General features: G+C 44.8%; 1 pseudogene; it reads left to right on the top strand.

Annotated features, from left to right (window-relative positions):
- Positions 1-22,576: 22,576 nt before the first annotated feature.
- On the top strand, positions 22,577-65,620 carry LOC140219843 (uncharacterized; annotated as a pseudogene).
- Positions 65,621-72,089: the final 6,469 nt, after the last annotated feature.

The following is a 72,089-nucleotide window of genomic DNA, read 5'->3' as shown; positions in this document are numbered from 1 at the left end:
TTTTTGCATTTGTGCGGCGTTGGCTGAGTAAAAATTCCCGAAACTTCACATTTGGTTTCTTTAAAACACAATGTAGACAGTCTGTACCGCTATGTAATTAAGTAGGCCCTAGAAGATACCATACAAATCCATGACTTCACAGCGACCAGGTGCGGGAACTTCAAGGAGGCATCGCCTACCGTCTTTCGTTTTTGCGCTTTTTCTGGCCTACCAAGCGTCTTATACTGGTAAGAGTGTTGTTTTTGGTGTTGTAGAAAGGTAATTTACTAATGCAGAAGAAATAATTTTTCTCTTTAATGTCCCTTTAAGGAACACATTATATGTCCCGTGACAGTGGCCCCTTTCCACTTCTATAATATGCTTCGCCGCCGTACATTGGATATGCTTCACTGCATAACAAGACTGTATTGTAGCGAAGCTGATTTTAGGAAACTGAATTATGCAACACTTGGGAACCTTACATGACTTCATTCTGTAGAGGTGCTATGAAAAGGCATGCTGCTCTATATTCGCAGCAAACATAATCTGCGTCATAGAAAAACAAATGTTTGTGATATTTATTTGCAAAATATTCATGTAACGTCAGCCAAAATATTACCTGCCGTTTTATTGTGGCACTGCTGCCAGTAACCCTGAATAACTGAGTGGGTCTGAGTAGTCTGGCTCTGAAAATTGCCCATTGATAATATTTGCATCCATTAAGATCAGTTTTTGCCTTTACTAGGAAACAAATGAAAAACTGTTGTTGTGACGTAGCATTTAGCATGACTTTTAATACGCCCCGAAGACATGGTGGACCGATCACACTGAAGGCACAGATCAATCTTAAGATGGGTCCCCACAAGAGATGAAGATGAAGAACACGATCTGATGATGATCATGTGCAGATGCTGAAGTGCCTAAGAAATGCCCACATTATAATTATTTGCGTCAATAGAAGAATTATAAGCAACCTCTAGAAATCTGACATCTTGTGATGAAATTGTAAAAGTTGGCAGGTATGTATTATGACATTAATGCAGAAAACATTCATTTTGTCATTAAAGAAAGTTATGTATGCATTCACTTTTTCATCTTCCCTCTTGTGCTTGGGCCTTCATTGGTCTACATTGTGCAACAGGTAAAATGATGTGAAATATAACTGGTGACAAAGAAAATCCTAGCCTGCTAACGTACGCCTACTCAGTACACTATTGACACGTCCTGATTTATTAAGCGTGCTCATCTCTCAATTCAGGCACAGAAGCAGGTAACTCTAACTTCTGTTCTTGACCTGAAACATACACAGCCATGCTTACATAGGAAACAACTTTCAGGAGGCCAATTATTGACACGCATTGCAAATAGTACTATGGATCAAACATGGGGCTGACCACAATGCCCTCGAACTTTTCCCAACATACACATACTTTCTAGCATCCTGGGCCAACCTTCTGACCATGCTTTGAAGCTGCTGTCAGGTTTCGAACCAAGCCCAATCTTTCTGGCTTTGTTCTCCTCGTCTTGCCATTTTCCCCCTCATTTATGTTTGTCATATTGAGACAGATATGTGATGATTTTTCATTTGTGTGTAGTTTGGGCAAAGTCAGTTTCAAATAAAACAAGCCACTCAGCGATTTTTATGGCCTAATTGTTTTTGCACTGATTGATCAGGCAGACCTACCTGCATGGCTGCATGTATATGGCAACGGAGTTCTCGTCAGATGTTATGTGAATATTTAATTAATAAACTTCATATACATTTCTGCGCAGCACAGACCCATTGCGGCTGCAACTATACTGAGCTGCATGGCTGTTCACAGCATCATTACGGAATAAAATCTGCCAGTCTTTATTTAATAAACAGTCAACATAGTGAATAACCGAATAATATTTTGTATATTGTTCTAAATTTAAGTACTTTATGGCTTGCACTGTCGTGTTCTTATAGCTTTGGCAGGCCTAAAAATCTCAACAGACCATCTAACTATGTGGAGTGATTTTTTAGCCATTACATATTCACTGCATTTGCCTGCTTTCCACATGGCTACCAATAATCAGTAGATATCATGTCGGTTATTTATATTTGGAATTGGTGACTTGCCCAAAACCTCATAGTACCCAAAAGAAAATAAAGCCATCGCATACATGCAACAAAAGTTTAATGCACCCATGGAAGGGGAAGTAAATCGTGAAGATTTACACAACGGCACAACGGCCTAAAGTTCACAAAGCCGGGATGCCCCCAGAGGTGAATGACAACCTGTCAGCCAATCCCTTGTAGCAGCCGCTGACCTGCCTATCGATGCGAAGGACAACTGCGATGACAACTGCAAAGCTTGCAAGGCTGGGACGATAAATTTTTTCAGTGACATCCACGTTGAAAGCCTAGCCCTTGAAGTGAACGGCATATAGAGTGCACACTTATCTCGCCACCACAACGATGACTGCTCCATAGCTCACAAGGCTGGGATAGCAAGTCTCATCGGAAGGCTGATCGTGCAGGCCTAGCCCTTGAAACCACCAGCTGTGGGCCTGCCAATATTCTGCGCCTTCATCGTGATGGGCACTCCAAGGTTTGCAAGGCTGGGATGCTGAGGTCATCCCATCTGAAATTTGGAAGCTTTGCCCTTCAAGCATCCAGTACCACCATGGCAGTGTTAAAGATGGGAGGAACTGCGAGGATCACTGGTGTTTACTAACAATTATGTGGGAGTAATATTAGCACACTAGAGCCAAAATGCAATTATATCCTTACTAAACTATCGGCATGGACTAGAGTAAATAAAATCAAAGTAAACCCAACTAAATCCAAAGCAGTTATTTTTTGTGCTCAGAATAAAGCAGTTCCTCCGGTGAATTCATTTTACAAGACCTGCATATAGAAATAGTCACCGAGCACAAGGTTCTCGGTGTGTATTTTTCTGCCCATCTAAAATGACGCTCATGCTGTTTACATCTCCAGAAAACTGTCTGCAGTTACAGGTGTAATCTCACGCTGCTGCATATTTCTTCCCACAAGCGCTAAACTAAAAATATATTATGCCCTATTTTTTTCTCACATTAACTATTGCACACTGATATAGGCTACAAAACTTAAAAGAAATATGAACAAGCTTCTTGTATTGCAGAGGAAAATTATTTGCCTTATCGTTAACATTGAACCAACGTCGAGTGTTAATCCCACAATAGTATCATTCAATTTGATCCGTGTAGATAATATATATGAATTTCGTTTGTTACAAATAACATACTTTTCTTCCACAGGTATGAGTAATTTCCTCACACAACTTCCCTTGAATATCGTACACCAATAGTTACCACTCGTTCTACTGACACTTGGTCCTTACCACAGTTTAGAACCGATTACAAGCTGCAATCCTTGCTCAGAATCTGCCATTTTTTCTCAGTAAACATAAAGATACTGCTGGTTTTAGTCGAAAACAACTGCGAACATACTTTGTGCACATGTAATCCGTATTTCTTCATATGTCGTTTAAGAAAACTTCTGTGTTATTGCTGTACTTGATTGCTGTACTTGATTTGATTTGATGACTACTTCTGTATTGCTATTGTTATTTCGTTCTGTCTGCTGCTGCCATGTAATGGTTTCCTGGGCCTTCGTCAAGCTGTTCGTACAGCTTTTAGCCCAGGTGACCATCCAGATACTTGCTGGAGAATAAAATATGATTTGATTTGATTTGAATTATGTAGCATCCTTGTCTGTGCACTCACGAGTGCCGTAGGGACCTAAAAGACTGAATTATGGGACATTGAGTGGCTGAGAAGTATGGGAATATTCTTGCACACTGACATCAAAGAAAAGTGATGGAATACTTGCATCTATGTCACGAATAGTTGTTAAGTTCAACTTAGTTTGCTTTCAACATGAGTGACGTAGAGGCTTTTGAATACATTGAATTGGACATCTGCTGCAGTAAGTGAAGCTCGAGGTCTGATTGACCAAATTAGACAAGAAAGCACGTTACACATGCCCTATGCCAACAGGGATTTTAATACGCAGGCCATTGATAGAGCTGAGTTTGTTCACATGACTAGAGGATGCTCATTGATGAAGCTAAGTAACTCGGTCTAAAGAATGCTGCAAGAATTTAACACTACTTGAGTAGCGATATTCTCACAGCAAATAGATGCGTTGCAGAAGCAACAGTCATAGCTTCAAAAGCACAGAAACTCGGAGGCGAATCTGAATTTGTGCCACAAAAGCCATTCTGTTCTCTGTCAGCAGGTCTGCTATGCTGTGTCGGTCAATGGGTGCTGTGTCTGCCCTGAAGACGGCGACAGCTTTCCTTTAACTGGGACTGATAATCCATCTGGCACCACTGCTAAAGAAATGTTAAACATTTGTCCTAAAGACAAAAACGCAAAACAAAGCGGGGGGGGGGGGATGAAGCTTGCAGAAAAACGAGACGAGGATTCTTTGATATAAGGTGTGGCAGTTAGGGTCAGAACGAGAACGATAAGTCAAAGGAGAGTTTTTGCACTTTCGTGTGTGATCAAACAGACAGGCATCATACTGAATCAAGAAGAGCACAAGGATGAAGCGAAGGCACTTGGCAGCTTGGACAGACAGAGTCACGCACTCGAATGCAGAAAAATTGCGGGAAATAACTCAAGCACCCGAATGCAAGAAAAGAGTGAAAATAATACTTTATGTTAAAAAAAAAAGGATTTCCTTTTGAACACTATAATAAAATAACACTGCCCCACTGTACGATACATAAAACATTATAAACAGCTCCAAAATTGCATAACTGTGCAAACTCAACCTGAAAGCCTGAAATAGATGAAATAAAATTTGTTTCTTTAAGCGAATCGGCCATCCCGATTTGCTCACAAGGTTGGTTGCTACTCTTCATGCAGAAGCGATAACCGTATGTTGCTGGTCCTGCCATGCCCACGGCGTTTGATGTGCATTGCATATGAATGCTTAATTGTGTGCAAACTGCTCTTATGCGGTGATGTAGAAAGCAACCCTGGCCCTCCTGTTCAGGAAATGTTCGATAAAATCATGAAATCCCAAACCATCATACAGCAGGAAATTTCGGAACTGAAAGCTTTCCAAAGTAAGCTAGATATATCTCTCAACTCCTTAGCAACTAGATTAGATCGCATAGAACATCTGTTTGGCGACTTCAAGGCCGCTATTGACCCACTTGCTCCAATCGAACAGCATATGAATTCGATAAAGGAGTCATTTTCCAAGCAACATCAAAAGCTCACTGACCTGGAGGATCGCAGTCGTCGCTCGAATTTGATTATACATGGCATAATGGAAGATACCTCTGAAACTGAAGAGCAACTTAAAAATAAGGTGATTTCTGAAGTCTTTGAAAAACACCTTGGTGTCTCAACGTCATCCATTGCCCGTATACATAGAATAGGAAAAGCAAATAACAACCCAAACCGACCTGTAATCGCATTCTTCCAAGATTTTAATGAAAAAAAGGCCCTGCATGCAAATGTTAGTAAACTTAAAGGTTCGGCTTTTTCCATACAAAATGATTATTCTAAGGAGACACTAAGAAAACGAAAATTGCTCTGGGCATCTTGCAAAACCGAAAGGAAGGATGGAAAGAAGGCTTATCTCGTTCATGACAAGCTCAAAATCGGCAACAGCATGTGCACTTGGAACGATTCAACTGAACAACGGATTAGCCTTTCTCCTCTCTTCTAGTAACTCTGATTGACAGACCACCTTAGATAACCCAGCTCTTCGTGACCTTGTTATATTAAACATTAATGCCCAAAGCATAGTGAACAAGGCAACTGCCCATGAGATTGCTCTGTTTACTCACAGCCCTGATATAGTTGTTATAACCGAGACTTGGCTTCTCTGTGATATCACTAATGATTGCATCTTTCCTCCACCATACACTGTATTTAGGCATGATAGGGGGTCACGAGGAGGTGGCGTAGCCATTTTACTAAAACCGAATGTTTCCGCTACAGTTCTAAATTCACCAGAAAACCATGAAAGCCTTGCTCTGAAAATTACGTATCTTGGCTACACTTTCATCTTATGTGCACTGTTTAGGCCCCCTAATTGAGATCTGGACTATCTGCATAAGCTGCAGGATTTTTTGTTCAACTACAGAAATAAAAAAATGATACTCGCAGGGGATTTCAATCTGCCAACCATAAGCTGATCTAACGAAAACCTTGGATGTTCTGAAAATGCTGACGCTATCTATGATATAATGTTGTCCCACAACCTTCAGCAAATAGTCACCGAACCAACTAGAATACATATTTCTACTGAGTAAATCTTAGATTTAATATTCATAAAACGCTCTTTTTATGATTACACAGTATCTGTTATGACGGGATATCTGATCACAAGTTAGTAATCGTATCTTTACATGTAGTCCACGGACGTACAGAAAAAGCAAAGCATAAGAACGTAAAAGATTATTCAAAAGCACTGGATGAATCCACCCTTCATTACTTGGAATTGGCTTATGAAAGCGTTGAGGGAACCAGTGTCACACAGTTATGGAACACATTGAAGGAACACTGTAAATATTGTATCAATAGCTTCATACCCGATAAGAAGAAGTGCTTAAAGAAAGCAAATCCCTGGTAAATCGCCACATTATTCACCTAAAACGAAGGCTTAAACGGCTGAAAAAAGCTAAGAACGCCAGTGCTAGTCAGTTAGCTATTTTAGCAGAAGAGCTTTCTTCTAGCATTAAATCAGCAAAAAAACATTACTTTACAGAGAGTCTTCCACAATTTATGCGAAATGATCCCCATAAATTTTGGGATCACCTTCGAACTTCCCACAAGCAAATAAATCAAAACCCTATGCATAACAACGTGATTACGTGTTCTCAATCAATTGCTACGCATTTCAATGCCTACTTTCATTCTGTATTTTCTCAAGAAAGTGCCAATAAACATGTGTTTGACCTTCCACCTGAAGAATCAATCACTGTATCCTACGAAGGTGTTGTTGAATCCCTACTCTGGTTAGATACCAAAAGTTTGCATGGTCCAGATGACATACCAAACGCCTTCTTACGCCGTTATGCTGAATCATTAGCTCATTTCTTAACAAAAATTTTCTGTTTATCCTTATCGTCTTTTTCATTGCCCCCCGACTGGCTAACGGCCAGAGTTGTGCCTGTGCACAAAAAAGGGGACCGCGCACGTTTAAGCAATTACCGTCCGATTTCTTTGACGAGTACCTGCTGCAAACTAATCGAACACATTATCACTAACCACATACTTGAAATATTAAACTCTAAAGGATGCTTGTCTCCATTTCAACACGGCTTCAGGAAAGGTTTTTCAACTGTCACGCAGTTGGTTACTGCTATCCATAACTTTAGTTCCGTATTAGGTAAATCTGGACAACTGGACATAATTTTCTTAAACTTCATCAAAGCGTTTGATAAAGTTCCCCGTAATAAACTTCTTGAAAAACTGAAATTAATAGGCGTGCCCTTGACCTTAGGAAACTGGATTGCTTCCTGCCTACAATATCAAACACAGTTTGTGGATATCGGTAGCATCTCTTCCACGGTACTTCGAGTGACATCTGGCATGCCTCAAGGAAGTGTCCTAGGTCCACTGTTATTTTTGGTTTATATAAACGACATCGCGTGTTCCATTGATAGAAATGTTAAAATTGGTTTATTTGCCGATGACTGCATGCTGTACACCCCAATAAGTTCTGTGGCTGACCAAATATTACTGTATGATGCTTTCCGCGAAATTGTGGCCTGGTGTGACAGATCAGGAATGGTCTTCAATTCTGATAAGACTGTGCTTTTGCGCATGACAAGAAAGAAACGTCCTATCCACTTTAGTTACTCTGCTTACGGCATTACTATCTCGGAAGTTGAAAAATACAAATATTTAGGTGTTTTAATAAATTCACAGCTTAACTGGAGCGATCATGTTGATTACATCTGTTCATCTTTGTTAAAAAAACTTGTATTTTTGAAACACAAGCTCAAAGGAGCACCCAGTCACGTTAAGCTATTAGCCTATAACTCTCTTATTCGGCCCAAACTTGAGTATGCGGCCATAGTGTGGGAGCCGTACACCAAAAAAGATATAGCAAAAATAGAAAACGTGCAAAGACGGGCTGTGCGCTTCATTTACAATAAATTCAAAAGAACTGATTCCCCATCTGCTTTAATGGCCTCCAACGAAATGAAACCTCTTCATATGAGACGGAAAATTGCTCGATTAACGTTTCTTCATTCACTCATCCAGGGAAAGTTTGGAATTTCTTCTTCACCTTATGTTACGCCTTTAACTACACGAAAAACCCGTCACCAACATACCCATGCCCTAACACCATATTTTGCGAAAACAAACTTGTTTAAGTACTCATACTTTCCGCACACAATAAACGATTGGAATGCACTGCCTGAACAGATTGTCTCAAGTGACAGTTTTGAAAGAAATCTTAGCAATGAATTTTGATGTGCAGATTGATGTGCAATGTATTATTTCCTTTGACTTGTTTCGCTCATTGGTGTCATGTGTCAAACCTTTTGTCTATGTAATAACTTTATGGCGTTTGTAAATATGCCTTGTTATCTGCCCTTCCTGCTTGGACCACATAAGGTCTGCAGTATTATGTAAATAAATAAATAAAATGTCCTTGCATTCATGCTGGACGGCAATATTTTTCAGTTCTACCCTGCCCCCTCACTCTAGGTCTTTGTCCAGAGAAGGATTGCCCACTGCTTGAGTGCCCATGACACAGTCGATGCTGCTTCAAGCTTCAACAATTCTTGTGCCAGTTACAGCTATGCAAGCCAATATTTGCACCAAGAAAATGTTACTTAGCTCCTTCAGGTTTTTCAAATAAAGTACTTCACCAACAAAGCTATGCCCGGGGGCTATCCCCCTTCGACTTTTCTTTGGCATTTACAACACATCCTCAGACCATAAATGCTTATTCAAAGCACCCGATACACTTTAGGCCGAACATCGTCTGCAAAGTTCCATTTGAAGAGGTACTGACATGATATCTTCAATTATTCCTTTTTTTTCTCGTTAAATTAAGACTTTCGAGCTCTAAAAATATAATAACAAGCCTTGGAGTGGCGTGATTTAGCTTTCCCAGAGCCGGTTTCGGTTTTGTTTTCTAGGAGGATACTGTAGTGACATCACAACACAGTATGTGGTCACGTGGGAGAAGGACATTGCGACGTTTTGACACTTTCTTGAGGCCTCCGGCTAGCTCAGTCGACTTGTGCGCTGCTAATTGTGAAGACCAATGTAGCAGCATAGCGGACGACTGAATGAGCTAGAGCGAGTGTCGTAACATCGCAATGTCCTGCTCCCACATGACCATATACTGCATCGTGACATCAGGGCATAGTATCCTCCTGGCAAACAAAATTGGCTGTAAAGAAGCTACTATATTAAATTATTTACAACGTTTTGAGGTTTCACCCCTCTAATGCTGTCTGTCGTCTTCTCTCCACCCATCTTCAGCACTGTTAAATTCGATCATAAACGTGCACTAACCAGCTCAGTTAAACATACTCGTGCAGTATGTACTATCAAACGCTTCTTTCTCCCCTTCCATGTCGCACTGCTACCCCGATAGGGGTGAAATGCAAAGACACTCATGTATTGTGCATTTGGCGCACGTTAAGGAAACCCAGATGGTCATAATTAATGCGGAATCCCCCACTTCGGTGTGCCTCGTAATCATATCATGATTTTTACATGTAAAACCCCACAATTCCTTTCATTCTGACGAGAAGTGGCTAACGTATTTTTAAAACCTTAGTTGGCAACGTGTTTTACCTGCTCAGAAAGAATAAATTTGCTTCTTGTGCTGTCCCATGGATTATGCATTGCCTTCGATCAAAAGCCTGACTAAGCATTGAGACACATCTTGGCTTGTCTATGGCATTGCTAGAGAATGCGAAGTACTGTTTATGAGCTGAGCTTGTCTTTGGCCGTTTTTAGCAACAAGCCACGGACGAACCTAGCTCATCGAAGGCACGGAAAATGTTAAACATACCACAATGTGTACAAGCATTTCATTTCAGAATCAAGTAGGGGAACACAAGCTGCACACCTGGCAAGTATAGCTTGTGCAATTGACGGAAAGCTAAGTCTACCAATCTTGCTAGAAAGCACGCCTGAAATGATGTACGTCAGCGATTCCAAAACTAGACAGCAAGGACAAAAGTCTAAAAATGCAAGGCATGCGGTGAAAAATGTTGGGTAGCTTTTGCAAAGAAACTGCAGGTAAATTATTAGGCTACTATGAGAATGCCTTTGGCAGACCAGTTCTTTTTAATACTAAGCTTGATGACACAAAATTGCATTGCTTAGACAAAGGAATACTGTTAAGAGCTTGGGTCATGGCTTTCAGTGAAAGGCAATAATGAAGAACAAGTCTTAACACAGCCACCTACATGCTCTTTATGTTTGGACAATGATTTAAAGCAAAGGGGGGGGGGGAGGGCTCAGTAGCAGATTAAGAATAATGTATGTAGGACCTGCCACACATTATTAACAATGGCAGGTGACATCAGTGGTATTTCTGGCTCCTGTTCCAAACATTAAAAATATGAACCAGATTCTCTCTACAATGACTACTTTATCATCAGGTTTATAATATTACCCTTTTTATACACCTAAATTTATAAAAAGGAGCTGCAGACAGGCTTCACACAAATCAGGTAGCAATGTCTTTTGACAAATGAGCTTAATAGCATCAGCATTAGGCCTATTTTCACAATCCAGTTCATTAAGTACTACTTGGAGCGTATACAGAGGAAAGGTCACTTATATTGATAATAATTAGAGCTGCACGAATCTCGGAACTTTCAAGCAACCAGAGGGGCTCCATGCTGTAATGTCTTCCTAGTTGTATTAGTATGTATGGAATACAGGTTTAGTCATATATGTACACTAAAGGCAAAACATTTTTATTAGTGACCATGGTTCTTTCTTTTGTGTCTCTTTTTCAACTTGGAAGGAGAGAAATGAGTGCAAGATGATGGTTGTTGGTACATTTAGATTGCCACAACAGAGTGATTAATGAAAATAGAGTTGCTGTGAACCCGTTAAACGCGTATCCAATATATAAAGAAGTGAACCTTAGCAAAGCTGCACAACCATAAGTCAAGTCAATTCAAGTGCATATACTAGTTAAAAAAACAAGCTTAAAGTATAACATACCAAATATTAATTTAGCCATCATATATACCACTCATAGGTGCTAGCGTGGCTGAGTTAGTGATCATAAATGATCCTACAAAAATATCATTGTTGTATAAAAAACTAAATTCATGTTCCTGCTAGGGTTTGGGTTCATGACTTAATTTATAAGCCAGGTGTTTCATACATGACATGGTAGCAGTTACATTCTTTTCTTTCTAATGCAGACACAATCCAATAATTGTAACCCAGTGTATTTGACCACATTTGAATGTTTCAACAATTCAAATGCTGAACTCTTAAGAGTACTAAAAGTGAAATATTTTCATGTGGGTAGTTCCATCAGTCAATACAGCCCTCCTTAGTCCACTATAACTGCTGTTGTCTTAAATATGAAATGATGTGCAATATTGGGAGATGTTGAACAAGTAAGCATAGGAAGATAAATAAATTTTGTACACCACAGGTCTTAGAACAGTTACCCATTGACAAAAAGCTCATAAAATTGACATCGTGCTTAAGAAGCACGAGTATGTTAAGGTGATCAAAGGCTTTGCAAGTTTAAAAGCCGTCCATCAAGAAAGATGTGTTTTCAGGTAACACTATATCATAGTAAATACAAAGGGCAAGTGAGTGCAAGACGTGAAATGATTATGAGATACTTTCAGCTGTCCACAGAGTTGACATTGCAAGCCTTACTTTAATTAGAAGGTTTCCCTAAAAGGCTGCCACAGTAGGTTGACGCCTACTTGTATGTAATGGTTCATTTGAAGTTCTCTGTGTTGTTTTCGTCACCCCACTTGGGAGAACCCTTAGCACACCCCTTTTACTATCGTAAACTAATCCTTGCCTTCAAAGCTTTCCACTTCCCCTTTCCATAGCCTTCATTTTACTCTTACGCACCTGCTTATCCTCCTCGACCCTTGCGAGCGATGAGCTATGTGGTAATCAGTTGTTAATAAGGCAAGTCCCTTTGTCCGAACATTGACTCCAGGCAGGAGATTCTCTTGTTCAGTGACTGTCAGTCATTTAATTTATTGTGTGGTGCTCTACTTGCTCGACACAAAACCTTGCACAATAAGGTGTAATTTAAAGCCACCATTAATTTCTGGCAAAGTGGTACCTTAGTTGGCCAGGTCATTGCCTAAGTGTGCTGACCAACTGGCCATCTCTAGTTAAGTACAAGGGCATCTCAGTCATTCAAGTGAGTATGGGAAAGAACATTTCAACAATAACTTTGGTTTATTCTCACATAAGAATAAGTTACTCTAACAGGGCTGCCTTTGTGAAAAGCAGTTCCTGCCTTTTACACATATAATCGAAGCGATTCAAAACCATGCATGTTTAGAGTGTTCAAAAAACAGCGCTATCTTTTACAAGTCCTCCATCATTAACCTGCACAACGCCTTGTATTACATTGGAAACAGGAAGGGAAAAAATAAAAAAAATGTAAATATAAAACATAAAAATGAGAAAATCATTGCACATTGTCCAAGTTTCTAAATACTAGCACATACAGCTTTAATGGACGACTGAAAACAGCAGACAGAATGATCGAATCACTGATTGGTAGCGCACACCAAAAGACACGTAGTATGAGCGGAATGAGTACTGATTTGCAGGGACTAGTTGTCAGATCACTGTGACCATTGTGAATATGGACAGCAGTTCATGGCGAGAACCACTAATTTGTTAGTCACTGCGCAACGAGTAAAGAATATGTACTTCTGACATGCAGCTTCTTTGCAGTACAACGTAATAATGAACCTCACTGACAAAAAACTAGAAAGTTGGAAACATCTCACTCGCACGAAGACACTAAAACGACGAAACTCAAGCTAAACAGCTATTGGCTTAATTTTGCGGATGGTTTATTGTACCAGTGCAGTCGGATATGTATAGTACACGTCGAATAGATTTTCACTGCAGCACAAATTTTATGCGATGAAGCCGATAGATTTTGGTGTAAAAGTTCATCGCTGCCACTGCAACTGCTGAGAACATATCGTAAAAACTTGATTTGCACATATATATACAGTGAACTCTCACTTGAGTGAACTTCAAGGGACCGAAGGAAATAGTTCACTTAACTGAAAGTTCACTGAACTGAATATTCACTAGACCAACATAAGGCATGGCACACAGATTCAAAAGTTTGAAGTGCAATTCATGGAGCAGAAGACATGGCATCCACAGTGTTAGAAATGTGTGAAATGGAATTTGTACATATCAACAAGTACAATGTTGATAACAGTTATAATGCTGCCTTTCTCACTTAGAAAAAAATCTGTAATCTTCTTCTGCACTTGTACTTTTAAAGCACAGCAAGTAACAAAACTGTCCAAAGAGTCAATATTTTTGTACGCTTCTTCTGGCACAGCTTGCTGTTGAGACACAGTCTCTCAACTTTACAATGTACCCTACAACCTCAGCTAGAGTTATAGGGCTTGAAACTGGCTCGGCAGTTGCCTCTTCTTCGTCGCACTCTTCTTCTTCTTCAGGACGAACACTGGAAACAATCTCCAGATCCGTCTGTCCAACACAGGAAATCAGTGCACTGTCACACTGTGCATAGTCTTCAAATGAAGTATTGCTATCGACCTCCACCTGATGACAAAAATAAGCCTTGGCCCTCTGAGCAAGTTCGTTAAACTGAAATATTGACTGTTCCAAAATTCGTTTAAGTGAAACATTTTTGCATAGAATCTATAAGAAAACTGCCGGGGATTTTTAAAAAGTTCGTTATTCTGAAATATTCGATAAACCGACGTTCGTACAACTGAGAGTTTACTGCATATATATATATATATATATATATATATATATATATACTGGCTACCTGCGAGACACTGAACATTGCGAAAACATGATGAAGCGCAATGTGTTTACCGGAGTTTAATTTTTTTTCCGACAGCGCTTCACTGCATAATACTTAATGCTGCTGTAAAGCCCATTTGCAGAGAACAATTATGCATTGCAGCGAATAGCTGGGTTTATTATTTGGTTTTATTGTTGTTTGCGAGTGGTTGTGTATAAAGAGGGCGCGAACAGAGAGGAATCCTGAAGGCAAAACAACGGCTTAAAACACCACACCAGAAACACCTCTGAATGCATGTCGGTACACATATTAGATGGTTCAGTGCCCATACTGTGACCGGAGGCGACGTGTACGCTCGTGTGTAATTAGGGACTCTTATTATAGTCCCCGTGAGAGTTGAACTGAGCCCCCTTGCAATCTCAGTATGCTTCACAGCAATGCAGTTTGTATAACTCACCACATAACTTGTCTGTATTGTGGTGAAGATAAAGCAAATCTGTCAACAACCATTAAGAAACACATACAAGACCTTTGCCCACGTGTAGGTGTGTGTGTGTGTGTGTGTGTGTGTGTGTGTGTGTGTGTGTGTGTGTGTGTGTGTGTACATATATATTAGAACATATGCTTCCCTGCACTGCATTTTGTACAATTGAGCCCATAAAATGTCTATGTTGTGGTGAAGCTAATTAAAGCAAATTTGTCGACCATTATGAGATGCATACAAGACCTTGCCCACGTGTGGATTTATGTAAGCTATGACTACACTCTAAAAAAAGTTTACCCCCTTTGGGTTGTATTTTGTCTCCAAACAATGATCATCATTTGTCATGCCCGCATTTCCTTTTTTTAATGCTGCGAGGCCGGTACTTCCTAGTGACAAACGGCTTGTGCGTAATCAGCTTGACACAGCACTCTCGACAGTAAAGTATCGAGCGCCGAGTTTTCAAGAAAGGAAATATGCAAGTAAGGCAGATATGACGATTATCGCTGTAGGACAAGACAAGCCCCAAAGGGCGTAAACTTTTTTTTAGAGTGTACTGTGGACTGTCAGTGGCTGTGAAATCTTCAACATCTTGCTCTTCTCTCTCTTTCGAGAGAAAATTTAATTGCATCTAGATAAGCCCCAGCCCCAGGCTTGGAAAACTATTCTCCATGTTAGACGGCAAAGGACTAAAGAAAGGAAGTGAGAAAAAAAAAGAAAAATGCACACTGACTTACACTTACATCCATGCGAAATGCACTATCACAAAAGTGATTTTCTCATTGCCTTTGTGGAGCACAGCTCAGATATATTTTTGGTTGCACCACAAATCATGTATTGTGTGGCTACTGAATTCCTAGGGACAGCCCTCACTGTTACAAAGCATCTGCAAATATAAATCAATGGTCCCTGTCCTAGTCAGCACAACAGGTGGGTACATGTATGGCATGCTGGACAAATAATTCTAAATAAATCCCTCTTGAGCGCATGGCCGTTAACCAGACCTCTAGCATTTTGAAATGTAAGTTTAGCTCTGAACTGGTTAAATTGGTGATATAGCCATGGTCTCGAGGTAGCATTTTCTTGAATCTACTGTGTGTAAAATACACTCGCGATTGTTGACAGTTGAATTGTTACAATTGCAATCAGCAGAGAGACCTAATCTCGGCCTACATAGCTATACATACTAAAGGGCTCAGAGCACATAATCAACATTCCACCATCTTGCTTGAGTACCATCTTGTTTGCTTGAAAGTGATGAGCTCTCGGGCTACATTTTCAAGAACCATTGTTACTCACTAACCTCCACTTTCAAAGATGTTTTCACCTGCTGCAACATCAATCACCATCTCCCTTTCGAGGTGAGAGAAAGCTCTATTAGAACTGTCTATGTCATGTGGGCCTTCTTTGTAACCCCCGGTATTTAGAGGCATACTTGATCAAGTGCCTTTACAAATTCACTGTCCTTCGTTATTAAATGTGACCACTGTAACTGCAAAAAGACCATTGAACACCTCCCCTGTCAGTCTTTGATGTCCAATGTCAGCCCTTTTAGAGTGTACCCACCCAACTGGATAGTTGACCTTTCACAGAGGCTAGGATCCTGGGTGCTTGGCCATATTAATGAAGAAAGCTATGCATACATGCTCTTATGACTTTCTAAAATAAACGAATCTGAAAAGATACTTATAGACACCATCTGTCTTGTGCAAGTGAACTGTCTCAATTTGCCTCCTTTTTTTCTTTTAACCCCTCATACCCTCACCCCCATGCAGAGTAGCCAACTGGATGAACGTCTGGTTAACCTACCCGGCCTTCCTTGTTCCTTTCTTTCTCTCTCAGATGTAAACCCCATGCAGGAAAACTAAAAACCACACGAAATCTAGTCAGCCATACCTGTTGAAACTAAGATGCGACATGCTTAAACAATTTCAGACGTGTAAATGCACCTAAAATACAAGTACAAAAGAAAGTAAAACACACACGTAGCACATGCACTACTGATTCTTGTCCTTTCTTTTGTCCTTGTATTTTATATACTTTTACAAGCCTGCATTGCTGAACCAACTCGCCCAACTACCTACATTGCTTAAACCAATTCAATTAATATTTTGGTTAATGTATACTCAGGAATTCGTGCGATGATTAGGCAGATTCTTCTCTTGCAGAACTTCATCCAACCAAACACCAGAGGAAAGAGTGATGCTGATACAGACACACAAGTTTTGTTGGCAGTGGAATATGTCAGCTGGATAAATTACTGCAAGCGTTGCCTAGCAACATGCATTAAAGCTGGTGAGCAAGTTGAAGTGCATGATCTGCCAATTTTCTGCCAATAATTTGCATTGTCAGACATCTGTGACGAAGGTGAAGAAAGGAATGCTGGCATCTGGACCAGGTTCTTGCTAAGTTCGTAGCAACTGCTATTACACTGGAGGACAAAATAAAGCAACCACTGTGCCACCTGAAGCAGTATTCTCGCTTGTTGCTTAATCCAGCAAGGACAGAAAAAGAGTGGAGAATGCTGCCTTCCTAGCTTAATTACAAGCAATGCAAAAGCAACCTTGGAAATCGAATCAACTGCATCATTCTGGGCAGAAATGGGAGAAGTAAAAAGATAGGATGACATGCAAGAGTACAGAAATATCTGTACATTGGCCCAAAACATGTTAACTTTATATTATTGCTGCAACTGAAGGAAGCTATGCTAAAAAAAAGGAGCTGCAGCTGGGCTTGGAGTTGAAAAACTGCATGCCATAAAAAATCAGCTTTTGCCATGACTGGCAGGAGGTATGTCAACATGTACAAGCATCAATGACCAGCAAATTGAAGTCCACCAAAAAGGAAGTGGACTAAACGAGACATTTGCTTGTGCTTTGGCAAAGTGTTATCACCTGGCATTTCTACTTTCATGGCCTCATCGATAAAATAAAGTCGCACAAGTAATACAATATTGCTTTTGCTGTAATGGACTTTTTATTGTGTATTTGCTTATGTTAGTGTACAATCTTTTGATGTAGTTTTATAGGTGCAACAAAGCACTAAATTTTTTGTTATAGTTTGTATTGAAAGATTTCAATAATGGGGTTGTTACTCTTACATTTTTTTATGCCAACCCAATAGCCCAAGTTGTATATTAGCTTGTGCCACTACCTAGATGTGTGCATGTGTTGTTTGTGATGCCATCGTGTTCGTTGCGTTGTCGTCATTCCAGCTTTGTCATGCAACTTTCACGCTACCTGCGTTGGAACCAGATGGCTCACATGAAAAGATCCAGGTGTCTCAGCAGTAGCACACCCACCCATTGTTGGTCGCCTCCGTTTGAGATTGAAAAGCAAGTTTCACACGAATGTTCATTTCGGAATGACCGATAGCAACACCTCACCTTGGCATAGCCAACTACCTGTAAAATACTTCACATAACATCAATTCCCACATTGCATGGGATTTACACAAGCTTATCTCATAGTTTTCATGTAGAGCCTTTTGGACCTTAATGTGGGGGATAATAAAATGGCTTTTCAAGTCTAACTCCTCTGAAATATGTATAATTCGACACCTTGCATGCTAAGCTGCAGCTTCTTAAGTCCCAAACTGGCATCAAGAAAGCCAGGACCGTAAAATGATACTGGGCTGGACAAATCAGTTTCCAAAGATTTATGTTGCGTTCTTGACCTCCTTTCGAGAGTTCCTGTGACAAGTTTGTGTGAAAAGACATTCTCAAAGCTAACATATGTAGAGACCAGGCTGAGAAGCTCTATGTCAAGAATGGCTTAGCTGGCTGATGGTGCCTTTGGTGGAGCAATGAATTGCAATATTTTTTATGATGTTATGAAGATAAATAACACTATAGCATGCATGCTTACGCTGTAGCTTTCTTTCCTGCCATGCAACACCAAGAAAGCAAATGAGTAATTGCAAAGTAATCTGCATATTGTATCCCAGGTGTATTGTGTGTGCTACATTACCAGAGAATCCTGTGACCTTTAATTCACCTTTCCAGCACAACATGTCTTTATCAAGCCATACCTTTACGTTGGGTTGATATATGTAGGGATGCCCTTTCACCTTCATGTCAGCTTAGCTCTGTCAACAGCAGATGCACTAAAGCTAAACACTCTTGCTACCTACTTCACATATTGCAACTGAAATGAAGGAGACACAGGTCTTAACAGTAAACTTTTAAACAGTGCATTTAAATACTTGTGCAACCTTCTTTTTGGAAAGACCATGTGGCACCTAGAGATGTAGCTTGACAAGTAAGAAACTGATGTGCTTTTATCTAAAAATAGAATTGATTGATGTTTTGTGGGACGAGGTGCCTGGTGTCTCAATGAGCACACTTTATGGCTGAGCATATTTTTGCCATTGCGTCAGCTTTGAAAACTTGTCAGAATCTTTAATCTTGGTGCATTAGACAACACCTTGACACAAAATGAATGTAACCCTTAATGTCATTGAAAGAAAGGTGCTGAAAATAATTTGATGAATACAGCAGAATGAAATGCAGGGAACTTAGATGGGAAATAGGTAAGCAATTTGCCAACCACGTTATGAATGCAAGCAGCTGACACTTAATAGAATAAGAAGGCCCTGGAGCAAGTCTCTGGCTTGCAGTGCAAGACCTGTGCACACTTATGATGATATTGCAGTATTCATGGCAGGGACGGGACCATTCAACCTTGCACACTGTAACAGTCTGTATATCTCTTTGAAATCTTCTTGTACCTACATGTACAAACTGCATGTTGCAAACAGTAAAATCATTGATATTGTCCTACATACAGTTTCCATGTTTATTGGATTCTCATTTTAACAGCTGACTTTAAACTTCCATACTGAGAGCTGGACGAGTTAGTGCGTTTTTGGAAGAGTAGAAGCAGTGCACAAAGTATGAAGGACAGTGAAAACGCAACAGGAGCACTGACTTGCAACTGAATTTTTTATTCAGGTATACATACAAGAACAATATGAACACACCATGCAATGTGAAAAAAAGCAAGCAAATGAAGTGCAAGCTATTAATCATGATTGACCTTGCTAGAAAACACAAGCATGAGTGACGTCGTGAGTTGACTGCGACATGGTACTAAATCTATGCAAAAAGCCATATTGGAACTTACATGGGCATTACGCGATTCAATGAATTCAACAGTATGCTTATAAACTATGTATTCTAACATTTTACTTGAATAAGGGGCTAAGGAGATCAATCTATATATAGCTACAAATGCCTTAGTCACCAGATTTGAAAAGCGGGAGGACTTTCGTTTGTTTCAAAGATGAAAGAACTATACCTGTTGTGGGAGAATGCTGAGAAATAAAAGCGATACTGAGGAGTTCGTTGGGAATAATATAATGTACCAACATGCATTAGGAATTACGTCAGGATCTCAAAATTTATTACATTTGCAGACATACTTCTATAATTTAACAACATTATTAAGGCATACAAATTTAAAAAAGAAATGCCACTACGTTAGTATTTGCCATAGCAAATGATTCCCTAGGGGTGCATGTACAATGGCCCCCAATTGAATATTGTACCACTAATGCTCTACCACATGTGTTTGACCCCTGTTGATTGCAAGTCGCACAAGAGAAACTTGGCCTTCTTTGTAGAGCAAAGACAGTTGGCAAAAAATGAAGCACACAAAGGTAGAGAGGTTTTGGTATAGCCTGTACAGTGAAAGATCCACTCAAGATCCAGGTGCTGTACCGTATCTTCAGAAGATAAAGCATTTATCTAAACACGTGCACAGGGTGTAAATGATCGCACTCCGATGCATGTGATACATAATGACAATCACCACGAAAGCATATCGCATTACTATTACTTCCACAGGTAATTTTCATGGCTGCTATGGAAAGGCTGTCTCACTGCACCACAATCTATAGCAACTAATACACTGGGCATTTCAAATGGTTCATGAAAGTGGGTTGGGCCCTGGCCAGTTTGAAGCAGCGGCACTCCACACACTGTTCAACGCCCAGCCTCGTGTGAGTCACTTGACACTCGTCACGGACACTTGCTGACATTGCCTTCAGGCGGGAACAGGCCTTTCTGTTAGATTCGCGTTTCACGTCCAGGCTTTCGTTACTAAGCTTCTGCGTGCGTAAGGCGACGCGAAATGTTTGAATGCACTTTGCTCATCGACAAAAGGCGCCCTTACTTTGCAAAGCGATTTGGAAATGTGTATGCACCCTACATCGACGTCAATGCCGACGCGCACCACTTGTGCGTTTTCGAGCTCGTGAGCAGTGTGTCGACGTGAAAGCAAGGCCAAACAGGCATCCGGCTTTGCCAGAAGGCGTACACACAACTTAAATAATCGCTACATATGACACACCCTGCAATATGCATTATCCGTGTCGGCACCATATGCAGTCGGCGCTGTGTTACCACGACTCTTCGAAACCGACAGTCCAAATGAGGCGACATGTCGTGCTGTTTCGTGGATGCAGCACAGTTCGTTCGAAGCTTATGTAGCTTCGTAACGACAACGTTATTCGTACTCGCCGATATTACACAGCGATCCAGTACTACAGTACACACCACACGGCCACAAGGAATCACAACGGTCCTCCTACTGCGTGCACGCGTGTGTAGGCGCCCACAGTCATTTTCGATTTTAAAACGCAGCATACGATAAATGCTTTATTTATTTAGGCGATAACGTTAACGTAAACGATAACGTTAGCATTTCATGTATTTTTTATTAAGCTTTCTTTTTGTGACGTCATCATGCGTGGCAGCAGCGGACTCCACTTGGGGTCCTCTGCTGCCACGCGCGTGCACCCAGCGCCGGCCAAAAAGAAGACCTGCCGATGCGACGTACCAGCCGTAGATCAAAGCGATGTCGCCATGATCCGACGCCGCGACCTAACCGCAACGCAAGGTGAAGAAGCACCATCCTCAATGTGCTTAATCGATGGCCACATAACAAAAACACAACTCTATTGAACAAAGGAGCCGACTACTCAGTCATAAGTGGATCACTCGCCGCCCAATTGAAGAAAGTCAAGACTGCATGGGACGGCCCTAAACTTCTGACAGCTGGATGACACCTGATAACGCCGACTGCAATCTCCACCGCAGGAGTTACAGCTAATAACTAGACTTACCCTACGACGCTTGTTATCCTCCAGCAATGCTCACTGAACGTCATACTCGGCATGGACTTCCCGAACCAAACGCCGTGATCATCGACCTGAAGCCCAAGTCGACAACGCCGGAGAGTTCACTGAATCACCGTGGCTTGAAGTGTGCTCGAAAATCAAGTCAGCCGTCCCGCCTCGTTCCAGTATAATTATTTCCGGCCGCACCGAAACACGCGCAGAGGTTGAAGCCATCATCTAGGATGAGCAATATCTACAGCGCGACCGTGAAATTTGCGTCACAAGAGGAATCGCTCGAGTGCGCTGAGGAAAAGCGAAAGCAATGCTGAAAAAACTTCAGTCAAGAAATTAAACACCTGAACAAGGGTACGAAGAGTGCCTGCGTGGAAGCATTTACAACAGTCAGCAATACGTTGGTCCTCTCGGATTTAGCCGAACCTACAACAACGGTCCGTGTTATTGACCCAGCCTTCGATGTTATTCGGCGCCTTCCCAGGCATAAGCAGTTATAGCACAAAGGTCTGCTCAAGCAATACAAGGTCTGCTTCTCGTCGTCATCAAGGATTCGACAAACACCAGTTGCTAACCATCGCATAATAACCGAATAATGCGCTCGAACACTCTGCCAGAGCCCTTACAAAGTTTCCCCGCTATCAAATGATTCATTCTGAGAAACCAGGAAAGACAACGAGAATGATCTCGCCTTTCCTCGTATCCAAATGTCTAACTCAAACTGTTGGCCCAGGATATAACGCATCTAGACTAGCAGGTGGCGACCTCCTCTTAGAACTGCATGACAAAAACCAGCACTAAAAACTAACGAGGGTTGCAATGTGGGCTTGTTGGTAATGCATCTTCAAGGGGAGTATGGTAGCGCGATTAGCGCTGTGTGTGTCCCTTTGTGTCTTCTCTTGTCCCGTCTTTGAATCGCGCTACCATACTCCCCCGAAAAACTAAGTAGCCTAGTGTCTATTGGGGACACCCCTGTTTCAGTGACCCCACACCGCACCATGAACACCATCCGCGATGTGATCTCTGAGGACGACTTGATGAACCTGACCGAGGCTGAACTTTTGGAAGAGTGGAAGGATCAAAATATTGTGAACGTAAAAAGAATTAAAATCAGGCGCGACGGGAAAGAAATCGATACCAAACGCCTTATTCTCACATTTGGCTCCAGTGTACTTCCAGAAACGATAGAAGCAGGTTACATTAAGATCCAAGTAAGGCACTACATCCCTAACCCTCTCCGTTGCTTCAAATGCCAAAGGTTCGGCCACAGTTCACAGAACTGTCGAGGCCGGCTGACATGTTACAAGTGCATTCCTCTGAAACGTGCCAGAACACTCCACATTGTGTTAACCGTGATGGCGAGCATGTCGCATACTCGCGGTCGTGCCCGTCTTGGAAAAGAGAAAAAGAAATAGTGACAATCAAAGTCAAAGAAAACATATCTTTCAAGGAGGCACGTAGGCGGGCGTCATACCTGTCTAAGAGCCGCTTTGCCGATGTGCCGCGTCAGGGGGCAGCGTCACAACGGCATCTGGCGGCTGTCCGACCCACAAGCTGTGAGTCGGCAGTTACGCCATCTTCCCCCGCGGCGGTTGCAGCTAGCGCTGCTCCGTCTACCCAGAATAAGGAACCATTGATCCCGAAGGTGGCCGCAGCTGAGGCTGCCTCAACCTCCCAGGTCCCTTCCTGCGCTGGAAACAGCCAGCGTAGCCCAATCCCACAGGCAGCCCCATCGACATCCGGGCTGGTGGGCGCAGAGGTCTTGCCCTCCGAGGCGAGGCTCTCAGGAAACTTCTCGCTCGCAAGAGCGCGTGTCCGGCGCCTCACAAGAGGCAATGGACACTACGCCTAGCCTCACGGCGCACATAGCGCCTGAGGTTCGGCGAGGTTCTCTCGAATGCTCCAAAAAGGGCCACATCTCCGTCACAGGGCCTGGAAAGAGCTCTGTAAAGTAAGGCATAACTTCTCTTTCTGTATACACAGCACCAATTTACTTTAAATGTGGATACACAAATCATTCAATAGAACATCAGAGGTCTCCTTAGAAACCTTGATGATGTGCAAGAACTCATCCACAAACACAATCCAAAAGTGCTGTGTTTACAGGAAACACACTTAAAATCAAAACACACAAACTTCCTCCGACAGTACACCATTTTCCGCTAGGACCGTGATCAGGCTAACACCTCGTCCGGCGGTGTAGCAATCCTTGCAGACAAGTCCGTAGCTTGTCGCCAGGTAGCATTACGGACACCCCTCGAGGCGGTGTCAATTGCAGGGATTATTTTCAATAAGTTGGTAACCGTCTGTTCCATATATATACCTCCAAGCTATCACCTCCAAAAAACCGATTTCTATAACCTCACAAATCCGCTGCTGGAACCCTACATACTTGTGGGTGATTTCAACGCCCACAACATGTTGTGGGGAGCCGCGCATTGCGATGCAAGAGGGCGACTCATTGAAAACTTTATTCTGACCTCTAGTGCCTGCCTGTTTATTAAGAACGAACCAACATATTATAGCATTCAACACAATTCATATTCATCCATTGACCTAGCAATAGGCTCCGCTTCCCTTCTCCCTCACCTGGAATGGAATGTGATGAATAATCCATTTGGAAGTGACCATTTCCCTATAACATTAAACTTAACGCAGCATGACAACCCTCCCCATCTTCCCATTTGGAAATTAGCATCAGCTTACTAGGAGCATTTTAACGAATCAACTCATTTATCACCCTATTTTGTAAACAATTTTAGCATAGACGATGCTGTCGCATATTTTGCCGCTTTTATTTGTGATGCTGCTGAAAAGTTCATCCCGCAAACGAATGTTGGTTCATCTAAAAGGCGTGTTCCCTGGTGGAATGATGACTGAAGAAATGCACGAAAAAGGCAGAATAAGGCATGGGGAATATTGCGCAGATCGCCGAATACAGAAAATCTGATTGAATTTAAACACATAAAATCGCAGGGAAGGCGGATGCGACGTAAGGCGAGGAGAGAAAGCTGGGCAAGGTTCCTTTCAGGTATAACTTCGTACACACAGGAGGCGAAAGTATGGAATGGCGTAAGGAAGGTAAAATGGCAGCAAATAAATCCGTTGCCTCCGGTGAACTATCAAGGGAATACCTTAGAAGAACAGGCATACACCCTAGGGGAGCACTTTGAGCATGTGTCAAGCTCAACATACTACTCAAAAACCTTCATCACGTACAGACAAATAGAAGAACGTGAGGCATTTGAGCGGAAATCCCCACAAAATGCACCATACAGCCGTCCTTTCTGCATTGCCGAGCTGAGAGCTGCCTTGATCGTATGCAACAGCTCTGCACCGGGACCCGATAGAATAATCTACGATATGATTAAGAACGTACACACTGACACACAACTGTCACTACTTGCACTTCTTAGCACTATTTGGGCTGGTAGATATCTTCCACCTGCATGAAAAGAAGCGATCGTGGTCCCCGTTCTGAAGCAAGGTAAAGATCCTTCGTCAGCGGCAAGCTACCGCCCGATAGCTCTCACGAGTTGCTTTTGTAAGCTGTTTGAAAAAATGATTAAGCCGTGACTCATACATATCCTTTAAATGAACAAAATACTTGATCCCTACCAGTGTGGCTTCAGAGAAGGTCGGTCCACAAATGACCATCTCGTGCCCATTGAGGGGAATAGTCGTTACGCGTTTGTACGCAAACAGTTTTTCTTATCGATATTCCTCGATATGGAGAAGGCGTACGACACAACGTGGCGATACGGGATCTTGCGAGACTTGTCGGGAATGGGCATCCGTGGCAATATGCTAAACCTGATAGAAAGTTATCTGTCGAATCGTACCTTCCGCGTGAAAGTCTGGAATGTATTCTCACGTCCATTTATACAGAATCAGGTGTACCTGAGGGAGGTGTGCTCAGCTGCACACTCTTTATAGTCAAGATTAATACACTCCGCGCTTCATTACCACCAGCTATATTTTATTCCGTCTACGTAAATGACATAGAAGTAGGTTTTAAATCTTGTAACCTTGCAGTGTGCGAAAGACAAGTACAGCAGGGATTGAGCAAGATATCCAAGTGGACAGACGAAAATGGGTTTAAAATCAACCCCCACAAAAGTTCGTGTGTTCTCTTTACAATAAAGAGAGCCCTGGTTCCAGACCCGTGCATGGAACTGCGTGGATAATAAATACCTGTTAACAAAGAACACCAATTTCTAGTTATAATACTTGACTCTAAGCGTACTTTTATCCCACACATAAAATATCTCAAAGCTAAATGTCTAAAACAATGAACTTACTCAAAATACTATAACATACAACATGGAGTAGCGACAGGAAGTGTATAATGAATATTTATAAGAGCCTCATTCACTCTGCGGTTAGACTATGGCGCCATAGTATACAACTCTGCCGCCCCGAGTGCACTAAAGATGCTGGATCCCGTCCACCACCTGGGTATCCGTCTGGCCACAGGCGCATTCAGAACTAGCCCCATTGAAAGCTTATTTGTAAAATCGAATGAGTGGTCACTCAATCTGCAGAGATCTTACACCAGCTTCACATATTTCCTTAAAGTGCACTCTAATCCTGAACATCCATGTTGTGAAACTATTAACGATTCGACATGTACTGCACTTTTCCGTAATCGACCCTCTGTGAGACAGCCTTTCTCACTCAGTGTGAGGGAGCTTAGCGTGGAAATGGATGTTCCACTCTTCGAACACCGCTTAATGCCTCCAGTGAAACAGCTACTGCCTTGGGATTGGCAGGTGATAGATTGTGATATATCTTTTGCAAGAGTTACAAAATACGCACCAGAGCTCGAAATACGAATGCATTTCCATGAACTCCAATTGAAGTACTGTTGTCCGGAATATTACACCGATGCGTCAAAATCGCATGTTGGTGTGTCTTACGCGGCTGTTGGACCCTCTTTCCCTGAAGCAGGTGTACTGAACCCCCATACAAGCATCTTCACTGCAGAGGCCTACGCAGTACTGTCTGCGGTAAAACACATAAAGAAATTAAAACTAGAGAAAGCGATAATATTCACGGACTCGTTAAGTGTTGTAAAAGCACTAATGTCCTTAAGAAAACACAAAAATAATATTTTAATTGAGCTTTACTCTCTCGTGTGCAATATTTATTCGTCTCGTAGACATGTGACAATATGCTGGGTCCCTGGTCATAGATGCATGGAAGGCAATGTGCTGGCCGACCAAATGGCCACATCAATTACACCTCAAGCTGGTAATTCCGCCACTGCTATTCCTGCCACAAACCTCAAGCCTTTCTTGCGAACGAAAGTGCGAAGCTACTGGCAACGCATGTGGGTCAAAGAAACAAATAATAAGCTGCACTTGATTAAGCCAAGGATAGGTTTCTGGCCCCCCGTTACAAAAGCAATACAGTATGATGTCCTATTCTGTAGACTCAGAATAGGACACACATATAGTACTCACAATTTTCTGCTTACTGGCAACGAAACTCCTACCTGTGGTAGATATGGTGAAAGGCTCACCGTCCTCTACGTCCTCGTGGAGTGTCGGGATGCCGAAAGAGAAAGAAGAAACATTTTGCTCTAGCATACCGATATTGTCTCCCTCTCAATCCCGGTATGTTTCTTGATAAGGAACCCCTTTTTACCACCAAAGCTGTCCTAGGTTTCTTGAATGATGTGGTTTTACATGTTAATAGCCCAATAGTATCGTAGCGCATCCTCTCTCTAGAGGATACTGCTGTAATAGTAGTCCTTGTACAGCACACGCCTTCAGGTCCTTGCGCTTCAAGGAATCTGTTAGGGCAGTAGTGCTTTTCGTATTTTTATCCAAATGACCAATCGTACATCGTAACTCTTTTACAATCCACCTTTCGCGTCCTTGGCACACTTCATACTCATTGTCATAGTTTTACCATCTTTTAGGCCCCTTTACATTCATTGCTCGTAATATATTCCTTCACTTTGATATAATTACCATTGGCTTGGCGCTCTTTGGCGAAACCTGGCCCTTGTGCCATAAAACTCCACACATCATCATCATCATCATCATCAATGCAAAGTAGTTGTCTTCCATGGACCTGAATACAGGCTACTGGTAAATCGAAGTCGAAAAGAGGGATCGGAAGAAGGTCGCCTTTATCACTCTAGATGGCCTCTGTGAATTCAAGGTCACGCGAATCGGTCGTTGCTCAGCCCCCGCAACTTTCGAGAGAATAATGGACACGGTATCGGCTGGCTTGAAATGGCAGACCTCTTTAGTCTACTCTGATGACGTCGTCGTCTTTAACTCAAACTTCGACAATAACGTTAAGCGCCTTACGACAGTATCAGAGGACAGCAATTCACCTGGGCTGACCGGAAAATTGCCGCTTCGCTTACGAAAAATCTTTGTTCCAGGGGTACGTCATCAGCAAGTCAGGAGTCCTTCCTGATCCGCAGAAAACAGCTGTCATTGCAAAATTTCCGCAGCACCGTCGACGCGACGGCAGTGCGCAGGTTTCTTGGTCTGTATGCCTACTATAGGCGCTTTGTCAAGAACTTCTTTTACATCGTCACGCCTCTGACTCTTTTCACGAAACTTGACGTTGAATTTAAGTGGGAAACACCGCAAGTCAAGGTATTTCAGGAATTAAAACGACGGCTGCAGTCACCAGCAGTACTCGCCCACTTCGACGAAGACACTGATACGGAAATCCGCACCGACGCAAGCAGCATAGGCCTCGGCGCTGTCCTAATCCAGCAGAAGCACATATCTGAAAGGTTCTTATCTTGCGTTAGCCGGTCACTCTCGAAAGTGGAATCCGATTATCCAAAAACGGAAAATCAGTGCCTTGCCATAATTTGGGCTACCACGAAATTCCGCCCTTGCCTGTATGGCAGATTGCCTGAATCCGTGAGCGACCATCACGCACTGTGTTGGCTAGCCAATTTAAAAGACCCTTCAGGAGGCCTAGGACGGTGCAACCTCCGACTGCAAGAATTTGACATCACCGTGATAGGCAAGTCCGGACGAAAACACTGAGTGCTCCCAGTGACCCGCCACCGCAAGACGAGCAGGACGACGACGTTTTCCTAAGGACAATAAGTACCTACGACTTCGCCGAACAGCAGCGAGCAGACCCGGAGCTAAGAAGCCTTGTCGAGTTCGTGGAAGGGAAGACCGACTTTCTCCCAAGGATATTTGGGCGCAGATTGTCTTAGTTTTCGCTTCAAAACAACCTACTCGTAAAGAACTTCTCGCCAGTCGGCGCCAAATCCCTTCTTGTTGTTCCCTTAGCAGTGCATCGAAAGGTCCTGCACGCCCTACATTACCATCCGACCGCTGGGCACCTTGGATTCTCCCAGACGCTATCGAGGATATAGGAAAGGTATTACTGGCCGCGCCTGACCGCCGACGTGGCCCGTCACGTCAAAACATGTCGAGACTGTTAGAGACACAGGACACCACCGAAAAGGCCAACGCGATTGCTACAGCCGCTCGAGCCCCTTTGCCGACCTTTTCCTCAGATCGGGATGGACTTGTTGGGGCCCTTTCCGATGTCAACATCCGGAAACAAGTGGATCGTTATGGCCAGCGACTACCTTACCCGTTACGCCGAAACGAAAGCCCTGCTGAAAGGTAGTGTGGTGCAAGTATCGAAATTTTTCGTCGAGAACATCCTGCTGCGACACGGTGCCTCAGAAGTTCTCTTCTCCGACAGAGCAACGGCTTTTACAGCTGAGCTTACTCAAGCCATACTGAAATACAGCCAGATAAGTCACCGGAGGACAACCACCTACCACCCGCAAACGAATGATATACCGTAACGTCTGGACAAGACGCTCGCTGACATGTTAGCGATGTACGTATGTCGACCTCGAGCCCAAGACGTGGGATGCCGTACTTTCGAATGTAATCTTCGGATACAACACGGCAGTGCAAAAAACAACGCAGATCCCGCTGTTCAAACTGGCTTACGGAAGGAACCCGACGACTACTTTCGGTGCCATGCTGCCACACGTCACCGACGAAGAAAATCTCCACATTGCCGCCTATCAGCAGCGCGCCGAAGCCCGACAACTTGCCCGCCTGCGTATCGAGAGCCAGCGAAGTACGGACAGCCGACGCTACACCCTTCGACGACGCTACGTGGAATACCATCCCGGCGACCGTGTTTGGCTTTGGACCCTGATACGCCGGCGAGGACTTAGTGAGAAACTTTGCGACGTTATTGCGGACCCTACAAGATCATCGAACGTATTCGAGCACTGGACTGTGAGGTCGTGCCAGAGGGTATTTCACGATCGCAGCGGCGCCGCTCACGACTTGAAGTCACCCGCGTGTTGCGTAATAAGCCTTTCTACGCCCGCTGACGAACTTTGGAACTTCCTTCCCATGTTTTATTGCGATGGCAATCCGCCTTTGGATGGAAGGATGGATGGATCGTAAGAGCGTCCCCTTTGTAACGGGGCGGTGGGTTGCGCCACCAAGCCCTTGCTATTATACTGCCTTATGTCCTACCTAGGTTAAACAAGAAAAAAAAAGAAAAAAAACACTATGAGCTCCCACAACCAAATTTTCTTATCGCCTATTGCGGACTTTGCAATTGTACGTCTCCGTTTTTTGTCGTTTCCCTACTTCCACCAATCCTCCAATCGCCTCTTACTAATCTCTACTGCGCACATGTTTACTTTTCCACTGCTCTCGCTGAACCCAAGGGCTTCAAGGAGGCCAGTGGTGTATAAATCGACCGCTGGGCAGACGTCTTCACATAGTAATAAAACATGCTCCGTAGTTTCCCTAGCTTTACCGCATCAAGCACATGCTTCTTCCTTCTTATATCTCGCCTTATAGGTGCGTGTGCGTACGAAAAAGAGGCAGGCGCTGTCCCGTAAGCACCGTGTTCGGCCGGTCTGGACGAAGCGAGCGGACGAACGCGAGTTCTGCACAGCGGTAAGAGACGACGGACAAATGCGTCAACGTCGTACAACTTCATACGCTATCATTGCCTTTTCCAGATGAAGCTCATGAAGAAAAGCGACGACTTGCTATTCAAATTCTACAGGATGTCGCCGGAGACATACGATTATGGTGGCTAGAATCTTGGCAGTTTCTCTCTTGACCACGTGCGTGAAGTGCCGCACAATCTATTGTTCGTGGAAGTGACGCTTACAGAGGGCTGATTTCTCGTCGACAAATTTGTCAGTCCGGGGGACAGCCCGCCGCCACGTGCCAACCCGTTCGGGGTTCTTTGGCACAGAAAACAAAGGGACACGCTTCCAGTCTTCCTTGACGATTCGTAACCGGGCGTGCAGTGAGGCGCAAGGCAGTGCGTTTGCTTCGCTTTCTTTACGCGAGGATCCATTTGGCTGGAACAGGGCACGGAACAAAAACCTACATGCTAACGAGCAATCTTTCACCACACACACAAAAAAAAACACCGCGAAAATCACATGCGCGCAACGTCGAACCGAGAAGACGACAATCACATGTGCTCATGCACAGATAACGGGGGAAAGAGGCGGAGGGGCTAAGACAGACATTGACGGATGGACGGATGTTATGAGCGTCCCCTTTGGAACGGGGTGGTGGGTTGTGCCACCAAGCTCTTGCTGTTACACTGCCTAATGGCCTGCCTAAGCTAAAAAATAAAAAAAACACTATGAACTCCCACAACCAAATTTTCTTATCCCCTATTGCGAACTTTGCTTTTGTACGTCCCCATTTTTTGTCGTTTGCCTAGTTTTGTTCCACCAATCCTCCAATCGCCTCTTGCTAATCTCTATTTCGGACATGTTTACTTTTCAACTGCTCTCGCTGAACCCAAGGGGTTTAAGGAGACCAGTGGTGTCTAAATCGACCTCTGGGCAGACGTCTTCAGATTCTAATAAAACATGCTTCATAATGTCCCTAGCTTTACCGCAGCAAGCATCTGCTTCTTCTTCCTTCTTATACCTCGCTTTATAGGTGCGTGTTCTAAGGCATTCCGATCTCGCTTCGAAAACTAATGAGCTTCCCTTTGCGTTATCATAAATTGTTTTTGCCCTGATTTCCTTTTTTTCCTCTTGAGCACTTACTCATGACAGGTTTCTTTTCCATTGCCGCCACCCGTGAGATTAGGGTCGTTTAGCAGTGGTACGGAAAGTACGGTATACGGTACGGTATTACCCTTCCGTCTTAGCGTACCGCGTCGACCGAAAACAGTTTAGCTGCGCAGGTTGCTCTACACTACACGGAACGGTAATATGACGATGATGATCGTGTGTATTACAAATTAAAAGTGTTGCGTGCCGAGACCAAGATAGTTTATATATATATATATTGTGGGAATTTATAAGCTATTCTTTGTCATCTGTACATGATCATCATCATGTGGGGTTCATATGGGGGTCTGCTTCATCATCGCTTGTGGGGCTGGCTCTCGAGTGTGCTCCGTGCTGTGGGCGTGGTCGGTTCGCCCAATCTTTGACGCGGAATAAACGTCGTGATAACTGCTGCGTCACAAGTGGTGGAGGTGCGGGGTAGACGAGGCCGATATGGTGGAAGTAGAAGTGCCTGTTGGCTCGTCCTGCGACATGCTGGCGGACAGCTGGCACAATCGGCGACCCGATCGAAGCTCCAGGAGGTTGAGCGGGGAGTCAGAGGACGGAGGAACGAAGAGCACACTCCACCACTTGTGACGCAGCAGTTATCACGACGTTTATTCCGCGTCAAAGATTGGGCGAACCGACCACGCCCACAGCACGGAGCACACTCGAGAGCCAGCCCCACAAGCGATGATGAAGAAGAACCCCATATGAACCCCACATGATGATGATGAAATACAGCACAGCTGCAAAAGATACCGCGCTACCTCCTCGCCATCAAAGCATCGTTACTATCACGTCTGATGTGATTGACTGCGGCGACGTGCTCGTTCCCTGCACGCTGTCTTGCAAGAGGGATAGCCTTTGCATCAGGGCTCGTTAGGTTTGATCATGGCTCTGCCCTTCTCTACGCTACAAACCCGACATCCGAAAAGATTCACATCCCTAAAGGCACAACATTGGCTTGCGCCACTGAATCGGAGTCTATATCTGTTTCCTTTAAACCAGCTTCCTCTGAAGTTCCTTGTACCGGACGGGCCGCATCTCCTTCAGCTCTTGCAGCTGCCATCAGTTCCGACCTGACACCTTCGCAGTCACAACTATTCCTTGCTTTGCTCCAAAAACATGAAGCTTCCTTTGACGCGCATTCAGCTTCGTTGGGAAAGACTTCGATTACGACGCATGGGATAGAGCCAGATGGTACATTCATCGTGCGCCGTAGACCATATCGCGTATCGCTAGCCGAGAGGAAAGTCATTGACGAGAACGTCACCGACATGCTCCAACGAAACATAATACGCCCCTGTGCTAGCCCTTGGTCTTCTCCCATTGTTTTGGTTCGGAAAAAAGACGGCTTTCTTCGATTTTGTGTCGACTACCGAGCACTTAACAAGATCACACGCAAGGATGTATACCCTATGCCGCGAATATACGATGCTTTGGATTCCCTGCAGGGTGCCGAGTACTTCTCCAGCATCGATCTGCGTTCCGGCTACTGGCAGATACCTATGCATGAGGACGATAAGGAGAAAACAGCGTTTTGAACACCAGATGGGCTCTACGAGTTTAATGTCATGCCATTCGGCCTCTGCAATGCGCCCGCAACGTTCGAGCGCATGATTGACACCGTTCTTCGTGGCCTGAAGTGGAAGACTTGCCTGTGCTATCTGGACGATATTGTTGTTTTCTCGTCAACCTTCTCTCAGCACCTGCAACGTGTGGATGAAGTTCTCACGTGCCTTGCCAACGCTGGACTTCAGCTAAACACCAAGAAATGGCATTTTGCGAGCAAGACGATCAAAGTTCTAGGTCACATTGTGAGCAAAGATGGCATTCGTCCTGATCCTGACAAGGTTTCGGCAGTTCAGCACTTCCCTCGTCCCGAAAAGACCAAAGATTTGCGTAGTTTCCTCAGCCTCGCTTCCTATTTTCGCCGATTCATACGGAGCTTCGCCTCAATAGCGTCACCTCTGCACAAATTACTGGGTTCTAATGTTCCCTTTGTGTGGTCTCCCGAATGTGAATCTGCGTTCGCCCATCTGAAGCGCGCTCTCACATCTGAACCAGTACTACGCCATTTTGATGAAGCTGCTCCTACCCTCCTGCATACGGATGCTAGTGGTCACGGAATTGGTGGCATTCTCCTACAGCGAGACGACACTTTCGGTGAGAGGGTCGTCGCATACGCAAGTCGCGTTCTGACAAACGCCGAAAAGATTTATACCATCACGGAGCAGGAATGTCTAGCTATCATTTGGTCTGTGCAGAAGTTTCGACCTTATCTTCACGGCCGCCACTTTACGATCGTTACAGACCATCATGCATTATGCTGGCTTTCAATGCTGAAGAACTTGTCTGGACGACTTGGTCGGTGGATTCTTCGTCTGCAAGAATACGACTTTACTATTACCTACAAGTGCGGAAAAAAGCAGCAAGATGCAGACGCGCTTTCTCGATGTCCGCTTCCTACGACACCATGCAATGGACCTCCAACTACCATCCGTGACAAGCTTTCGCTCGATCCCTCCTCAGATGCTTTCTTGTTGGCCACTGTCGACGAGATGCCTCCACACGACAACAAATCCTTCCAATTTCATCAACTTGCCGACTCTTACTGTCGGCGCATCATAGACCACCTTCAAGGAGCTTCGCGCCCGCCTAACGCCCGCCTTCGTCGGCAGCTGACGCAATTTAAGATTGACAACCGCGTCCTATACCGTCATGTCTATCACCCTGACGGTCAACGCTGGGTTCCTGTTGGCCACGCTCTCTACGTGCTCAGGTCCTGCAGGCTTCTCACGACGACATGACTGCTGGTCACCTTGGTTTCCAGAAAACCTACGACCGCATCAAAGGGCGCTTCTACTGGCCTGGATTGTCCGCCAGTGTAGCGAGGTATGCCGCTTCCTGCGCCCTATGTCAGCGTGGAAAGCTCCCTACATCAGCTCCAAGCGGACAACTGCAACCGGTTCCTTGTCCGTCGCAACCATTTGAAGTCGTTGGCGTTGACCTGTATGGTCCTCTTCCTGTGACTCTCACCGGTAAAGGATGGATTGTGACAGCCGTTGATCACTTGACACGCTACGCCGAAACAACTTGTGCGAGTTCTGCCTCAGCCTCTGAAGTTGCTGCATTCATACTTCAATCCTTAATACTGCGTCACGGTGCTCCTCGCGTCCTCCTGAGCGACCGTTGAAAAGCATTCCTCTCGCAACTACTAGACGAAGTACTCAGAGCCTCCGGAACTACCCACAAGACTAGCTCCAGTTACCATCCGCAAACCAACGGCCTCACAGAGCGATTTCATCGCACGCTGTCAGACATGCTAGCCATGTACATCGACCCGGATCACAGAAACTGGGACGCAATTTTGCCATTCGTGACTTTTGCATATAATACCGCCGTTCAACGCACGACCGGTTACTCGTCATTCTACCTTGTCTATGGTCGTTCGCCCTCTTCCTGTCTTGACGTCTCTTTCTTCGCGCCAACTGTCCATCAATGTCCTTCCTCCTGCGAAGAATATGTGTCCCGCATTCTGCGTTGTCGCCAGCTCGCCCGCATCAACACCGAAACACGGCAACAGGACCGCAAGCAGCATTACGACGCCTCTCATCGCATCGTGCGCTTCCGCCCTGGCGAAGAAGTGCTACTCCGGACACCAGTTCGTACTCCTGGCTTGTGTGACAAGTTTCAGCTTCGGTTCATCGGCCCCTACAAAGTCTTGGAGCAGACTTCTCCAGTAAACTATCGCGTGGAACCAGTTATTGTTCCAAATGACCGCCACTGCCGCGCCGCTGAGATTGTCCACGTTTCCCGTATGAAGCCTTTCACGAGACGTTCACCGCCCCTTTGAATTGCGGCCAGGATGGCCGCTCTCGCACGAGGGGACATTAGTGTGGGAATTTATAAGCTATTCTTTTTCATCTGTACATGATCATCATCATGTGGGGTTCATGTGGGGTTCTTCTTCATCATCGCTTGTGGGGCTGGCTCTCGAGTGTGCTCCGTGCTGTGGGCGTGGCCGGTTCGCCCAATCTTTGACGCGGAATAAACGTCGTGATAACTGCTGCGTCAAAATATATATATATATATATATATATATATATATATATAATCAGGGGCGTAGCCAGGGGGGGGGGGGCTTATGGTGCTTCAGCCCCCCGGAAATTTTTTTGTGCTGTCATGCGCCGCGGACCAAAACAACTTCCGGTGCCGGAAATCATGCTAGATTTTCTCTCGAATGTCCTTTTCACGCTCGAAAAGACACTTTAGCACGAACATTGCGAAAGCGGGCTGGATTTCGCGACATCGCCCATGCATCGGGAGTCACATATCGCAACGCAAGGAGCCCCACCGAACACAAAGTTTCAAGGGCGTTTTGATGGCGAGCGGGCTCGTGACGGCATCTCGCGGAGGCCGCAGAATCTACGGAGCGCTTGGATTTCAATTCTGAAACATTATGGGTATAAAGTTCTCATAACTTTTCGATGCGAAAGGTACATTGACACTTACAAAGTCGTGCTTTAGATTTTCAATTCCGGAACCTTGTGGGTTTACTGCTGTTATAAACATTTGAGGCCGAAGCTGCATTGACTTTCCTAAAGTCGTACAACAAACACGCCAAATCAACACACTGTCACAGAAGTTCACAAAGCACGCAACGAGGTCCGATGAGACGAAGCGTTGTGGTGGTTCATTTGTGCCGTCATGTCACAAAAATGAATATCAACATTTTTTTCCCTGCGCCAAAGCATCCAAGTTAAGACAGTAAAGCCAGCAAAGGTAGCTAAATCCTTATTTATTTTTCTACATGGACCTTTATTCTCGAGGACACATTGAGCCTCTTTTTCTTCTTCTTCATCTTTCTTTTTTGTGTTCTCGCTTGCCGCGGGCTGCCGATCTAGGCAGAGGAGGAGGAGGAAATAACTTTATTGTGTCCTGAGGAACCTCTCCCCACCCACTCTTGGTTTAGTGGCCGGCAGGGGTCGCGGGCCGCACCCACGTTGGGACGGGAAGCCCGTGAGCCTCCGCCCTTTCGTGAGCCCTCTGGACGGCCCGGAGCTGGGTCTGGTGGTCGTCGCTTTGCAGGGCGTCCACCCAGTCTTCTTCTTTAGTGAACACGGTGCCGCTTAACGCGGAGCATTGCCAGAGCATGTGCGCTAGCGAGCAGTACGATTCGCCACAATCCGGACATTGCGGCTCTACTTCTGGTGAATAACGGCTCAGTCTGCCTCTCGAGGGGAACGACCCTGTCTGAAGCATTCTGAATACCGATGACTGTGGTCTAGTGAGTTTAGCGTGGGGGAGTGGGAAGGTCCTCCTCGACAGCTGATAGTGTGTTGTTATTTCGTTGAAGGTGAGCAGCGGGTCTCGGTGCTCCCCTCCCTCCCCGCCACTTCGCTCGCCACGATCGCCGCGGTGCGTGAGTCCTCGCGCGCGTCCGTGCGCCAGCTCGTTGGCGTTGGGAAATTCGGTGTGCACGTCGGCCCCCATGTGGTCTAGAAACCATTTGACGATGTGCTGACCCGCGGCTCCCTCGCTGCCGAGGACGGCCGCCGCTTCCCGGGATATCGAGCCCGAGGCGAATGCTCTTGCCGCCGATCGCGAATCTGTGTAGACGTAAGGACGTTCGGGGTCTCTCATTGCCATGGCAGAGCCCATGCGTTTTTCTCGTGCTGCATCGACCACTGCGCGGCGCACTTCGATGGCGCGTTTGTTTTTCTCTGGCCGACTAAATTTTCGCCTGGCAGAGTATTAGACGCTTTCTGGCTAGCAGACGAGAAAAAGAAACAATGCATAGGCGCTCGCCGCCAGCACTGCGGGGACTCGACGGATAGCAACGCGTTCGCTTGAGCGCAACCTCTCCGAAAAATTTTGTCTCACCGGTGTAGGATGCCGAGCAGTATGCGTATGGTTCTCTGTGGACGAAGCGTCTCACGTTTTCTTTGATGTTCCTTCGGTAGCCACACTAGGTGCCCAAGTAGCACATTCTATTGTAGCCAACAAGCTTTCCTTTGCGTTATTTCATTTCGGCGTCCCCCGCCCCACAAAAAAAAAAAAATGACATTGTGGCAGAGCAGCGAATTGTAGCATGGTTGATGATGATGATGATGTGTAGTGTTTTGTGGCGCAAGGGCCAGGTTTGGCCAAAGAGCGCCATGACAAGTGGTAAAGTTGACGATGTATTATGGAAGGTGTGATTTGGCTGTAAAGTGGCCTAAAAATAGTCGCTGTAAAGTGCGTAAAATCTACTTGCTATAAAATTATGGCGATGACTAATGACGTATACTATGAACAATAAAATCCATCGTAAAAGAATGACACAGAATAGAAAATATATGAGATAATAAAAATACCTGGAGCACTGTTGCCTCCCCAGAGCCCTTGAAACACAAGGGCCTAGAGGCACGTGCTATACAAAAGAGCTATCACAGCGCCATCCTCCGAAGAGAGGAGACGCTACGAACATGTGGGGTTAACAACATGCAACACAACATCTTTCAGGAAACTTAGGACTGCATTGGTGTCAAATAGCGGTCCTGGGCCGAGTAGCATTGCAGGATGAAGGGGGATCTGCTGCCGGTATGCTAAGGGAAAATGTTTCTTTCTGTCATATTCGGCTTCCCGACACTCCAGGAGGACGTGGAGGACGGTCAGCCTCTCCCCGCATCTACCGCAGGTTGGAGGATCATTTCCAGTGAGTAAAAAGTTATGCGTGCCAAAAGTGTGTCCTATTCTTAGACGACAGAATAGGACATCTGTCCGGCGTGATTTTGTTACAGGAGGCCAGAAACCTAATTGTGGCTTTATTACATGCAGCTTATTATTTGTTTCCAGGTCCCACAAGCGTTGCCAGTAGTTTCGCAGTTTCCTTCTTAAGAAAGGTTTCAGGTCTGTGACAGGGACTGCAGCGGTAGAATTAACAGTGTGTGATGCAGTTGATGTGGCCATCTGGTCCACTAGAACGTTACCCTGGATGCCGCTATGGCCAGGCACCCAGCATATAATCACATGCTGGTTAGATACATATGCTTTACATAAGACGGAATAGAGTTCGATTATTATAGGATTTTTGAGCTTACAGAACGACATCAAAGACTTCACAACACTAAGGGAGTCCGTATATATAACTGATTTTCTGAGTTTTGATTTCCTTATATGCTTCACGGTCGACAATATTGCGTAGGCTTCAGCCGTGAAGATACTAGTTTCGGGATGCAGTAAATCGGATTTCGAGAAGGATGGACCGATGGCTGCATATGACACCCCCTCGCGTGACTTCGATGCGTCTGTGTAAAACTCCGTGCAGGAGTGTTTGTATTTCAGTTCCCGGAAATGCATCTGGATTTCAATCTCTGGAGCGTGTTTTGTAACCTGCATGAAAGATATATCGCATTTTATCGTCTGCCACTCCCAAGGACGTAGCAGCTTAGCTGGAGGCATTAGGCGGAGCTCGAGGAGTGGGACATGCATTTCATCACTAAGCTCCCTCACACGCAGCGAGAAAGGCTGTCTTATTGAGGGACGATTGCGAAAAAGTGTAGCATATGTCGTGTCATTAACGGTATTAAAACACGGATGTTGAGGATTTGAGTGGACTTTCAGAAAATATGCTTGGCTGATGTATGTTCTCTGCAGATGAAGTGACCACTCATTCGATTCTACATATAAGCTTTGTATGGGACTCGTTCTGAAAGCGCCAGTGGCCAGTCGGATTCCTAGATGGTGCACTGGGTCTAGCATCTTTAGTGCGCTCGGGGCGGCAGAGTGATAAATCACGGCACCATAGTCAAGTCGCGATCGAATGAGGCTTTTATAGAGATTCATTAAACACTTCCTGTCACTACCCCATGTAGTCTGGGATAGAAGTTTCATTATGTTCATTGTTTTCAGACATTTTTCTTTAAGATGTTTAATGTGGGGGACGAAAGTGAGTCTGCAGTCAAGTATAACACCTAGAAACTTGTGCTCTTTGTTTACAGGTATTTGTTGTCCGCCCAGTTCTAAGCAAGGGTCTGGGGTAATTCCTCGCTTTCTTGTAAAAAGGACACAAGAGCTTTTGTTAGGATTGATCTTAAATCCATTCCTGTCTGCCCACATTGACACTTTGTTCAGGCCATGCTGTACCTGTCTCTCGCATACAGCGAGGTTACAGGATTTGAAAGCTATTTGTATGTCGTCCACGTAAACAGAATAAAAGATTGCCGGTGGTAATGAAGCGCGAAGCGTGCTCATCTTCACGATGAAGAGTGTGCAGCTGAGCACGCCTCCTTGGGGTACACCCGTTTCTTGCGTAAAAGGACGCGAAAGTACATTACCGACTTTTGCCCGGAAGGTACGACTGGACAGATAGCTTTCTATTAAGTTTAGCATATTACCATGAAAGCCCATTTCTGACAAGTCTCTTAGGATTCCGTAACGCCACGTCGTGTCGTACGCCTTCTCCATATCAAGGAATATGGATAAGAAAAACTGTTTGTGAACAAATGCGGCTCGGATATTTGCTTCTACACGTACGAGATGGTCAGTTGTGGAGCGCCCTTCTCGGAAGCCACACTGATAAGGATCAAGCATTTTGCTCTGTTCAAGGAAATGAACGAGTCGCCGATTAATCATTTTTTCGAATACCTTACAAAGGCAGCTTGTCAGGGCTATCGGGCGGTAACTTGCCACTGAGGAAGGATCTTTGCCTTGTTTCAAAACCGGGATCACAATGGCTTCCTTCCACGCGGTTGGAAGGTACCCTGCATCCCAAATGGTGTTGAAAAAGTGTGAGTAGTGTAACCTGCGTGTCATTGTGTAAGTTTTTGATCATTTCATACATGATTCTGTCAGATCCCGGTGCAGAGCTCTTGCATGCGCTCAAGGCAGCTCTCAACTCGGCAATGCTAAAAGGACAGTTGTATGGTTCATTCTGTTGACATTTTCTCATGAGTGGCTTACTTTCTTCTATTTGTTTATATTTCAGAAAGGATTGCGAGTAATGGTTGGCACTTGACACGCTCTCAAAGTGCTCCCCAAGTGAGTCCGCCTGATCTTGTAGGGTATCGCCTTCTGTGTTTACCAAAGGGAGTGCATGTGCTTGTCGCCCTCTTATCCTATTGACCCTGTTCCAGGCTTTCGCCTCATCTCTGAACGAGTTAATACTCGATAGAAACTTCTGCCAACTTTCTCGTCTGGCCTGTCGGCGGGTTCGCCTACCTTCGGATTTTACTTTTTTAAAGTTGACTAGATTCTCTGCAGTGGGAGAAGCGCGTAGCAACCCCCACGCCCTGTTCTGTTTTTTACGAGCGATCCTACAATCGTCGTTCCACCATGGGACACGCCGTTTGCAGGCCAAGCCTTTTACTTCTGATATGCATTTAAATGCGACATCTATTATGAATGCTGTAAAAAACTCGACTGCAGCGTCAATTCCTAACGAAGACAGGTCAGCCCATGGGATACTAGTTAGAGATCGAAATTTCTCCCAGTCAGCTGTCTCAATCTTCCACCTAGGAGCGTGTGGTGGATATTCGTTTTCTTTATGTGATCTTAGCAGTATAGGGAAGTGGTCGCTACCGTAAGGGTTGTCGGTAACTTCCCATTCAAGTTCAGGCAGTACAGACGGGGAGACTATAGTAAGATCTATTGACGAAAAGGATCGGTTTGCAAGAGAGTAATATGTGGGTTCTTTCTTATTGAGAAGGCACGCTCCGGAAGAAAAAAGGAACTGTTCAGCAAGACGACCTCGCGCATCTGTACGAGAGTCGCCCCACAGGCAGCTGTGCGCATTGAAATCGCCAAGAACAACATAAGGTTCTGGCAATTCGTCTATAAATGACTGAAATTCATGTTTGTTTAATTTGTAGTGTGGGGGTACGTAAAGCGAGCAAATGGTGACGAGTTTATTAAGGAAAACAGCTCGAACCACCACTGCCTCAAGGGCCGTTCGTAGCTGTAAACGTTAGCACGCTACGCTTTTTTGAATTATAATTGCGACACCGCCCGATGATGCGACAGCATCATCGCGATCTTTCCGAAAAGTAACATATTGTCGAAGAAAGTTTGTGTATTTTGATTTTAAGTGTGTTTCCTGTAAACACAGCACTTTTGGATTATGTTTGTGGATGAGTTCTTGCAAATCATCAAGGTTTCTAAGGAGACCTCTGACGTTCCATTGTATGATTTGTGTATTCATATTTAATGTAAATTAGTGCTGTGTGTACGGAAACGGAAAGATGCCTTAGATTACAGAGCCCTTTCGAGGCCCTGTAATAGGTGTTTTGTTCTTTTTGAAGCGTTCAAGCGATTCTCGACGCTCCTTAGGCGTTTGGTGCGCCTTGGGGACAGGTGTAGTGTCCATTGCCTCGTGTGAGACGCCGGACAAGAGCTCTTGCGAGCGAGAGGTTTTCAGAGAGAGTCCCGCCTTGGAGGGCAAGACCCCTGCGCCCACCAGTCCGGAGGTCGATGGGGCTCCCTGAGGGATTTGGCTGCGCTGGCCGTTGCCAGCGCTGGAAGGGGCCTCGGAGGTTGGGGCAACCTCGGCTGCACCCACCTTCGGGGTGGATGGTCCCTTCTCCTCGGTTGACGGAGCAGCGCTAGCTGCAGCCGCCGCGGGGGCAGATGGCGTGACTGCCGACTCACTGCTTGTGGGTCGGACAGCCGCCGGAGGCCGTTGTGACGCTGCCCCCTGACGCGCCACTTCGGCAAAGCTTTTCTTTGGCAGGTATGCTACCCGCCTTCGTGCCTCTTTGAACGATATATTCTCTTTTACTTTTATGGTTACAATTTCTTTTTCCTTCTTCCAGGAGGGGCACGACCGCGAGTACGCGGCGTGATCCCCATCACAGTTTACACAGTGTAGAGAGTTCTTACATGCTTCAGTGGCGTGTTCAAGGGCACTGCATTTGGCACATGTTTGGCGGCCTCGGCAGCTCTGCGAGCTGTGGCCAAAACGTTGGCATTTGAAACATCTCAACGGATTTGGCACATACGGTCTTACACGAAGCTTGATGTACCCGGCCTCGACTGACTCGGGCAGGACACTTGAATTGAAGGTGAGTATTAGGTGTTTGGTCGGAATTTCTTTACCGTCTCGCCTTATCTTGATTCTTTTGACATTTATGACATTCTGTTCGCTGAAGCCCTCCAAGAGCTCAGCCTCAGTGAGCTCCAGCAAATCATCGTCCGAGACAACGCCGCGGGAGGTATTCATCGTGCGGTGCGGGGTTACTACTACTTGGGTCTCCCGAAATGATACTAGCTGAGGCAGTTTCTCAAATTGCTTCTGATCGCGGAGCTCCAAGAGGAGGTCTCCGCTAGCCATCCTCGACACCTTATATCCTGGACCAAAAACTTCGGTAAGAGACTTAGATACAAGCAACGGGGAGATTGTTCGCACTTGCTTAGCTGGTTTTTCAGAGTGGATCACGTGAAAACGAGGGAAGGATTCCTTTTGCCGGCCAAAAAACTGGAATACATCATCGGTGCGCCCTCTTTTCTGAGGGCGATCAGGAAGCGGAGGGAAAGAGGTTGCCATAAAGGGATTGAATTTTCGGCAATAACGCCAGCCACCCACCGTGGAGTCCTACAAGGGGACGCTACAGGGACTGTAAGAACAAGTCCTGCAAACGCCAGCTGTACGTTATCACTATAACCAGATATGAGATAACCTAGGTTGGTTATTCACACAAGGTTAACCCTTGCTGCCTGGAAAATTGGAAGTGAACGGAAGTTAGGAGAAGACAGGAAAGATGGAATGTAAGAGAAAGACGAAGGTTGGAGGGAGAGTGAGAGACAGGAAAAGGCAACTACCGATTTCCCCCGGGTGGGTCAGTCGGGGGTGCCGTCTATGTGAATCAGAGGCCAAAGAGGTGTGTTGCCTCCGCCGGGAGGCCTTAAAGGTCCAAACACCCGGCATCGGCTCAACCTCCAGGATCCCCTTTTCCCCAGACACGGCTAAGCCGCGCACGGCTACACGCGGGAGGGTCCAACCCTCGTGTGCTCGGGTCCGTGGTGTCGCAACACACCAAACGCCTGCTGACGCAGACGCCCCTGCGTGGTGTCGCATGGTGAAAGTTCGACTTTGTTACTTCTTTTGCGGAAAGTAATGGGCCACGGGACGCTCCAATTGCCGGAAACTCTTATTATATGATTGCGATAGCAGCTACATGGAGACTCCAAGCGCGTTCCTGCCGTCGCCGTCGCCCTCATGTTCCGTGTAAATAACGTTCAAGGGTGATAACATCGTAACCGCCCGCCGCATGATGTATTATTTATTGATTTATTTATTTCAGGAGTACTTCCGACCTCTCATATGGGGCCTTAGGCAGGAGTGGATTATAACACAAAAACAGATTTGAAAACAAAGAGAAACAAATCTCGAAGCGCAACAGAAGTTGCCAAAGCAAGTCGAATGCAGGTACTAGGGAGAACGTGATTCATGCACAGGTACAAGAAACAAACGCTCGAAAATCAAACACTAGAAATTATACAATTCAAGGGCAGAATGACGGCAACAGACATCTCTTGGAGAAACATCTCTGCAGCGAGTGAGCATACCATAATCAGAGCAAGATAAATTTATAAAAGATTACGCCTTGCGAACACCGAAAGATATAGATGACGCCGAGCAAATATTTTTAGCACACTGAAAAAGTACTAGAAAACGTAAATTGAAGCGTAGTGCGCGTGCGTTGAACGAGGCCGGATAGGGGAAGGGGGGGGCATGTACGATGAGATTAGGTCAAGTGGATTGTTGCTGCAGTTTTGCCATGAACGACTCAGTAGTAGTAGAATTTACTGTATCAGCAGAAAGAGCATTCCATTCAGTAACGGTGCGCGGAAAAGAATTTTTAAAGGCTCGTGTCTTGCAAGAATACTCCTTCAGTTTCTTTGGGCGCTCGGATCACGTGGATCACCGATTAACGGATTCTATGTACGTGTTCTTAAAATTAAATTATGCAATTATGGGGTTTTACGTGCCAAAACCACTTTCTGATTATGAGGCACACCGTAGTGGGGGACTCCGGAAATTTGGACCACCTGGGGTTCTTTAACGTGCACCTAAATCTAAGTACACGGGTGTTTTCGCATTTCGCCCCCATCGAAATGCGGCCGCCGTGGCCGGGATTCGATCCCGCGACCTCGTGCTCAGCAGCCTAACACCATAGATGTACGTGTCCTTGTTTATTCGCAGCTTGCCATGATAAAGTAAAAACATGTATTTCAAACGACCAGGTTGTCTTCTTGTCTGCAATGTATCCAGGTTAGCGTTATTTAGAAGTGTGGTGGGGGATGTAAAAGAACTGTAGCGATTGTAAACAAATCTGATTGCTTTCCTTTGAATCATTTCAAGCTTTTTAATGTTTTCTTGGCTATGCGGATCCCAAACCATGGAAGAGTACTCGATGATTGGACGGATGTAAGTTTTGTACGCAATTAGTTTTAATTTCAGGGTGGATTTGCACAGAGACCTTCTTAAACATACCAATTTCTGCATAGCTTTCTTTTCGATGTAGGCAACATGCTCGTTCCACCTAAAATCAGCGCTAAGTATGACGCCTAAGTACTTATAAGTATCAACGAAAGATAGTTTTTGGCCATTAATAAAATAATCGCATTTTAAGGGAGACCGTTTACGCGTCACGCTCATAGCCACCGTCTTCTTTTCGTTGACCTTCATTTGCCAGACTTCACACCAAGAAGATATTTTGATTAAAGCAATGTTTAAGAGAGCCTGGTCGCATGGACTGCGTATTTCCTGATAAAGGATGCAGTCGTCTACAAATAACTTAATAGTAACCGGAATATCGAGGGTGATGTCATCTATGAATATTAAAAAGAACAGTGGCCCAAGCACTGAACCTTGAGGGATTCCCGACTTCACCGGTCGTGAATCGGAGCACACGTTGTCGATAGTGATATGAGAGGTAGGCCTCGATCCATGAAATTAAGGTATTTTTCAGTATAGGTTTTAGTTTTGTCAGAAGTTTGGGATGGGACACGCGATCAAACGCTTTTTCAAAGTCTAGGAAGATCATGTCAATTTGGCCTTGTTTATCTAGGATAGCAGCAATATCATTAACAGTTTCCAGCAATTGTGTGATAGTTGAGAGTCCCCTACGAAAGCCGTGCTGTCGGTTATTGATTAGGTTATGTTGCTCGAGAAAAAGTGACAGGTGCTTGAATATGATGTGTTCCAAAACTTTTGCGCATGAGCACAGCAGGGAAATCGGTCTGTAGGATGAAATGAGGGTAGTATATGATTTTTTAGGTAAAGGAACAATTTTTGCAAATTTCCAATCGCTGGCCAGCTCGCACTGAAAAAATGATCTCTGAAAAATAATGCACAAGAACTTAGAGCACCATTCAGCATACCTCACAAGAAATGCGTTAGGTATGCCATCTATACCAGACGATTTTTTTGGATCGATATGAAGTAACAACGAGAAGATTCCTTCCTCAGATGTCGAGATGCCACTTATTGGTGGAATATTATTAGCTGTGTTGGGGCATGGCCTGCTACCATCATCATCGGTAAACACTGAACAAAAGAATGCATTAAATGATTCGGCAATTACTTCTTTGTTCGTAACAATAGCACCATTTATACACATATTAAGGAAGCACTTCTTTCTAGGAGAAAAGTGCTGCCAGTACTTCGCTGGGGACGAAAGTAAAAAGTTCTCTAAAGTAACGTTATAATAATAATCTTTTGCTTTTTTTATACTCTCTTTCCATTCTTTGCGCACGACACTAAGTTTATGCGTGCACGACGGTAATGGATTCTGATGAAGTTGTTTACTTAACTTGTTCGCTTTTCTTCCCAGGCGAACCACTGGCGTAGTAATCCACGGGCGAACATTTCTTGTTCTCTTTACTTTTTTTGGTACATAGTCCTGAACGCATCCCAGTACAAGGTTCTTGAAAAAACACCGAAGGGCGTCAACAGTACAGGTGCTAGACTCAAGAAGCGTGGTAAATCGAGAAAAGTGTAGGTCAAGTGTGTCTAGTATTTCTACGTCATTTGCACGCGAGAAGACCGAGACCACTCGCTCTTGCCTCTTCGTTTTTGTCACTTTGTTCAATGTAACGCTCAGGCACACCAATTTGTGGTCTGATATTCCATCAACCACGTCGATACCCGACACAACATGCCACTGTTAACGAAAAAAAAGATCCAGGGTTGAGGTAGTAGTGTTCTGGATGCGGGTGGGTAGCTTAACCAGTTGGGTTAAATCATGATAAAGGACTATGTCAACTAAGCGTTTAGCTGCATTTGTAGACGGTACAGGGAAATCCGCATCCCATGTGACTGAAGGGACATTGAAATAACCGCCAAGTATTATGTTGCTAGAGTAGCCATGGACGGATCAAAGAAATCCATTAAGCTTATCAAAGAACGTTTCATCTGTGCCTGGGGGTGGTAAAAACCACCGATTATGAACTTCAAACCACCTGAGTCTACCCTCACGATAACACATTCAAGATCTGGTATATCGGCCAATCTTTCAACATTTATGGTTTCCTTAAAAAATATTGCTACACCGCCGCCTCGAGATTCCCTGTCCTTGCGGTAGACCCGGTATCCCTGGGGCGTGCGAAGCCACGTGCGAAGCCACGTTTCAGTAATTATCAATAGTTGAGGCTGATAAGTTAAAATGACACTGTCTAAATCATCGCTTTTAGCTAGAATGCTACGAGCATTAATATTTAAGCATCGGAAGCGTTTGTCATTGTTATCGTTTCATTTATTAGGAATTCCTCTGGTAGCTGATGTATGCGCACCGGCCATTTCGCGCTGAATTTCATCTAATGTGGGTAATCGATTGTCAATCTTAATTTTATCATGTACAAGCTCTACCTTTGTACCGCATTTCCTAATTTCCGAGGTACTGTTCCAGAGTAGTTTCCTCAGGTGCCTAGTGGTTGCAGAAAAATCCTCGGAGATAGAGATTCCCTTCCCTGTCAATTTGTAGCAATTTTTTTAGGACGTTAACTTTTTTCCCTGTGATCAAAAAATTTCACGACCACTGGTCGCCCTTTACTGCGCTGCTTTCACCCTAGCCTATGAATCCGTTCGACTGAGTTAACGTTCACGTCTAGAGTATTCTTGAACACATTATCAGCCACGCTATCCATGAGGTCATCACAGGCGTCGTCTTTCTTTTCTGGTATGCCGAACACTACAAGGTTATTACGCCTACTTCGGTCCTCCAATTCAACGAGTTCACTTTTCAAGTTACGAACGGTCGTTTCAAGACTAGTAAATTTAGCAGTGAAGCTTTTAATCGTTACAGAAGCTTCCTCGACAGTTTTTAACTGCGACTCAATGTCATCAAGCCTTTTTTGTATATTGTTCTGACCTTCAAGCAACTGCGATAACAATTCGGAAGTCGAGGGCCCTGGGTTGGGCTCAACGTCCCCACATAGCATCAGCAAAGACAGGAACACTTGTTGAATGGCACAATATAGGGTGAACAGGCTACGTGGGCACGTCAGCTGGACTAAGTAAGCATTGCTAGACTTAACAGATACTTCGTTACTAACCTGCACGTAGAAAAGAAACGGCTTGAACATGGTGCCACAGGAGGGCCAGCCGACGTGCCCACTGAAAGATTCCGGGGATACCAGGCGTCTTATATCCACTTGAGGTGACGTTGATGGCTCTGGAAGCATCGTTGCCCATCCTTCCTCGATAAAAGATGGCGCATACGCGAAGACGTCAGTAGACTCACGCGCTGTGGTGACAATATCGGTCGTAGCTTGATGTGTGCTGGCCATTTCTGTCGCACCCAGCAGGGAAATCTGTGAATCTGCGGTTGCGGAACATCGCTTTTTTGCCTTGTTTGACGCAATCATATATCGTGACTTCTTCTTAGGTAAGTAGATTTAGTGGAGACTTATATGTATATTTATATGTCTTGTCGCGAGGTTTTGTGTATATGCGAAGTGAACTTTGTTTCCAGTGACACTTTTTTGCCCTTTATCAAACTGTATCTTCGCATTTCTAATGTACGAGGGCGATTCAAATGAAAGTGAGCCAACCCACCCCGCGCAATAATGGTTCGGCTCATTATTTGCGAGGCATGCGCATAGCACATAGGCATCTCACTTACAAAAGTGACATGCAGGGGTAAGGATAAATGTTCTTTAATGCTCTCATACACTGGGTTGAACATGGTTGCGTGACACAATGGACACTCCGAAAGTTGAACAGCATGGTGTGGTGGGGTTTCTGACAGATGACGATGTTTCCCAAAAAGAAATTAGTCGCCGTATGGCTGCCGTCTGCATTGTACATTGCACTTCATTGGCCACAGTGAAGCGTTGGAGCATACGGTTTAAAGAAGGACGTGAAAGTTGGAAAGACGATCCATGGCCGGGTCAAAGCCACCGTCAAAGCCACCCCCAATACAATTGCAGAGGCTGATTAGACAAGAACGGAGGATAAGCATCGATGAATTGGCAGGGCGTGTGAACATCAGTCACGGTATGGGTCACGCCATAATTCATGAACATCTCGGTTATCGGCTCTTGTGTGCGCAATATATGCCAATGATTTTGAACCATCGCCAGAAGACGGAGAAGTCTGCCTTGACTCATCTAATCCTGTATCACGATGAGGGTGACGACTTTTTGTCTGCAAATGCGACCGGGGACAAGTCATTGTGCCGCTACTACTAGCTTAAAATACTACGGCAAAGCTTACACTGGAAACATTTGAATTTACCGCCCCCAAAGAAAGCAAAGGCCATCATTTCTGCCGGAAAGTTGTTGTTGACTTTTTTTTATCGTCAGGGGCCATTATTGATTGAATTTGCTAAACCTGGACAGACTATCAAGTGCTTCCGATATTGTGAAACGTGGGATCGGCTACGCGTCGCAATCAACAACAAACGACGTGGAAAATTGAGCAATGGGATCATCTTGCTCCCCGACATTGTCCGACCCCAAGTCGCTGATGTGGTTAATACAAAACTGGTAAAGTTCAAGTGGGAAACGCTTCAACATCCGCCATACAGCCGAGACCTGTCGCCTTGGGACTTCCACATTTGGGAGTATTTGAAAATAAACTGCTCAAGGGAACCAGATTAGTGTCGGACGATGCCGTAGAGCCAGTTACAGATTTTTGAAGCAGCAACCCAAGGAGTTTTATGAGACGGGAATTACGCGCCTCGTTAGTCAGTGGGACAACTGTCTAAATGCTCATGGAGACTATTTATTTTAAATAAAGTACCCCGTTGGTCATATATTCGCATTGGCTCGCTTTCATTTGGCTCGCCATTGTATATTTTGCAGAAGTCCTGCTTTGTGTATGTGCTCTCTGTTTCGACTATAATTTCAGAGCAATTACTCGTAATACACGACCGGTGACAGCTGCTCCTGCGCAATACATTCTCACAAAGGAACGCGTCATTGAGATTTTCTCCTAGTCGTTGCATATGTACAAAAATATAAACAAGGTTCTTCAATGACAGAGACAGAGAGACATTCAAATCAGAGAAAGGCAAGGAGGCTAACAAAGTTTTATTAAAATATTTGTCCGCAACTTCTTAATTTCATGGCCTTTAGATTTGTCATATCAGCGGCATACACTGCTTTCCTGGTTTCAAACTGATATAGTTCTAAAGTTCGTGTGGCTTAGTTCTAAAGCTCGTGCTTTACTTATTAAATATAGAGAAAACAAGGAACCATTGATATCAGTTATTTCGGGCACAATTTTGAGACATAGGAGTATTTTCTTTCATGAAAAAGTACATATGTCACTTGCCTTGGCAGTGCGTAGCGTTCAAGAATTCGTTTGCAGCATCTTTGGCAATAGCAACGCAGTAATTATTAACGTTTAATGTATTTGATCCCTCGACTATTTCTATACGGAGGAGGCCGAGCTACAAAGTGAGCCCCCCCCCCCGAACGAAATGTCTAGCTACGCCACTGCTGTATATATTATATATATATATATATATATATATGTGTGTGTGTGTGTGTGTGTGTGTGTGTGTGTGTGTGTGTGTGTGTGTGTGTGTGTGTGTGTGTGTGTGTGTGTGTGTGTGTGTGTGTGTGTGTGTGTGTGTGTGTGTGTGTGTGTGTGTGTGTGTGCCAAACGTCTATAAACCTTTGACTAGCAGCATTTAATTTTGCTGTCAAGCCCAAGCCTTGTTGTAGGTGCGTGCATGCGCCCGTAATTAGCCGGTTGGCTGTTGGGTCACTGCGACGGCTCACTGTACGTGGTTAGGCTTCTGAAGGACCGCGTCGCAAGTCTGCGTTGTTTCGAGGTTTTCTCTTTGGGCATGGCATAGGTGAAGTTAACTAAGTGCAAATGTCACATCGCGGCCTGTTTAGCCACGATCTCCTAATGCGCTCTCTGTCATGCAGAGAAATAGACGACATTTGTCTCCTACAAACCGGAGCCAGCGCCACGCCGTAATTTACACGACCGCGGTTTGCTCGATGTGGAGGCGATGGACAGCGACGAGTTTTATCGTTTGTTTCGCTTTCGAAAGATTGACTTGACAGACCTTGCATCGGCTCTGCTAATTCCCGAAGGGGTCGTCAGCGCCCAGCGCGTCCGGGTTCTAGGCAACGAGGCGCTCTGTATGGCACTTCGACGCCTCGCCTACCCCAACCGTTTGTGCGAGCTTGAGCTCTTGTTTAACAGACACAGCTCTGTGCTGTCAAGCGTCGTGTGTTAAGTGCTAGCTCATATCGAGCACTACTTCGACCACCTGCTGGCTGACATGACTACGCACAAGTGGGTAAACTTGCTCGCCGTCGAGAAATTCTCCGAGGTGAGTCGGGCTAGTAGAACTCCTTCAGGCGCGAATAACGATGGACTGTCGATACATGAGTCACATTTACGTAACTGTATTCGAAGGCACCGGACACTCCATAAACAGATGTGCAGTAAAATGTTGGTTTGTGCATTGCCTAATGATTCATCATAATTACACTCTATTTATTGGGCAGTCAGTAAAGTTGCTTTTCTGCATAACATTCAACAGCTCGAAGTGCCAGCGCATGTTAAGCGTTACGAGAAATGAAAAGTTCTGTCGAGCGCGGCACGTTGGACGCGCCATCCGATACCTCGGCCTCACGGGCACTCGATCGAAATCAAGCCCAGTCTGCATCGAAATTCTCGAGTGAGATTCGCTTTTTTGCGTTACTCACTGGATGGAGCCAGTCACGGTCGAGAAACTTCTAGTGCCTTCGGCAGAATGGTTGCATGTAGCAATATGCAACACATGGAAGTGAAAGGATGCAGGGGGCTCATTACACCCAACGTTCGATGCACGTTGCTTTTTATTTGCTACCACTGGACATGTTGGGCAAAACAAATGGCGACACCAATGTGCACACCATGCGTGAAGGAAAAAAGTTACTTAATTTTCTTTAGGACTTCGCTCAAGTAAGTCAGTTAAGCTGTATCACCTTGTCTGCTTCCATTTTTAACACATCAGAGAAGATGTACGTCAAAATGTGCTGGTTGCACGTTATAAAAATTGGGGGGGGGAGGGGGAGGGAAGGGGAGGGAAGGGGAGGTTCTTATTTATTTATTTATTTATTTATGATACCCTCAGGGCCAAAGGCATTACAGAGGGGAGTGGTGTTAATATACAAGCAAAACGTACAAGAAAAATACAATATTCGCTCATTATACAATGTTAGCTATATCATTGGAAAAATTACGTAAAATATTAGCACAATAACATGAAAAGAAAACCTTATTTATACATAGTTGTCTAGAAGATTTCGGAAGTGATGGTTATCAATGATAGATACAGCATCAGAAGGAAGGTGATTCCAATCGCGACTAGTCCTGGGCAAAAAGGAGTGAAAGAAATGCTTAGTGTTGCAAATGTCAATACCAACTTTGTGGCTGTGATCGATGCGATGGGATCGGTAATGAGGCCTAGAGATAAATTGGTCGCGCAAAACAGGATGATAGTATAACTTATGAAAAAGAGTTAGTCTGGAAATTTGGCGGCGCGCAGACAGGGATGGGAGAGCAAGATTAGACTTCATGGCAGTAATACTAGCAGTTCTATTGTGGTTGCACAAAATAAACCTAACGGAGTTATTTTGAACAAGTTCTGGTGCCGTTACAAGCTTGTCCTGACTTGGATCCCATATCGAGCATGCGTATTCCAGCTTGGAACGCATTAGTGTTTTATACAGCAATAGTTTAAGTGACGATGGCGCTCTAAGAAAGTTACGACGTAGGTAACCTAACATGCGGTTTGCGTTGGTAACTATATGTTCAATATGAATGTTCCAGGTTAAGTTAGTGGTAATGTGAATGCCAAGGTATTTGTACGAGATGACTGATTCTAATTGAACATTGTTAAGGTAAAAAGGAGATATGGAGGTCTTAGTGCGGGAAATGTGCATTGTTTTACATTTGCTAGTGTTAAGTTCCATGAGCCACGTTTTGGACCAAGTAGCAACCGCATCTAGATCGGACTGTAAGTGGGTAGTGTCATTAACAGTTCTTATTTCGCGAAAGATAACACAGTCGTCAGCAAATAAAAGAACGTTAGATTTTAAGAGAGGCGCCAAGTCATTGATAGATAAGAAACAAAAGCGGTCCAAGAACCGATCCCTGCGGAACGCCTGAAGAAACGTGACTAAAAGCCGAGCAGCACTGATTCGCGACAACAAACTGTGAATGATGTGTAAGAAAAAATTCAATCCATTTTAACAAACCAGTGTCTAAATTTAGTTGATTTAGTTTATGAAGCAGTAATCTATGTGAGACCTTGTCAAACGCTTTTGAAAAATCTAAGAATAAGCAAACGGCATGAGATGATCGATCTAAGATTTGGTGCAACGCGTGAATAAAGCACATAAGTTGCGTTTCACATGAATATGTTTTGCGAAAGCCGTGTTGAGTCGCGCTAAAAAATGAGTTTGATTCCAGAAAGTTAACCAAGTTAGTGTAGATTACGTGTTCTAGTATTTTACAACAGTTACTGGTGAGAGAAATAGGGCGATAATTACAAGGAAAGTTTTTATTGCCTGATTTGAAGATTGGAATCACCTTTCCTATTTTCCATTTTTCGGGGAGCGTACCCGTGTCCAAGGATTGTTGGAATATTTTTGTTAATATAATAGAGCAGTAGGTACTGGCGTTTTTCAAAAATTTGGTGTTAATACCGTCGAAGCCGGGAGAGGACGAGTTGTTTAACCCGTAGATAAGCTTAACGACACCAGATACGTCGATTCGTACTGAAGGCATAGCTACGTAGTTGAACGCTTGTGTCAGGGGTAATTCATTTGAGGAAGCAGAGGAAACATTCTGTACAAATGTTTGATTAAGAAGGGTCGCACAAAGATTGTTGGGTACGGGTTCGTCAGAAGAATCATGTAAGGTGATAGTGTCGTGTGGTGGAGGGTTAATGGTGCGCCAAAATTTCTTTACGTTAGAGGCTAGCATCGACGGAAGCACAGTAGATAAATAGTTTTCTCTGGCGTCTCTAATGGCTGCAAGATAAGCGTCAGATGCAGCCTTGTGCGCATCCCAACGTAAATTAGAAGGTGAGAGCCTGGCTGCGCGATAAAGACGTTTTTTCTTGTAGGATAGCCGTTTTAAATGAATGTTATACCATGGTGCCTGCGAATAGGTGGTGATTACTCGCTTTGGAATGTGTTTTTTTATTAGTTCGTGCGCTTTAGTTTCGAATGCGTCCCAATTAGCGCGCACTGAATTATTGTCGAAGTTATGCAAGACGATGTCTATGAATGCATGGAGTTCAGTATTGATTGCGTCAAAGTTTGCTCTGTTGTAGTCAAAAATAGTTTTGCGTTGTTTTGAGCGTTTTGGCGCGGTTGTTTCGATGTGAAAGTTTAGCAGTAGGTGGTCACTAATTCCAGGATAGCAAGTAACATCAGAGAGAAGATCAGGGGTACTTGTTAGAATTAAGTCAAGTGTGTGGGGTGCAGTAGCGGATAATCTGGTTGGTTCGGAAACAGTTTGGGTTAACGAAAATGCAGAACATATATCCAAAAATTCTTGTGATTCGGTTGAGTACGGAGTTAAAGTACGAGGGTTCGTATTCCATATTATATTAGGGAAGTTGAAATCCCCTAAAAGTATGACGGGTGACGTGGAAAACCGAGTGTAAATCGTATTAAGGACGTCATGCAGTTCATTTAAAAAACAGGAAGCGGAAGAAGGGGGTCTATAGCACACGCCAAAAATGAGTTTACTGTGGTCAATTTTTACTGATGCCCAGACGATTTCGAGGTATGTGCTAACTGATATGCTCGATGAAGGAATATCATTTAAAATCGCAAGTAGTACGCCCCCACCTCGAGACGTAGTGCGGTCGCATCGGTATATGTTAAAATGTGAGGCTTCATGAAAGATTTCACAATCTTGTACGTCAGGAAAGAGCCAAGTTTCCGTAAGAGCAACAATGTGCGCAGAGCAGGAATCTATCGCCGATGACAACGAATCATGTTTGTTGACGACGCTGCGTGCATTGGTGTACATGATAGACAGATTTGCGAATGGCCGTCCAGCACCCCTCTCGCCTTCCTAGGGCATAGCATTTGCAGTGTTAGTGACGGGCTCATGCCGCTCAGTGCGTTCATTGGTTTTAATTTCTTCGATGCTATCCGTCAATGTGTTGTAAGTGTAGCGTTTCTTATTAACAATGACCTTATTGTAGCTGAGTAGAAAGGATGGGGAACCAGGAAGGTTTTTGGCGAATTCGGTTAGTTTTTTTCGTATGACACGGGTGGCGGGCGAGAAATGTTCAGATACTGTTACATTTTTTTATTTCAACAGCTTGCGTGCGGAAAGTAGCTGTTCCTTGGTTTTAAAGTTCACAAGCTTCACAATAACGGGACGGCATTTGATCGGTGATAGAGTGCCCAGACGATGCGCACGTTCAATTGAACCAGCTGGAAATGAATCTACGACTTTACTTAGTACTTCAATTAATTTTGTTTCCGTTTCTTGCCATGTTTCCTTCGCATCAGGCAAACCATAAAATATTAGGTTATTTCTTCGTGACCGATCTTCCATTTCGTCAACACGTGACTGCAAGAGGTTGTTCTGTACAGCCAGCAAGTCAGTAGTTGACTGTATATGTGTAATTTGTGCACCAAGGTCGTCTATTGTACAGGATTTCTTTTCCAGGGCGTCAAGTCTCGTTTGGATATCGGATACTTTGGCTTCAATATTTTTTTGTCCAGATTTAATGCTGTTTATGTCGGCTGCTAGTTCGGCTTGGAATTTTGTGCTCTGTAATGAACGTGTGTGAACATCCTTTAGCAAACGAAAAAGGGCACCCATTTGTTCAGCGGGGTTGTCTGGTAAAGATTCGATATCAAGAAGTGCATCTGCTCTAGTGGTGGGCGCAGGGTTAGATTCAATATCCCCGCAGCACAATAACAGTAACGCCATAGAAAAGCACTCCGACAAGGTTTCGCGCAAGTCGTGTGGGCATGGGAACAGCAACAAACAACGATTGTCGCTTTTTTTCGCATACAGGGAAAAGTAGGTACACACCTGCATGGCGAAAGTTTGACGATTAGGAGCGGTGCCGAAGGCGCTGCTCCCATGCCCACTGAAGGAAACGCTGGCGAGCCGGCTGCTTAAATCGTCCCCAGTGATTGATGCAGTTGTCCATTGCGCTGTTGGGCAGTAGACGAGTTGTACAATTGCAGGTCCATCATAGTCAACCGCGCAGCAGGTCGACGCAGCTGACATTTCGTCCGGCCGGCCAATCCAAGGGACCGTCATTGACAGCGGGGTGAAAAAGCTTGAGCAGTCACTGACCACAGCCGATAACCATGGCACGAAGAGCACCTGAATGACCTGCATGGCGAAAGTTTGACGATTAGGAGCGGTGCCGAAGGCGCTGCTCCCATGCCCACTTATGTTAGCATTGCAAGCGAGGAACTCACTTTGACAAGGTGTGCTCACTTTACCACCCTTAACTTCTATGCAACAACATATCTTTTCAACCTTCCTCCTGTGCTCAATTTTCAGCTATTCTTTTTCTCAGGCTGTCCATGCAAAGGGCGTCCCGCTTGATAATTGCTAGGCCTTCATCGATGGGACGGCACGTCACATTTGTCGCGCAACGGTGGACCAGCAAAAACACCATTCAGGGCACAAGAGGCACCACGTGCAAAAATATCAAGCTGTAATGTGCCCAAATGGCGTAGTTTGCCAACTGGATGGGCCTTTCAAGGGGCAACGTCATGATGCGGCTAAGTGCGTGCAATCCAAAAGCTCGAGAAACTGTGTGCATGTAGTTGCAGAGGTAATTGAACCCCTGTGTTAATTTACTTGCGGTGTGCTTTCAGACATTGGTACCAAATTTGACAATCTTTTTATTTACTTTATGGCAAAGTAGCTGCTTCCATTTGTGATTACTGAAAGCTCTGAACTAAGTTTGTCGGCATTTGAAGCGTTCATTGGTTTTATTTCTGGCTTGTACAGATCAGGCTTTCTGTACAACGCCTCAGAAGTGCATATCTTTGTGGTTTGAAACTTGACCCTTTGGTTGTTGGCCTTACAGTTGAAATACATGGAGAGATCATAAAACAGAGCCACTTTTCAGCCCATGTGTCAAGAATAGTGCATCACTGTTTCATGAGAATTAGTGTGGCAACCACTGGCTTGAGACAACCTAAAATGTCAAGTGAAAATAAAAAGAGGGAAACGGGCATCGAGTCGTGGAAAATTTAATGCAGGAAAACTTCATATCTGCACGTCTGTCGTGCTTTGGCTCTAGCAATAAACCTATCGTATAGCACGGTGGAGCAATGGGCGACTTTATTTCGGCAGGAATAAAACAGTTGTTGGAGTAACTGTGTGCTGGCAGACCTGCAGATTGACCATTCAAATATACATGCATCTTCTGCGCATTGACGTCTTGACAAGCACAACAGTTGGTTTCTAAACAACAGACCTGGCAAAATGCCACATGTGAACTGCAGGGTGTCTTCAAATCAAATCAAAGAATGTTTATTATTTGCAAAGGTGGTACATATTGGGTCCCGATACAGTCTTTGACTATGGGACCTCCTTATGTATACTACGCACATGCAATTATCTGTATTTTTACTAATAAATAAATAAATTATAAAAAAAAAATATACGGAAGGAGGTCCCATAGCTCATAGCTGCAAGGCGACCTCCTGTTTTGAGGTACATGAAGTGAGTAAGCAACAGTGAATACACGTTAGCAATGACTAGTAAGCACAACTATTAAACATAATTCATATACAACAAAATAGTAGCAGTAAACACATAGACCACCAACTCAACCTTCTATTAGAAACAGGATTAGTTTTTTTTCCTAAATGTAACGTAGCATCCGCATAGTTTTAAATCATTAGGCAGGTTATTCCAAAGTATTTCAGCTGCAAATTGGGCTTTGTTTTCCATAGTTTCTGCATACTTCTGGTAGCAAAACGTTGTTATTCAAAGCGTGTTATTGGAATCGTAAAGGCATACCTTTTCATATACATTAATTGGAATGAGGTTGTTTATATTCTTGAATGGCATGATAATTACGTATATTTAACCATAAGTCATAGCCATAAGATTTAACCATAAGCATTCCCGGAAGGATTTAATGTTCCGGAAGGAGTGCAAGGGCGTTGGCATGGAAAGAACTGAACGTGATTGAGTGAATTAACCGGATGGACACGTCCCCGCAGGGGCGTCTGCGTCAGCGGGCGTTTGGTGTGTTGTGACACCACGTGCCCGAGCACACGAGGGTTGGACCCTCCCGCGTGTAGCCTTGCGCGGCTTAGCCGTGTCTGGGGAAAGGGCGATCCTGGGGCTTCAGCCGATGCTGGCTGTTTCGACCGTTAAGGCCGCCCGGCGGAGGCAACACACCTCTTCGGCCTCGGCTTCATATAGACGGCACCTCCAGACTGACCCACCTGGAGGAAATCGGCAGTCGCCTTTTCCTGTCTCTCCCTCCTCGAATCTTCGTCTTCATCTCTCACTTTTTGACCTCTCCTGTCTCCTTCTCTCTTCCATTTACTTCCTTTCTTCACGGCGGCAAGGGTTAACCTTGTGTGAGTAGCCAAGCTAGGTTATATCATATTTGGTTATAGTGGTAGCGTACAGCTGGCGTTTGTAGGCCCTGTTTTTACAGGCCCTGCAGCGTACCCCTCTTGGGCTCCATGGTGGGTGGCTGGCGCTACTGCCGAAAAATACTGTCACCTATGGCTAGTTCCTTCCCTACACTACCTGATCGCTCCCTGAAGAAAAAATGTTTGAATTTTTTGGACGCCAAAACGAAACTTTCCCGCGATTTCATGTCATCCATTCTGAAAAACAAGAAAAACAAGCACGAACAATATCACCTTTTGTTGTTTCGAAATCCCGTACTCAGGCACTTCGACCAGGCTATAAAGCATCAAAGATGGCTAGCGGTGATCTAGTTTTGGAACTCCACGACAAAAATCAAGACGAGAAACTGCCTAACTTTGTATCATTTGGAGGTCCCAGTAACAGTGACCCCGCACCGCACGATGAACACTACCCGTGGCGTAGCTTCAGACGATGATCTGATGGCTGGAGGCTGGAGCGATCAAAACGTAATCAATGTTAAGAGAATTCTACTAATGCGCGATGGCAAAGAGATTAAAACCCATCGACCTCCGGGCTGGTGGGCGCAGGGGCCTTGCCTTCCGAGGCGGAACCCTCTCAGGAAACTTCTCGCTCGCAAGAGCGTGTGTCCGGCGCCGCACAAGAGGCAATGGACACTACACCTATCCTCACGGCGCACCAAGCGCCTAAGGGGCGGCGAGGCTCCCTGGAACGCTCCAAAAAGGGCCACATCCCCGTTACAGGGCCTGGAAAGAGCTCTGTAATCTAAGGCATCACTTCCGTTTCCGTACACACAGCACCAATTTACTTTCAATATGGACACACAAATAATTCAATGGAATGTCAGAAGTCTTCTTAGAAACCATGACGATGTGCAAGAGCTTATCCACAAACACAATCCAAAAGTGCTGTGTTTACAGGAAACACACTTAAAATCAAAACACGCAAACTTTCTTCGACAGTATGCTACTTTTCGCAAAGATCGCGATGATGCTGTCGCATCATCGGGCGGTGTTGCCATTGGGCGGTGTTGCCATTGTAACCGCCACTGCCCTTGAAGCAGTGGCGGTTCGAGTTGTTCTTCTAAACAAACTTATCACCGTTTGCTCGCTTTACATACCCTCCCCCATTACAAATTAAATAAACATGAATTTCAGTCCTTTATAGATGAATTGCCAGAACCTTATGTTGTTTTTGGCGATTTCAATGCGCACAGCTGCCTGTGGGGCGACCCTCGTATAGATGCGCGAGGTCGTCTCGTTGAACAGTTCCTTTTTTCTTCAGGTGCGTGCCTTTTGAATAAGACGGACCCCAAATATTACTGTATTGCAAACAGAACATTTTCTTCCATTGACCTCAGCATAGTTTCCCCGTCTATACTGCCTGAACTTGAATGGGAAGCTACCAGCAATCCTTACGGGAGCGACCACTTCCCCATACTGCTAAGAACATCTAAAGAAAACGAATATCCCCCGCAAGCTCCTAGGTGGAAGATAGATGCAGCCGACTGGGAGAAATTTCGAACTCTCACTAGCATCTCATGGGCTGACATGTCTTCTTTAGAAATTGATGCTGCTGTGGAGTATCTTACAGCATTCATAATAAATGCCGCATCAAAATGCATATCCGAAGTAAGTGGTTTGGCATGCAAACGACGTGTCCCGTGGTGGAACGACGAATGTAGGATCGCCCGAGAGAAACAGAGCAAGGCGTGGGGGTTGCTACGCGCTTCTCCCACTACAAATAATCTTATCAATTTTAAGAAAGTAAAGTCCCAAGGCAGGCGAACCCGCCGACAGGCCAGAAGAGAAAGTTGGCAGAAGTTTTTATCGAGAATCAACTCGTTTACAGATGAGGCCAAAGTCTGGAACATGGTTAATAGGATAAGAGGGTGACAAACATATTCACTCCCTTTGGTAAATACACAGGGTGATACACTGCAAGACCAGGCAGACTCACCTGGGGAGCATTTTGAGAGCGTGTCAAGTTCAACAATTTATTCACAGTCCTTTCTCAAATACAAACAAATAGAAGAATGTAAGGCATTCATCAGCAAATCCAGACAGAATGAACCCTATAACCGGCCTTTTAGTATTGCCGATTTCAAAGCTGCCTTGAACACATGCAAAAGCACTGCACCGGGACCCGACAGAGTCATGTATGACATGATCAGAAACCTACATACGGACACGCAAGTTACACTACTCACACTTTTCAACACTATTTCGGCTGCGGGATACCTCCCATCTACATGGAAAGAAGCGATTGTGGTTCCTGTCCTGAAGCAGGGAAAATACCCCTCGGCAGGAAGTTGTCGTACGATAGCTCTTACAAATTGTCTGTGTAAGCTTTTTGAAAAAATGATTAATCACAGACTCATACACTTCCTTGAACTCAACAATGTGCTCGAGCCGTATCAGTGTAGCTTTAGACAAGGGCGGTCGTCAACCGACCATCTTGTTCGCATTGAAGGATATATCCGCGATGCCTTTGTACACAAACAGTATTTCCTCTCGATATTCCTCGATATGGAGAAGGCATATGATACAACATGGCGTTACGGAATCTTGCGAGACTTGTCGGGAATGGCCATCTGTGGAAATATGTTGAAAATAATTGAAAGCTATTTGTCCAATCGTACCTACCGTGTAAAAGTCGGCAATGCACTGTCACGTCCTTTTACGCAGGAAACTGGTGTAGCCCAGGGAGGCGTGCTCAGCTGCACTCTCTTTATCGTTAAGATGAACACACTACGTGCTTCACTACCACCGGCCATTTTTTATTCCGTATACGTAGACGATATACAAATAGGCTTCAAATCCTGCAACCTCACAGTATGCGAAAGACAGGTACAGCAGGGCTTAAACAAGGTGTCCAAATGCGCAGACCAAAATGGATTTAAAGTCAACCCCCCCAAAAGTTCTTGTGTTCTCTTCACAACAAAGAGAGGCCTGGTCCCAGTTCCTTGCGTAGAACTGGGCGGACAACAAATTCCTGTAAACAATGAGCACAAATTTCTTGGTGTTATATTTGACTCCAGGCTTACTTTCATTTCTCACATAAAATATCTTAAAGAAAAATGCCCTAGAACAATGAACCTACTTAAAATGCTATCCCACACAACGTGGGTTAGCGACAGACAGTGTTTATTGAATATTTACAAGAGCCTAGTTCGATCACAGTTAGATTATGGTGCCGTAGTCTTCTGCCACACCGAGCGCGCTTAAGATGTTAGACCCCGTTCATCATCTGGGTATCCGTCTGGCCACTGACGTATTTAGGACAAGCCCTGTGGAAAGTCTATATGTAGAGTCAGATGAGTGGCCACTCCATCTTCAGAGAACATACATCAGCTTAATGCATTTTCTCAAGGTTCGCTCTAATAAGGAACATCCGTGTTTCACAACCGTTAACGACTTGACGTGTAAAACATTTTTTCGGAATAGATCCTCTATGAGACTTCCTTTCTCACTGCGTACAAGAGAACTCAGCACGGAAATGGATGTCCAACTTCTCGAACATCGCTTAATGCCGCCAGCTAAGCTAGTACCGCCCTGGGAGTGGCAGGTGATAGACTGTGATGTATCCTTTGTGGAGGTCACAAAGCACGCTCCTGACCTCGAAATTGCTATGCATTTCCGTGAACTTCAATCGAAATACTGCTGTTCCGAATTCTACACAGATGCGTCAAAATCACATTTTGGTGTATCTTATGCTGCTGTTGGTACCTCTCTTTCCAAATCTGATGTATTGAACCCCTTAACGAGTATCTTCACTGCAGAAGCCTATGCTGTACTGTCTGCAGTAAAACATATAAATAAATTAAAATTCGACAGAGCAATAGTATTTACAGACTCGTTAAGCCTTGTAAAAGCGCTGAAGTCTTTACAAAAGTTTACAAATGCGGTTTTTATTGAACTTTATTCACTCTTATGCAGCATTTATTTATCATATAGACATGTAACAATATGTTGGGTACCTGGCCATAGAGGCATCGAGGGTAATGTACTAGCTGACAAAATGACCACATCACTCACACAACTAACCACTTTTTCTACGGCTGCTGTCCCTGTCAGAGATCTGAAGCCTTTCTTATGAAAGAAACTGCGACAACACTGGCAACGCATGTGGGACGCAGAAATAAATAACAAATTGCATGTGATAAAGCCACAGTTAGGTTCATGGCTCTCCGCTACAAAATCACGGCAAACAGATGTCCTATTCTGTCGACTCAGAATAGGACACACATTTGGGACCCATCATTTTCTACTCATTGGAAATGAACCTTCAAGCTGTGGTAGATGTGGTGAGAGGCTGACCGTGCTTCATGTCCTCTTGGAGTGTCGGGAGGCCGAAGCTCAAAGAAAGAAATATTTTCCTATGGCATACTGGTATTACATCCCTCTTCACCCGGCAATGTTTCTTGGACAGGAACCGCTATTTAACACGAAAGCATTCCTTGGTTTCTTAAATGATGTTATCTTACATGTCACAAGTCCATTAAATTCTTAGAGCATCTTCGTTCTAGAGGATGCCGCTGTGATAACTGTTTTGCATAGCAGATGCCTCCAGGCTTTTGTGTTTCAAGGGCTCTAAGGAGGCAGTAGTGCTCTGGCAAATTTTAGAACCAGATATATTCTATACATCGTATAATTCTTTTCAAATGCATCCTAATCTTCATAGCACACGTCACATGCCACGGTCATAATCTTATTATACAGATTTTACGGAATTCAGAGCAACTATTTTTAAGGCACGACACACCAATTTCGTAGAACTCATAACTACACGGCGAACTCATTACCAGCGGCATGGCGCTCTTTGGCCATACATGGCCCTTGCGCCATTAAACACCAAACATTCATTCATTCATTCATTCATTCATTCGGATGGACACGTATTACACCAGGATGATACATAGTAAAATGACTGTGAATGAAGGTGTACTACAATGATAGTAACGTAGGGCGGCTATAATATTGTCGCGCTTTTATTAGGATTATTAGCCTATAGGTCATTTTTTGTTTGTGCTAAATCAGTATAGAATATTTTAAGTTGGAGTCTAAAATAACACATGGGAAGGAACGTTGCTTAACAGCACATAATTTAAGTTGTTAGAATGTCATTCCTAGAGAGTAGGCTGAAGTTTTAAAGGTAGAGTTAACGATCATAAATGTAGTTTAGATTCATTAATCTGGAGAGTTGAGATTCCACCATTCTGTCAAGTTGTTGAGGTCAATAAGGTACGTAGTTTGGGAAAGAATTCATGAGTCTATTCTTACTATTGTTCTGTCATCTGCATAGAGGAAAGGTGTGGAGTTAAAGACAGTTGGCGATATCACTAATGTAGATGAGAAAAATTCATGCAGAACTTCCCCAGGCAGCTAAGTATGTGTAAGCATTGTGCCACTTGCTTATCTCCACGCAGCCTGGTGTCATTATCAGTATTGTGGAACTTCGTCTGACCAGTATAAACTCTTATCAACCTTCATTGATTGTTCGCTGCACGTTTGATAGCGAACATGATAAGGCAGGTTTAATTAAGATAGAGTTCATTACAGCACTTAAACCCACGACCATTGGTGTTAATTACGCCACTAGAACCCTCAAACTTTGGTGTCCGTCAAACCCGCGACCTTTGGTGTTAATTAACTTATGGTTACTTTAGCAAAGGTGTTGCAAAACCATCAATACATTTGCTTAGGGGGATATGCAATGTTTTATTGATGGTTTAGATGCTTGTTTTGAGCTTGTTCTTTATTGAAACATATGCTGTTCTGTGTGTTGTATGGGTGATTTGAATGAATGTACGCACTGTTCACCTCACTTTGCTGAGTGCTTGTAGCCTCTGACTTACATAGGTATGAGCCGTTGCATTTTTCGCTTGCTTAAGGGGTATGAACCATTGCTTAAGGGGGTATGAGCTATTTATTGTCTTATGTAACAAATTTCTCATTGGGTAAGCATAGCAATGCTTATGCATTTAATAGAAGCGGTTCACTTGTAGAGCCTTTAAGTAAGCCTTTTGTCGTAACTTTGCAGTTAGAGATTACTCCAGGAGTACAAACAGTTATACCCCTGTCTAGCGGGCAAGTTAAGTGCACTTATGGGGACGGGACATTGAGTGACACTTTAGGCTACGTGGTGCTAAACGGGAAAACAGAGCGCGCTCACAGTAAAAAAAAATTGGCGACAGCCTAAGAGCGTGTTTTTTGAAAGTGTAGATTAAAAAAACATCTTCTAAAAAGTTACTGTTTCACATTGTGTTATAGATACAACCCAAATTTTAATATTTTATTTGCAATATTGTATGACCCAGTTTCATTTAATATCGGTCAAAAAGGCTTTGTCGACGGTCAATATTTCCCGATCAGATGGGTTTCTGTTCAACCCTGGAATCAACATATGTTTACTTAATAGTGAAATATTTGTTTTAGTATGTGAATGTAAAGTGCATCACCACTGTTTCTGCACGACCTTAAAGAAACATTCTTGCTTTTCAGGTATCTCAAGGAAACCAAGCTGTACGAGAACCTTGAGAAGATCACAATGGGCAGGAAGTTCGTCATTTATGGCTCCCCTGCCTACCCTTTGCTCCCACTCCTATGCAAGCCATCTGGAGGCACGACCCTGCAGCCTTATGAAGCATTTTTTTAACAAGGGCATGAGCAGGGTGCGACAAGCTGTGGAGCGGGGCTTTGCTAAGGTTGCCGCAGAGTTTGCCTTTGGGGACTTCCACAAAAATAAAAAAAATGTCACGTCAGCGAGTGGGGCGCATGTACCGTGGGGCAACCCTTCTTGCCAACTGCCGTAAGTGTCTGTATGGCAGTCAAGTGTCTGACTTTTTTTTATGTTCGCCCCCCGTCACTTGACGAGTATCTGGAGCCACATTTCACATGAGATCTCACAGCTAAAATCCCCTTTAGAATACTTAAGCAAATGTCCTTAGCATTTACTTGTGCAACAGAGCATCACTGAGAATGTTAAGGATGGCATGTTAAAGGGACACTAAAGGCAAATGCTAAGTCAGTGTGGACTGTTCAAATACCATTTCAGAAACCTTGCAACGCTTGTTTTGAGCCAAGAAAAGACTTAATTTACGTGAAAATTGCATCTGAAAGGCCCGAATACCTTTTTCGAAATTAAGATCTCTCACCACCCAACCGGGGGAGTGTTGACGTTACATACGCAATCACCATCCTTTGCTGCCGTCGGTGAGTAAAACGGCACCCGACAGACGGTGGTACTGAGCCAAGGCAGAGCAGTGGATTTGCCACTGCAGCTACTTTTTGGTCAAGTGGCGTAGACCATTCGGGAATCCCGCAAAATCACGTGGAAGGTGAATTCTCTGCTACTTGCATTTTGCGCGAGTTTCGCAAGCCAGCAAAACCAGCGCAGCACTATGCGATAACGAAACTACTGAAACGAGAAAGCGTGGGCGGGGCAGAGTCGAGCGAAAACAAAACCTTGCGACCGCCCGGGTCATTTTCAAAGGCAATTTCAATTAGTTTTTTTTTTCTAGAAATGAAATAGAACTGTACAAGTAGCACTAATCTATCACTTTATCTTGGCTTAATACTTGCCTTTAGTGTCCATTTAAGTGCACGCAGACGGCAGATGTTTAGCTATGTTGCATCATATAACCTTCGAAGACCAGTTATGTCGTTGGCTGATTTTACGTTTGAAAGATGTTGCAGTGCCGTCTAATGGTGCTAAATAATTCTGGTTCCATCGCTGAACCTTTCCTTCAACAGCACAATGGCATCTGCGTAGCATGATTCGGACGTGGGCAAACCAGAGATCGCTGCTGCTGCATCAAATCGTTGAGGCAGATGCTCTGTTCATATTTTTCTCAGAAGCCTGTCCACCTATTCAGGTCCCCCTTGAACGTTGTGAGAAGACGTTTATTAGCGGCTTATGATGCAAAGGGCACAGCGACCTGGATTGACGAGGCACCCCGAAACACCATCCAAAAACTTTGTATACTTGATTGCTTGCCGCATAGTTTGTTCTTTTTGTTGTTTCTACATTGTTCCACTGTATTTTCATGATGTTCCACCCCCTGAGCAATGTACGGGTAGGGGGGCCTTTGTCAGGCAGTTGTATCTGCCTTTAGCCCCTACATCCCAGACAATGTATTGTCTAAATAAAGCATTCATTCCTTCATTCATCAAAAAAAAAAAAAGACGCCGCAACCAGCAAGGCGAACAGAGCCGAGCTGTGCGTTGGCAATGCAGCTGTACAGCAAGACGCGTCTTCGCAATCTCCGCCCCCGCCCCCAGACAAAAAGAGCCATCCTGGCGACTTAAGAATCGCGGGGCAGAGGTTCGTGGTAGGGCTTGAGACGCGAGACGTGGACAATGTCACGTCCACGCCGGTGCAAGTCGTCAGGTGGTGACAGTGGCTCGATGAGAAAATTCACCGGCAATGTTCGCTCCATGACTCGGTAAGGCCCTTCGTATTTTGGGACGAGTTTCGAGGAAAGTCCCGGCATTTGAAAAGGGACACACAGCCACACAAGAGAGCCTGAAGCATAGGTGGTGTTCGGAAGCGAGTCAGTGCTATTTTTTTCTGGCGCTGCGGTTGCTGGGCCGTAAAGGTGTGCGTGAGCTGGCGGCATTCTTCGGCTTTTCGGGTGACGTCGGACACAGGTAGACACTCGGAGGCATCAGGACGGTATGGAAGGAGTGTGTCGATGGTATGCGTGCGGCCCAGTTGAGGTTGTAAAACGTTGAATGTGTTGTAGCCAGGAATGAAGAGTGAGACAGCCAGACGAGGAGTCACATATGCACACGTTTAATGGTCTCTCAGATGTGTCCTATCTCAAGAAGAAGAGCCCGCCGCGCTGCCAGATCACCAACCACTCGCCGTCACCGGGAACTACGTCTCCCCTCTTTCACTAGACGGCAGCATGTACAAAATCTCCCCAACAGAGCAAGTGAAGTTCGCTACAGCAGGCGGCTTCACGCACCTTCCACTTCTAGTATGCATGTCCGAAGTGTCTTGGCAACACGAACGGGCGTGTGCTATACCGTTACTGATACAAATACTTGCTGCTTTGGTTTTAGCAGGGGAATAGCGAACCAGCTGGGTGCTGTTCCTGCGTACAGCAGTGTCGGTGTTAACCCAGTAGGACCAAGGCTCATCGGCTGGGGCTTGTATTGTCGCTTTGCACTTGAGGTCTGTCAACCAGACATCTCCGTAGAATAGCTCTGGCAAGTCACAGACTCCGTGGCACCTGTCGAAGTCTTTTCTTTGACGTTTCCGGTACTGTTCCTCGAACTTCCGAAGGCTCTTGATCCGGCAGTTGGGGTGTCAGCTTAGTGGAACTAAGAGGAAGCTTGGTTCTTAGCTGACGACCCATCAGTAGTTCCACAGGGCTATACCTATTCTTCAAAAGAGTCGACCTGTGAGCTAGAAGGGTCAAGTAAGGGTCTTTCGTGTTTGTCATGGAAGTCTTGATTTTTACCGCAGCCTCAACAAGTCCATTGCTCTGAGGATAGTGAAGGCTAGAGGTAATTTGCTTGAAGGCGCAGTCCTGAGCGAAGAGTGAAAACTCAGTCGACGAAAACTGCGGGCCGTTGTCGGAAACCACCTCCTCAGAAATCCCATGGCTTGCAAAAAATGACTTGCAGTGGCTCACCACAGCTGCGGACGTAAGCTTCTCGAGCCGAGCCAGTTCAGGGTATCTTGAATAATAATCTGTTTCAATAAGTTGTGCCACTCCTGCGGCTGGAAGAAGCTTTCCGTCTGGACCATGTAGCTGGTAAGGAGGAGCTGAGAGAAAAGGTCTGTCCTTGAGTGTCTGGAATACTTGCTTCGGGAGGACTGTTTCGTTGGCGCCAGTGTCAATCTTGAAATCTACTAGCTGACCTTGAACCAAGACTTGCCTCTCACGTTCCAGCATCCGACGTCTTGATTACTCCGAGGAATCCTGCTTCTAAATTGACTTGTTCCGTTTCGACACAATCGAGGCGCCGCAACATGCATACGAAAGCGTAATGACACTTTTTCCAGCAATTCCTGTAGATTTGTGAGTGTGCTGGGCACAGAGTACGAGGGTGACGCTCTTGACCGCACTAACGGCACGGTTTCTGCCTGCTATTTTTACCGGAGGATGAAGATGGCTTGTTTGCCCCACGTGAATAGCTGCCGCTTTTCTCCTGTTTCGAAGTACCGTAAGTGGACTGGGGAGCAGACGAAACTTTGTTCACACATGGCACTTCCTGGAGGAGCTCGACTGGTTACTGACGGACGCTCTGAATCTGGCGGACGGACTCGACAGCCTTCTGAAGAGTCAGGTCTGCGTCGAGCTGTAGCCTGTTGGATAGCTGCTTATCTTTTATCCGAACTACGAGGCGGTCGCGCACGAACTCTTCTCGAAGAGCGCCGAACTCGCAGTCTTTCGAAAGTGTGTGAAGCGCAGTAACGAAATGTTTGGCCGACTCACCGTCTTGTTGCACTCTGGTGTTGAATCTGGCTCGTTCAAAGATTACGTTGCGTCGCAGGATGAAGTATTTGTCGAGCTGCTCCACGACTGTCGAATTTCTTGAACTTCTCTTCAGAGAGAGCAAAAGTGGCGCTGATTTCCTCGGCTCGCTCGCCCATAGTGTAGAGTGACGCGTCTACTTGATGCTTCTCGGGCTTAATGCAAAACCCTGAAGAGGTTCGGCAACGTTCAAATCCTTGTTTCCACTTCGGCCACTCGTTCGGCGACGAAAAGTTGAAGGCATCCGGCGAATTACGAATGACGCCATGGCCTCGAACGTGAAGGGGTCGCGTTGCTTGAGTACCGAGATGTGCGTATAGGGAGCAGCTCACCGGCGTTTCGTTGCTAGCATCGTTTGCATGGAGGAGGACTAGGAGCCGATGTCCACTGGTAGAACCTGTTCTTCTGACACCATGTTGTAGCCAGGAAGGAAGAGCGAAACGGCCAGTCGGAGGAGTCACATACGCACATGTTTAATGGTCTCTCAGATATGTTCTATCTCAAGAAGAAGAAAAGCACGCGCTGCCAGATCACCGACCACGCGCAGTCACGGGGAACTATATCTCCCCGCTTTCACTAGAAGGCAGCATGTACAACAGAATGAACTGCTGAAGTGGTGCAGGAGATTGAGAAGATTGACACGTTTGGCATGTGTGATGGTATCGGCGACGGCACTCGAGAAGGCATCCCTGGACGTCTCCTCAAGCGCCGAAATCCCAGATCGTTGGCAGGAGTCGACATCGAAAGTGTCTCTGGGGACGTCAACCAAAAACGAAGAGTCGAGGTGTTCCACGAAGCCAAGGCATTCACTAATGAGCAGCGTAATAGGCGCACAGAGGAGATTGTAAAAGTATATATTGATGCAGCTGCCAGCGATCTCAAGCATTGCGCAGGGTAGTAGGTAGAGTAGGTAGAGCTTTACGGCTCATGAACACGTCGGACGGCGTGAGGAGGACTGTTGCATCAGTGATGACATCGCAGGATATGGGTACGAGGGCGGAGGAACCAGACGGAATATCTGTACTCGCGCATGGCAGGTTTAGAAGGGCAATCACGATCTTCGTGTAATGGTGCGTCACACAGGTGAAAATTCAACTTCGGTGCGTGCGCAGTCGATTCCGGCTTTATGACGGGACAAGAAGTCCCATCCGAGGATGACGTCATGCGAGCAGGCAGGAAGAACAATACACTCGACGATATAAACAACGACGTGAACAGCGACTGAGAATGGCAAGGCAGTCGAGGCGGTCGCGCGACGAGGCGGTCCAAAAAAATGCCAGCAACCAGCAGCGCGAGCAGAACCAAGCCGTGCGTTCGCGATGTGGCTGTGCAGTGAGTCTTCTTCATAGTTGAGACGTACAGCTGTGGCAATCGGGGTCCTACAAATGTTCCTGGAGTCTCATGTCTGGTGGACGTTACGGCTATGCCTAGGCACCGCAACCACTAGCAGCATAAGAGGCGACAGAGCGAGTCGTGGAAAGCATCAAAACATTGCAATGTCCGGCCATTGCGTAACCACTATCTGCATCATATCACGACACTTATATACACTGCAAGCTGTAAGGCACCATGCTGGAAGTGTTGTACTGCAATAATTTTTCAATAATGTTCATTAGAGGATACGAGAAAAATTGAAATGCTGCATTGTCATACTGCCAGGACGTAAGCCGAACTGCCCCCTTAGCTGCAACTAGCATCTGCAGATCACGATCCTTCCATGCCCTCTCTCCTGCCATAGCCTAAGCAATGTATTCAGTGTTGCAAGCCCTGTGTCCCCTTCTGGCTTTGTATGCTTATGCTCACAGTTGCACGTTGAGCGCCACAACTGTTAACTGCCAGAGCGGCATTGATGTGGTTGTGCGTTCATAAACACAGATAACCAGCTACCGCGTTCAAAGACTTCCATTGCTTATTTGCTGGAATAGGTCATTCAAGATGTGCACTTCTGTCATCTGGCTTTTCTGCTGTGTTAGTTTAGTTTGTATAGCGCAGTGTTAATAGTAGGTGTTGTGCAGGCTGCAATGACTGCTTGTATGCTTAAGCCTATACGTATGCAATTAAAGTTGCACTTTGAGCAACTGCTGTCAGAGTGGTGTTGATGTGATTATGGTGTGCATTCATAAACACAGTTGAATGAACTACCGTGTTTAAAGACTACCAATGCTTATTTGCTGGAACAGGTCATTCAAGATGTGCAGCTCCATTATCTGCCTTTTCAGCTGCATTACTTTAGTTTGTATAGCGTAGCACAGAATTAAAGGGACCTTGAAACGATTTTGACGATTTTGTACAAACGTGCTGTGTTGTTGGGGTAGGTCCTCCTGATCCTTAATTGATGCACCTAAGTGCTGCTCATCAAGTCTGTAACTTATTATAAAGTTCTAAGAATGTACATCGCTACCGATCGCAGCACAACACTTGGCTGAATTTTCAGCCGCCCCTGACCATTTCATGCAAGTTTCCCTAATGACTCTAGTAGGGCGAGCTATCCAATTGGCTGCCCAGGGCGTGTCATCGATAATTTTTCGAACTTTATGGTGAACAAATATTCATTATAGTTGGACTGTTAGTTAATTTGTTTCCATGGAAAGCAAGTAACCGAAATAGAATGCTCAAGGGCAGTTTCTCACTACACTTAAAAGCACTTCCGGCACAAAGCAAGAGTCGTTTGCTTGTGTTACAACATGCTGTGTGGGTTGACGAGAGCTCCCCCGTCAGAGTTGATCTCGATCCTTACTTTTTCAAGCACCACGGTTCGCCATTGTTATATTGTCGGTCCCAAACGTAACGACTAGCAATCTGTCAAGCTGGAAGGCAGCAGACGAGCGCAGTGACTACAGCACCATCGGGCTGTCGCTTGAGTTTATGCCTCCACCAATC

This window comes from Dermacentor andersoni, chromosome 1 (genome assembly GCF_023375885.2).
Source record: "Dermacentor andersoni chromosome 1, qqDerAnde1_hic_scaffold, whole genome shotgun sequence".
Taxonomy (NCBI): domain Eukaryota; kingdom Metazoa; phylum Arthropoda; class Arachnida; order Ixodida; family Ixodidae; genus Dermacentor; species Dermacentor andersoni.
The sequence above is the reverse complement of the archived record's forward strand: the minus strand, read 5'-3'. Positions and strand labels throughout refer to the sequence as shown.